Consider the following 66,616-nt stretch of genomic DNA (forward strand, 5'->3'; position numbering starts at 1 on the left):
GTCTTGAATAATGGGAAAATCATTGTTATTGTTGTTAGTTACAATTATAAATACAAATAATATCTTGCATTTAGATAGTACTTTAAGGTTCTGCAAAGCACATCACAGATATTCTCTCTTCCTTTTGAGGTGATTTCTACTTTTGGTTATTTGTTAGGACATTTCTTCTTATGTGAAAAAAAAAGCTCTACAATTTTAGCCTAGCGCTCATTTTGAACTCTAGGGCCAAGCAGAATCAGTTTCTCTCCTACAAGATAGCACAACAAATATTTGATGACAACTCCCTCCCCACCCCCAGCTTTTTTCTAGGTCAGACTACCTCCCTCAGCCAGTCCTTATATGTCATGGCTTCATGTTCTGATTACTGTCTTTTGGACACAATTTAGCCAAAAATGTGGCATCTAGACATAAATCCATTTCAGCATTAATTAAGCACCGACTTTGTTACAGACACCATGCTAGGTGCTGGGTATACAAAGACAAAATGGTCCCTTCCCTCATTGAAGTTACATTCCTCTGAGGAAAATAATATGCACACAGGTTGCTAAAAACAAAATAATAAAAATACATTAATTTTGAGGGAAGCATTAACCCCTGGGGAGGGAGTCAATATCATAAGATTGCAGATTTATAACTGAAGAGAATCTTGTTGTTTAATTGTTTCCAGTTCTTCATGACTGCATTTGAGGTTTTCTTGGCAGAGATACATTTGCCATTTCCTTCTCCAGCTTTTTTTTTTTTTAACAGATGAGGAAACTGAGGCAAACAGGGTTAAGTGATTCACCCAGGGCCACGTAGCTAGTAAATGTCAGAGGCCACATTTCAACTCAGGAAGATGATTCTTGACTCTAGACCAGCTGCTCTACCCACTGTACCACCTAGTTGTCTCTGAAAAGGACCTTAGAAGACATCTAGTCCAAAAGACCTTTTTTGTTTGTTTGTTTTGTTTTGTTTTGTTTTTGGGTGAGGTAATTGGGGTTAAGTGACTTGCCTAGTAAGTGTTAAGGGTCTGAAGCCAGATTTGAACTCAGATACTCCTAAATCTAGGGCTTGGGCTTTATCCACTGCGCCACCTAGCTGCCCCCCAAAAGACCTTTTGTAGGAGGTGACACCAACTGAGGCTTTATGGGAACTAGAGATACCAAGAGGTGCAAGGATCATTACATATCATGAAGACCATTGTCTAGGAATTCTCAGGACCCTTTCCTACTGAATAAAAGCTTGAAACAGGAGAACATTTCTCATGCTGCTGCCATGTTGTTTCTGTAAATAGCCATAGATTGCTGGATTTGGAGCCAGAACACTTGGGCTTTTATCTGAAGTCTGGGACTTCAGCTGGTGGTTCAGTGGTTAGAGCCCTGGGCCTGGAGTGAGGAAGACCTGAGTTTAAATCCAGCCTCAGACACTTACTAGCTGTGTGGCCCTGGACAGAAGTCACTTAACTTCAGTTTCCTCAACTGTAAAATGGGGATAGTAATAGTACCTCTCTTTCAGGGTTGTGAAATAATGTCACCAGGGCACTTAGTACAGTACCTAGCATGTAGTAGGCATTATATAATAATGGCTAACGTTTATACAGCATGTACTACATGACAGACCCTGTTCTAAGTGGTTTATCATTATTATCTCATTTGACCCCTATTTACTACCTCTGGGTTGCAGGCTCTTTATCCTTAAGTGAAGGGGATGAACTAGATCAAGGTTTTTTTCTTTCTTTTTTTTTTTTGTCACGGACCCCTTTGTCAGTTTGTTGAAGCTTTATGGACCCCTTCTCAGAATAAGGCTTTTAAAATAATCTTTAGGGGCAGCTAGGTGGCGCAATGGATAGAGCACTGTCCCTGGAGTCAGGAGTACCTGAGTTCAAATCCGACCTCAGACACTTAACATTTAGTAGCTGTGTGACCCTGGGCAAGTCACCTAACCCCAATTGCCTCACTAAAAAACAAACAAACAAACAAAATAATCTTTAAAGAAATTTAAAGAAAGAAGTAATTTTCAGAAGTTAGTGAAAATAGAAATGTAATTTTTTCCCCCATCCAAGTTCACAGACTTGCTGATACCAGTAAATAAGGCCCTTGCAGGAGGAGGAGGAAGGAAAGATTCCCTTGTGGACCTCAGGTTCAGAACTCTTGGACTAGTTGATCTCTTATTTCCCTTTCTGCTATGAGCTATGATAGCAATCCATGACAACCTATCAGCCAGAGCAGTTATTTCAGGGCACATATCATTTTTTTTTTTTTTAGACTTTAATATTAATTTTTAAAGATTTTGACTTCCAAACTCCCTCCTTCCCTGCAGTCCCTCCCCCCCAATCAGGGCATGTATCATATTAAAAGGTTATGTAAATGCCATTTAAAACTTCATAACTCAACATTTATTGAATACCTGGTACTCCCCATATCCATGTCCTTTGCCAGGTATAGTTCAAGTCGAAACAAATATTGTGTCTTCGTCCACCCAATGCACAGCAGAGTAATGAGATGTATAGTTGTTCAGTCATTCCAGTCATGTCCGACACTTCGTGACTCCATTTGGCATTTCCTTCTCCAGCTCATTTTACAATGAGGAACTGAGGCAAGTGGGGTGGTACAGTGGAGATGTATGGTAATCACTCAGTAAGGATTTTAGAATCATCAGATGTTAGGACTGGGAGAGACTTTAAAACATGGAATGTTAGAATATTAAAACTGGAAGAGAGGGGCAGCTAGGTGGTGCAGTGGATAGAGCACTGGCCCCGGAGTCAGGAGGACTTGAGTTCAAATCCGACCTCAGACACTTAACACTTACTAGCTGTGTGACCCTGGGCAAGTCACTTAACCCCAATTGCCTCACCAAAAAAAACACAAAACAAAACAAACAAACAAACTGGAAGAGATCTTAGAGCACAGAATGTTAGAACTAGAAGAGATTTTAAAACAGAACATCAAAATATTGGAACTGGAGGGGACCTCAGAACATAGAATGTTAGAGCTGGGAGGGGCCTTAGCAATCCCTTCATTGTAAAGGTAAGAAAACTGAAGCCCATAGGGATAAAGTGATTTGGTCTAGGTCACACATTTGGTTAGTGGCAAAACTGGGACTAGAGCCCAAGTCTCCTGGCGCCTATTCCAGTGCCCCTAGACTCTGCTACCTCCCCTCTTCAGTTTTTAGTTATGGGCTTGCAGAAGTTAGTTAATACTGTACTGAGAGATATTTATTGGGACACTTTCTGCTTTGTACATAATAGAAATGTTTGTTGAATTGAATTCTAGAGGGATTTTTATTTAGTTCTTTTTCCATCCTGCGCCACCCTGTGGTAATGCCTTGGTCTCAGGCTTTCAATGTTGATCTCCTGGCTCCCAAACCTATCTCCCAGCATTCCTCTCTTCCGCAGGCTTTTGCTCTCCCTAAAAATGGACACTGAACTTCCACACTAACTTTCCTCCAGTCCACTGCTCAGTGACCTAGTTTAGCATCATTTTCCAGCCCCTCCTGCCTGAGATGGGCCAGACACAGCTTTGTTTTACTTTTACTGGCAAAGTCTGTACAGTGTAGTCCAGGGAAATAATTTTCAAGATGAATCTTAATTTGGGAAATGTCCTTTTGCAACATTCAGAATTCTAGAAGCACAGAATGTCAAATTGAAAGAGATCTCAGAGAATACCAGGGGTCAACCCCCTCATAAAACAGATGAGGGAAACAAGGCCGAAGAGGTAAAATGACTTCCCCAAGACTGCACAGCAAGTCAGTGGCAGAGCTTTGATTTAAACACAGACCTGATGTGTAGTTCTGAACTTTCTCCACTGCCTTTTTTTCTTGTTATTCAAGGGGAAAAAAATTAATCTGGGCATGGAAAATGGGCTTCCTGTTTAAGGTTTTTAGAAATTGCTTCTTCCTGAGGAAAACTTTTTTTTCTGAAGTGATGACCCATGATGCTCTATGATCCCTTGCTATTACAGTCTTTTCCGTGATCCTCCCCCTGCCCTTTGCTCTTGCCCAGTCTTGCCTAATGCCATGGAGTTGTGAGCCTGTCATGTCTATTTAAGACCTCATCTCAGTGGGTTATTTATAGGACTGAGTTGATAAACTAGTTACTAGGACAGTGAAGAGATATGCCAGCTAATAGCAGAATACTTCTCTGTATATGAGTATGGGTAGGCTGTGGGCAGGTCCTTTGAAAGAAATGAGGAATAGAGGGCACAGGACTGTGACATCCCCCATCAAGGCCACTCCTTCTGGTCACACTACCCCTTCTCTCTGCTTAGAAAGAACTTAAGCAATGGCAGAGGAAGTGGATATTGGGGATCCTGTTGCGTGGGTGAGTAATAGGGGAATTCTGCTGGGTGGGGAGGATGATACTCATTCTGCCTCCTGTGGTTAGTGCTGGAGCTTGGACACAAACCCAGGTCTTCTGAACTCCATTCACTATGTCACACAAATGCCCAGCCGCTAATGCTAAGAGAATTTCCATAAATGGAGTAGTGGGAGAGACTGTGAGGTAGAGTGGAAATAGTTCTGTATTTGGAGTGAGAGAAGGGGACAAATCCCACTTCTTCTTCTTCTTGGGCAATGGGGGTTAAGTGACTTGCCCAGGGTCATACAGCTAGTAAATGTCAAGTGTCTGAGGCCGGATTTGAACTCAGGTCCTCCTGAATCCAGGGCCGGTGCTTTATCCACTGTGACACTGAGCTGCACCCCCCCCCCCGCCCGTCAGCTCTTCTTATTACCACTGTAAGTCACAAACTCTCTAGGCTTCAGTTTCTCCATCTGTAAAATGAAGAGGTTGAACTCTGAGGTTCCGAGGTCCTCTGAACTTCTAAGCAATGCCAGATTTGTTGGAAGAAGTATAGAGTCTTGGGAGCAGCTAGGTGGCACAGTGGATAAAGCACCAGCCCTGGATTCAGGAAGAACTGAGTTCAAATCCAGCCTCAGACACTTGACACTTACTTACTGTGTGACTCTGGGCAAGTCACTTAACCCTTATTGTCCTGCCAAAAAAGAAGAAGTGTACAGTCTCCCAAAGGGAGACTTTGGAGAGTGACACTCATTTGGATCATAGGCAGTTTGTTTATAGTCACATTACTCTATGGCAAGGGTTCTTGGAGTTCATGAATGGTGTTCAAGAAGTCTTTGAACTTGGATATGAAAAATATTACATTTTCATTTCCACTAACCTCTAACCTGAAATTTAGCATTTCCTACAAGTTATGAATTTTTGATAAAGGCCACCATTATTGGGAAAGGGGTCCATAAATTTCACCAGACTGACAAAGGGGTCCATAGCACGAAAAAGGTTAAAAAGCCTTGCTCTGTGGTTACATTAGGAAGGAAGTCAGTTTAATAGGAAGTTTAGATGGTTAAAGCTATAGGCCATCCTATTTCCCAATAAACCCTAAAATGCAAGGGATTATAAAAATCACTAGGTGGAAAAGGCAGACCACATAGCAGGGAACGAGCTGCCTCAATATTAGGGAACATACTATATGGACTTAGACCTAATAGAACTGAAGAACTGAAAGGTCCAGACCTTAGAACAAAGAATGTAAGAGTTGAAAAAAAACCCCACCCAAAACCTTAGGAAAGGAATTCTTCATATGGGGCCTATGAGCTTGTTTTTAAACATGTTTTGATTTGTTTGGTCATTTCAGTAAGGGTAACTCTTGGTGAGTCCACGTGTGGGTTTTCTTGGCAAAGACACTGAATGGTTTGCCAGTTTCCTCTCCAGTTCATTTTATAGATGAGGAAACTGAGGCAAACAGGTTAAGTGACTTGCCAGGGTCACACACTAGTAAGTAGCTGAGACCAGATTTGAACTCATGAAGATGAGTCTACCTGACTCTAGGCCTGGCTCTCTATTCTCTGTGCCACCTAGCTGCCCCATATTCTGTTAACCCCATTTGAATATAATTGATCTCTTTTATAATGCTATGGTTTTTATTTCATGCATTTAAAAAATTATGCTGAGAAGAGGACCCACAGGCTTCAGCAGACTGACCATTGGGGCCAGTGGCATAAAAATGGTTGAGTCCTTGCCTAGAACATGGAATACTTCAAGTCCACATTTGTGTAATGGTTTTAGATTTAGAAAGTGCTTTCCTCCTAACATTCTGAGGTGGCTAGTACAATTATTATCCTCCTATTATGAGAGTTAAAAAAAAAAACCACAAACCTGTGTTTTGAAGCGCTTACGTGCTCAGAAAGGTGTTTGCAGCTAGGAAGGTTTGAACTAAAGATTAGTAATATAAAAAAATGTTGGAAGTAGAAGAGAACTAGAGGTCATCTAGTCTATTCCCCCTTACTTTATAGATGAGGAAATTGAATTTCAAGGTCTCACAGGCCACGGGCAGAGAGCCACAAAGAAAACCCAATGTTCCTGACTCCCATGCAAGGGCTATTTCATAAAATCATCGATTTACAGATGAGAAAAACCAGATACCGGGGGCAGCTAGGTGGCACAGTGGATAAAGCACTGGCCCTGATTCAGGAGGACCTGAGTTCAAATGTGACCTCGGACACTTGACCACTTACTAGCTGTGTGACCCTGGGCAAGTCACTTAACCCTCATTGCCCAGCAAAAAAAGAGAGAAAACCAAACCCCTATAGATATGAAGTGACTTTCCTGAGTTGTTGCTGTTGTATCGTCATGTCTGACTCCTAGTAACCCCTTTTGGGGATTTTCCTGGCTGAGATACCGGAGTGGTTTTGCTATTTTCTTCTCCAACTTATTTTTATAGATGAGGAAACTGAGGAAAATAAGATTAAGTGACTTGCCCAGGAACTTGGATCTTGCACATGGGTTATGTCATACAAGTAATTAATGGAGCTAGTTTCAACTCAGGTCCTCTGACCTCAAAGTCAATATTCTTTCTACTATCTCTGCTTCTGCAGCAATAATCAGGCAATGTGGCACAGTGGGAAGAATGCCAAGCCTGCATTTAGGAAGACCAGGGTTTGAATCTCACCTCTGATGCTTCACTCGCCATGTGACATGGGGCAAGTCATCTGGTCTCATTGAGCTTCATTTGCTCAAATGTGAAATGGAGATGATAATACCCATGGTACCAAGCTCATTAAGGTAATTGTGAACCTTAAAGAGAAAGTTCACATGAAGAACTCTGCAAACAGGGGCAGCTAGGTGGCGCAGTAGATAGAGTGGATACATCCACTTTTTTTGGGGGGGGGACGCTGCATTGCAGTACTCCTTGAGTCCAACACCACCCACCTACTCAACTACACCACATACCATGTTTCTCTACAGAACATCCTTCTCCCACTTGTATGAATGAATGAATTGATGAAACATTTATTAAGTGCTTACTATTTGCAAAGTGCTATGCTAAGCTCTGGGGAAAAAACAAGAGAAATCTACTCTCAAGAAGCTCCTATTCTAATGCAGAGGATAGCAAATATAGAAGAAGGTCTCTAAGTTGTAACTCAAATGGTGAGGTTCCGTGGTCCTTAGGGTACCGCAGCAAAGCAGCTGGTAATGCCTCTTTTAATGCCATTTCCACTGATAAAATCATATCAGTTTCTCATGTTAAATGATTTGACAGGGGCCAAAAGATTTTAAATATGGCTGTAGAACCTGCAGGAGCAGTTGCTGGGTTGTACCCTCCATAGGAGCTTTTTGGGGCACTGGGCTGGAAGCATTGCTTTCCCAAAAGCTTGTGGGCTCAGGATCCTGAGCTGTCTCCATCAGGGTTGGAAGGGAGATGGTGGTCAAGGCGGTGTTGGTGGTTCAACCTGCCTGAAACAAGCCACCTCCTGTCTCTTTCCCCTGTATAAAGAGTACTCAGACCCAGAGCTCCTCGTTATATTTTGCCAGTACTCATTCACACCTTTTTCCATGTCACATGGATTTGACATCCAGTGGTTTCTGCGTGAGATTATGGGAAATCTGATCTCCAGAAGGATGCTTATCCTTTCTGTCAGGCCACATTTTAGCCGATGCTTGTGGTCTCTTGCAAAGGTATCCAAGGCCCCACAGAAGCACAACATCACAGAATTTCAGTCAGAAGAGGCCTCAGCTGCTATCTGTTCCACCCCATACATAAAAGGAATCCCCAACTTGGCTCCCTTTCCCAGCATGCTGCTCTTTCCCTTCTCCAACAACAAATCCAGCTGCACCAACCCTGATGGGGTAGGGTCTTACCCTATGAGGAGAATCACTTTCCGGAACCCGGTCTAAGTGGTTCAATCCTTTTTCCCCCCTTCCTTTTCAATAGGCTAACCCCTTTAGTGCCTCTTATGACTAAGTTTTCCTGACATTTGAGCAGAAGCAGCATTTTATAACTTCTCTTCTTCTGGTTGCAAAATATAAGTCCCTTGGTGCTGTAGGAAAGCAGAGGGGGTGAATTCACTTATTCATTCAACAAACATTAGTAAATATAAAGACAAATTCCAATCTCTGGCCTTAAAAAAAGAAAGAGAATCATGTGAGAAAACAATACAAACAATATGCAAAGTGATTTCTAAGGTAAGTGCTAGTAGTAATTTGGAGCATCAAATAGGATTTCTGAGAGAAAGGAAGAGGAGGTGGGCCAGAAGTCAAAGGACTAGAGGGTTTGGGTTCAAATCCTGAATTTGTTATTTAGTATCTATATGACCTTAGGTAAGTATTTGCCCTCTCTGGGCCTCAGTTACCATATGTATAAAAGGAAACCTTACATTAGATGTTCTATAGGGTCTCCTCAGCTCTAGGTTTCTGTGTTCTAAAAATCTGTTTTAAGATGGGTTTCCAATTTTTCCATGTTTCATGTTCTAACATTCTCTGTTCTAAGGTCCCTTCCAACTCAAACATTCTGTGATAATAGAAATCTATGATCTTTCCTTTAAATATTTCATTTTTTCCCACTTGGATTCTTCAATCTTCCAAAGCTCCCCTGTTGTCCCCTCTTCAGGGTATTGCTAACCACAAATACATATACACATTTATACATATATGTATGTGCACATGTATTTATATCTACATATGTATATTAATATCTAATTCTAACTCTGTGTGTACATGGCATGTACATGTGAGCAGATGGGTGAAGACGCCAGCCACATCATTATAAGCAGTGGTTTGGACAACTTTCCTCTCCCTTTAAAAAGAAGTGAAGAATTATTTTTTCCCTTACTTTGCCCACTCTGCCCTCTGTTGGTGACTTTTAGTAAATAGCGACTGCTCAGATAAGGAAAGGAAGTTTAAAAATGGTCAAACTCCTCTTTCCAGAATCAGCTAGGGGAAAGTTGTCACAAAGCAAGTCATCTGATCATTTCAGATAATAATCTTTTCGGGGGGAAGAGTAGGGGTGAAGTGTGTGTGTATGCTGTGGTTGGGGGGAGGGGGTAGACTACGTGAGGTCCTGTTTCTTGTTTTGTTGTTGGTTGTTGTTTTGCTTTTTTCTCCCCCAAATGTAAACATTAAGGTCTGTGCTTTGGTTTGGGAGATGAGCAATGCTTCCTTTTAAAGCCCAATAGTTCCCTGGTTATTGGCTCAGCTAAGTTGATGCCCATTACTGGGTCCTGCTTGGAGAGAAGCAGAATCTCTCCATTCCACAGGCTGACTCCAGAGAGCCTGTTTGGAAATGCTTGTGGCTGGGCCTGAAGCTAGGAAATTACCAGTTTCTCTTGGTCTCAAGCCCATTCCCTCCATTCACCTTTCATCCTTTCCCCTTCCTAGATTGATTCTTTCTTCTCCAGGGCCTGGATCAGTAATGAGGAGAGGAAAGAAGGGAAAAAAATGCCTGATCCTGATGCCAGGGTGTAATTGTCCAGCTCCCAAACAGGAAAGAGACAGGGAAGAACTAGGAACTATAAGGAGACAGATTTCTGCCCAGTTGAGGGAAGGCTTCCACCCAGCATGTTGAGTGAAAGATTTGGAGAACTAGGACTAGAATCAGGAATGCATAGGATGAAAAGGGTAGTGATTTGCACCATTGAATGAGTGCTGACACTCATGAGATTAGAAAATCATTGAGGAATGGAAGTATAGAAAGTTTCCTAACAATTAGCGTTGCCCAACAAAATAGTTTCCATCCCTGGCAGTCTTCCAACTGTAGCTGAATGACCACTTGTTGAAGATAACATGGAAGGGATTCTTGCTTAGGTACAGGTTAGACTTGACTTCTCTTCAAAAATGTTGCCTCTGCCCCTGCCTTGTCCCCCACATAAACTCCTTAAGGGTAGGGATGATCTGTCTCACTTTGATCTTTGTATCTGCATTGCCTAGTATAGTGGTTGGAATGTATTAGGTACTTAATAAGTGCTTATTGATTGATTGATAGATAACCTCCATATTCCATTTCCACTTTTGAGATTCTATGATCTTTGCTTTTAAGAGACAGGAGCATGGAAATAGGTAGTAGAAAGATACCTTGAATTAAAAAGGCTACCCAAACCTGCTCGATCCAATTAAACAACAACAACAACAAAACCCCATAAAAACAGGTTGTGTTTCATTTTTGTTTTCATATGCTCAGCACTGTGCCTTAACTTAGTAGATGCTTAACAAATCCTTGATGAATTGAATAGCAAGGTACCAGAATAAGCACTGGGAAATATTCACACTAACATATATACATTCATTTGACTAAATCAATCAATAGACATTTATTAAGCACCTACTATGTTTGGGCACTCTGTTAAGTGCTAGGGATCCAAAAAGAGCCAAAAGACAGTCTCTGCCTCAAGGAGATTATATCTAATGAGGGAGACAAACTTGCAAACAAATGTATACAAGCCAGCTATATACAGGAAAAAGAGGAAATAATTAACAGAAGGAAGACACTGGAATTAAGAGGAGTTCTGGAAGGCTTCCTTTAGAAGGTAGGATTTTGATACAGTACCTACTCTCAAAGAATGTACAGTCTAAATTGGAGGAGTATGGCTGCAGTGGTGTGACAAATGAAAAGTCTAAGACACATAATGTCTGGGTAAATAATATTGAATTTTGTTAATTATGGCTAGCAGATAATTAATAAAATGATGATCATTTGGCTTTCTCTCCTAAACCAAAGACAATCATGGAGGTGCTCAATGCTTACAATGGCCTTGCGAAGATTGGGTGATTCCTGACAGGCAGAAATAAACTTGATTGGCTAACAATTAATGAGAGTATTAATATTATAATGAGAGGTGGGTCTATTCTAATGAGGGGCTAGGGACAAGACTTGGATCAAAGACAAGAAAGACTCATCTCAAGCCAGACTACTCCCCTGGGACAATCTATACAAAAGGATCTATCTTTCTCCTAGTCAATGAACAATGGATAAGGGTGGGGTAAGAATTCCACCTAGATAAGAAAGGCTGGGTGGAGTGAATTCTTTGGGCAGCTCAGAAATCCCCATGAGAGATGGGCTTTGAATAAGGAAATAGAAGGGGGAAAAAAAACCTGGCTTCCCCCCCTCATATGATTGGTTATTAATATAGGAGAGAAATAATAATTTTTCTCAGTCAACAGAACGTGAGCCTGGAGTCAGGGAGATCTGAGTTCAAAATCCAACCTCAAACACTTGCTAACTGTGTGACCCTGGGCAAGTCACTTAACCTCTGTTAACCTCAGTTCCTCATCTGTAAAAATGGAAATAATAATAGCACTCACCTCCCAGAGTTACTGTGAGGGACAAATGAGCACTTAGCACAGTGCTTGGCATATAGTAAATGTTATTTAATGTTACCTATGGCATGTACACAGATAACAATCACACAGACATACACACAGAGTTAAGGGCATGACAGATAAATGCAAAGTGCTACAAGAGGTTCACAGAAGGATGGATCTTTTCCAACTGGGGATCAAGGAAAGCATTTGTAAAGGGCACAACATTGCAATTCATGGGTCTTGCTTTTGCCTGTAATTATTTTAACCAGTAATTATTCTTAGAAAATAGTCACACATTGAATTACTTTCTTAATTTAGGACCCAGCGCTCCCAGAGCTGTTAATCACTCACCTGCTTCCACAACCCATTCCACTGCTTTCCTGAAAAAGTGAATTCATCCTGAAGGCAACTGAAGGCCTCTTCATAGATTAACTGTACCAAATTTCCTATTTAGAGGCATGCCTTTGGGAAGTTTCTATGTGATTATGAAGAGTGGACAATTCTCCAGGGTAAATAATAAGAAACAGCAAACTCAGCAACTCACGGTTCTGCGGTCCTTTAGCAGCTTTGCAAGAAAACCCCACCCCACCCTTTTTCCACCCCCCCAACCCCCATACTTTGAGATAGGTAATTAGGTAATAGTATTAATTCTTGTTTCCAGTGCCTACGTAGGACACTGTGTGGCAGCAACTTATTTCTCCTTTTTGGGCCTCAGAGATCTCCTCCTTGGTGAAATGAGGGGTTACATAAGTGATTTCTTTTTTCTTTTCTTTTCTTTTCTTTCTTTTTTTTTGGGGGGGGGGGGCAATGAGGAGTTAAGTGACTTGCCCAGGGTCACACAGCTAGTGTCAAGTGTCTGAGGCTGAATTGAACTCAGGTCCTCCTGAGTCCAGGGCTCGTGCTTTATCCACTGTTTCACCTAGCTGTCCAAATAAGATGATTTCTAAGGAACCTCCTAGTCGATTTTGAACCCCCTCTGATATACTGGTAAGTGTCAAAACTGATTTGAATTTAGATCATCATAGATGGACAAATACAAGGGACCTAGGCCATAACAGGCTCACAAATTTTAGCCCTGGAAAAGGACCTTCAAGGTGGACTTCTTTGTTTTACAGATGAGGCACAGGGCAGTTAAGTGACTTGTAGTCACAAAGGTAAAGTAAATACCAGAAATGGAATTGTACTTGGGTCCTCTTGACTCCGAACTGTTATGATCATTCTAGTGAACTCCCCTGCCTTTTCTGACTCTGAGTAATTATTTCTATGAAGTTACAGTCAGATAAAGATTTTATTTAGTGCCCTGCTGTGAAGATATTTATCTCATGGGGTCATAGACATGCAGAGCTGAAAGTGAGCATAGTGAGCAACTAGTCTAATTGCTTAGTTTTTTTATAGATTGAGAAACAGGCCCCAGAGAAAGGCAGTGACTTGTTTTAACAGACAGATTTTTGTCTCTGCCAGTCCTCAATCTACATCATTATGATACTGGGTTTCTCTGGAGGATCTTGGAGATTTCTAAGTAGATGGTTATAGCTGATGTAACTACATCTGATACTTGGAAAAACAACTGAGTGTTAGGCCCTCAGAAGACTCCTTTCTCATTTAGGAATGTAAGAAGATGGGGGCCCAGAAAGGGCAGGAAGTCCCAAACACCTGAGTCAGCAGATAATAGAACTAGCCAAGTCCTGGAGCTTCCAAGGAAAATCATTGAAGAACACACAGTTCTTAAATGTTCTCTGAGGAGACAAGTCTGGCCTGGAAATAGACCTCAGATAAAATCTCTACCTTGCCCCCATTTTCAAAATGTAAGGAATTCTTGTCTGAATTTTTTTTTTTGGGGGGGCTCATCTCCCACCTCTATCCTGGCATTCCTAGAGTGCAGACTCCCCACCAACCCCTGCTTTCCACTTCTCCCAGAAATGCAGTAGAGTCCTCTTAGGTGAGTAAGCTGGATCCCCAAGGAGCTTGTGAGGTGTGTGTGTGTGTGTGTGTTGGGAAAGGGAGGGAGACAGTGTGGGAGGCTGTCTGAGCAAGGAGAAAGTAATAAGGAAAAGCAACTTGCAAATGTTTACTGACCATAGTGATCTAATTAGCTAATGTCACTGCTTCCTTTTCCCTTCTCCACCCCCCCCCCAGCTTCCCTCTTGCTCTAGGGTCAGTTTGTTCCCAAGTAGGTGGAGGGGAAATAAATAAACAAATGAAAATAAGAAATTCTTGGCTGGGCATTTCAGAAAAGGCTTCCTGTTAGCAAAATTCTGCCAAGGGAATGTCAGAAACAATACCAATGATCACAACTCATGTTTCCATAAAAGCTTTATGACTCAACAATAACAACAACAATTGGTGCCTTTTATTTCCATAACTCTTTAAGGTTAACAAAAAAACTTTATTCAAACAGCTCTGAGAAGGAGGCAGTGGGATCATTTTTGCCCCCAGTTTTACAGAGAAGGGAACTGAGGCTGAAAGATCATATAATCATAGGTTTTTCATTCATTCATTCATCATTCATTCAACAAACATTTATGAAGTGCCATCTATATGCTAGGCACTGTGTTTATAGATTATAAAGAAAAAAGGTGAGGCAGCTAGGTGGGTGCAGTGAAATAAAGCACTGGACTACTGGATTCAGGAGGACCCGAGTTCAAATTCAGCCTCAGACACTTGACACTTACTAGCTGTGTGACCTTGGGCAAGTCACTTTAACCCTCATTGAAAGAAGGAAAGGAAAAAAAGTCAAATGCCTTTGACCAGGGAGCTTCTTACATTCAGGGCATCTTAGAGATCATCTAGTCAACCTCTATCATTTTACAGATGAGGAAACTTTGGTTTAGAGAGGTCAGTGATTTGCACAGGGTTACACTGAACCGAATTTGAACCTGGGTTTTCCACTAAACCTTTTCTATATTTTCCCGAGCTCTCAGAATGGTACAATCAGGCCTGGAACCCTCAGGCTTTTGACATCAAAATTCATTGTTCTTTTCTGCAACAAAAATGTAATCATAAATAAATAAATAATAGTATTATTACTGGAAGGCTCTTCCCAGGGAAGGCCAGGTAAGTTGTAGGCCATCTCCCTGGGGAAAGCAAAAGTACTTCCTTGCATATTTTTTTTTTAAAGTAAGTAATTGGGGTTAAGGGACTTGCCCAGGGGTCACACAGCTAGTAAGTGTTAAGTGTCTGGATTTGAACTCAGGTACTCCTGACCTCCAGGGCCGGTGCTCTAACCACTGTGCCACCTAGCTGCCCCGCCTTGCATAATTTTGACCTCTCAGCATCTCTTGAGCAGGATGGAGGGAGGACTTTCTACTCAGTAACTATTGAACCAAGACACAGATAACTGAAATAATCATCATTTAAACTGGCATATAGCTCTTTAAAATTTACAAACATTCAAGCTCTATAACACCCCCTGAGACAGGCAAAGTGGGTAATATCCTCATTTACAGGCTAAATAACTTGCCATGTCACATAACAAGGAAGTGTTAGAGAAATCAGCCATAGAGTTAGGAAGACTTAGGCTCAGGTCCAGGCTGACACTTTTTTGTGTGAAAGGAGGCATTAAATTGCTTAACCCTCCCAGTGCCCCAGGAGCATTTTTAAGCCCAAGAGTTGCAGAACAGGTGCTGATCTGTATGATAAAGTGAGTTTCCCCATTGAGAGTTCCCTATATTAATGAAATAATAGATCCAATAGGGGAAATAAAACCCCCAAGAACAATTCACCATCTCCAGCACAGTCACTTTCAAGCTATTGGCCTAGAGATAAAATATGTAATCCCTTTTGCCCTTTCCCAGTTCTCCAGACAAAGCAGTCCAAAGAGCAGTGTAATTAGGAAATCCTCTGTATCCAGGGAAGAGGGGGGTTGAGTAGAGTCGAATTAGTTCTAAGAATGTGAAGAATACTTTGGAAATAATCATTGTATGGACCTTCCATCCTAATTTCCCTTTTCTCTCCAACCTTGCACTCCAAATTATTTGACATCACCAGCCACCTTACAAACATGCACTTTTTGCTCTTTTTTTTTTTTTAATTTTTTTAGTGAGGCAATTGGGGTCAAGTGACTTGCCCAGGGTCACACAGCTAGTAAGTGTTAAGTATCTGAGGCCGGATTTGAACTCAGGTACTCCTGACTCCAAGGCCAGTACTCTATCCACTGCGCCATCTAGCTGCCCCACTTTTTGCTCCATTTTGAAGAAAGGGCCCTTCTCTCAAATGCTATAACACAAGTTAGTTTGCCTTGATCCTACCCATCCCTTCTCTTTCCCTAATTTTCTTTTCTTTTAAATTTTTTATTTCTATTCTTTTTTGTTTTTATATCATCCTTATTTCTGAATCTATCCATTTACCTCCCAATAAGCCATCCCTTGTTAAAAGGAAAAAAAAAGATTGTAAAAGAAAGGGAGAAAAAAAAAGGCCAGTTCTGTAAAACCAATCAATGCTGGGATTCGTCAATAAATATTTACTGAGGAGTGTTTAGAGAAACATGGTACAGTCTAAAGAGCACTGGAGTCCAACCATTCTAGATATCAGTTAGGAATTACAAAAGAGGGTAAACTCTCGTTCATTAACCTTTGACCCAGAAAGTGGACTTGTGCCCCAAAGATATCAAAGACAGAAACAAAGATCTATAATATTCCCAGAATCCATAGGTGTATAACATCTAGAGATTTGCTAAATTTAATAAGCATTTATTAAGTATGTGCTAAACATTAAAGACAAAAAAAAACCATGAAATATTCTTTTAGAGGGAAACAACATTCATTTAGGCAATTCAAAGTATACACAAAGTGATTTTTGATGGGAGGACACTAGCTGAAATTGGGGTAGGGAATAAGGATACGTTTACTGCAGAAGGTGATACTTGAACTGAGCTTTGAAGGAAGCTAGGAATTCTATGAGGCTGGGTGAAGAAGAACTAGATTCTAGGTCTTATAAAGTCAAGTCCAATAATGGAATATTCTATGTAGACAAACCAGACATTCTGTTCGGAATGTAAGGTATGCAAAGGAGAGTGATGTGCCAAATACCTGGAAAGGTAGAAGAGAGTCACATTATGAAAGGACTTCAAAAACCAAACTGAGGAGTTAGTATTTTGTCCTAGAGGCATTTAGGAGCCACTGCAACTTCTAGAGTAGGAGAGTGACCTGTGCTTTAGGAATATCATTTTGAAGTGAGCAGAACCAGGAGAACATTGTGCACAGTAACAGCAATGTTACTATGGACAACTTAGCTCTTCTCCAGCAATACAATGATCTAAGACAATTCCAAAGGACTTATGATGAAAACTGCTCTCCACCTCAGAGAAAGAACTGATGGCGTCTGAATGCAGATTGAAGCATACTTTTTTTCTTGTGTGTTTGTTTTGTTTGTGTTTTCTTTGTAACACGGCTGATAAGGAAATATGTTTTGCATGACTGCACATGTATAACCTATATCAAATTGCTTGCCTTCTCAAGGACGAGGCTAGGGATGAGGATGAAGTGAGGGAGAGTATTTGGAATTCACAAAATTTTTTTAAATTGTTTTTACATGTTATTGGAAAGAAATAAAAACATATTTTTGAGGGCAGTGGGGGTTAAGTGACTTGCCCAAGGTCACACAGCTGGTAAGTGTCAAGTGTCTGAGGCCAGATTTGAACTCAGGTACTCCTGAATCCAGGGCGGTGCTTTATCCACTGCGCCACTTAGCCGTCCCTGAAATAAATATTTTTTTTCAAAGGGAAACATCACTTTGGCAACTTTGTGGAGGATTGAATTGGAGAAAAGAGATACTGGAGGCAAGAAAATTAATTAGTTGGCTCTTGCAGTAGTCCAAACAAGAGATAAAGGTCTGAACTAGGTGGTGGCCATGTGAGCAAATAGAAGGGGATGAATGTGAGAGATACTGTTGCAGCAGAATTCACAAAAGTGACAACTATTTGAATATCAAGGGTGAGGGAAAGGTCAAGGATGATCCTGAGGTTGTGAACATGGATGACTAGAAAAAACGGTGGTCCCCTCAATAATGTAGTGAAAGTTAGGAAGAGATATTTTGGTTTTTGAAGTTAGGACAGAAAGACAATGAGTTCTGTTTTTGGACATGTTGCATTTGAGATGCCTGTTGCACATTCATGTCCAATAAACATCTGATGATGTAGGAGTGACTTAGGAGCTGGGTGATTTGGAAGACAGACTGGGCCTGTGTAGACAAGTCTGTGCATCATTGGCATGGAACTGATAGTTGAAACCTACGGTAAGTTGAAGAGATCACCTAGAGAAAATGTGGAGATAGAAGAGACGCCAGGACAGAACCCCTAGTACTTTGTACCCACACAAAGGGATGGGAAAAGAATGATGATCTGTAAAGGATTACTGAGAAGGAGGGTGGTAGACAGAAAGGAGGAGAAACGAGAGAAGTGTTGATTAAAAACCCAGGGAGGAGAGGATGTCTAAGAGAAAGGAGTGGACAATAGTGTCAAAGGCTATAGAAAGGCTAGTCAAGAAAGAGACCAGGACTGAGGAAAACATTAAGGAGACCTTGGAGAGAGCAGTTTTAGGTGAGTGATTGGATTGAAAGCCAGATCAAAAAGGTTGAGAATGAGTGTGAAGTGAGAAAATAGATGCATTGAGTGTAAATTGCTTTTTCTATGTGTTTATCTGTGAAATAGCTAAAGAAAAGGCGCTTGAGGCAATGAAAGGATTCATATAAAGGTGTTTGTTGTTTTTTTTTTTAAAGAATTTGGGGCATATTTAAAGCAGCAGGGAAAGATACAGTAGAAGAAGAGATTGAAAATTAGTGCAAAGGACCCTCCCTCCTTTGCAGAGGTGGGAGACTATAGGTATGGAATCTTGCATATATTATCAGACAGTTGTTGCATTGGTTGATTTTATAGAACTGGCCTTTTTCTTAAATAAAGAATAGTTTTCATGGAAGAAAAAGATTAGGTAAAGGGATGGGTTTAGAAATGATAGAGGATGGGGGCACCTGGGTGGTACAGTGGATAAAAGCACCAGTCCTAGATTCAGGAGGACCTGAGTTCAAATCTGGTCTTAGACACTTGACACTTTCTTTCTTCCTTTCTTTCTTTCTTTCTTTCTTTCTTTCTTTCTTTCTTTTCTTACTTTCCTTTCTTTCTTTCTCTTCTTTCTTTCTTTCTTTCTTTCTTTCTTTCTTTGAGGCAATTGGGGTTAAGCGACTTGCCAGGGTCACACAGCTAGTAAGTGTCAAGTGTCTGAGGCTGGATTTGAACTCAGGTCCTCCTGAATCAGGGCCAGTGCCTCTATCCACTGCACCCACTAGCTGCCCTGACACTTGACACTTACTAGCTGTGTGACCCTGGGTAAGTCACTTAACCCTCATTGCCCTTCCCCCCCCCAAAAAGAAATGATAGAGTGCATAAACAGAAGAAATGGAATAGAATTAGGTTTTTTTTTTTTTTAAGAAAATAAGTTGTTGTGAAGAAGGTACTTTGTAGACCTTAAAGAGCTAGTAGAAATATGATCTGTTACCATTTATTACTGGGGTTTTTTGTGTTTTTTTTTTTTTTTTAGTGAGGCAATTGCGAGTTCAGTGACTTGCCAGGGTTACACAGCTAGTAAGTGTTAAGTGTCTGAGGCCGGATTTGAACTCAGGTACTCTGACTCCAGGCCGGTGCTCTATCTACTGTGCCATCTAGCTGCCCCTATTACTGTTATTAAACTTAGAATGTTAGAGCTGAATAGGACTTCAAAGATGATCTTATCTAACCCTTTTATTTTACAGGAAAGTAAAGGGGGAAGGTTGAGTGGAGGAGGGTTGAGTTGTGTCCCACAATGGGGAAAGGAGTAAGCCTGGGTGAAATGTAGTTTAAGAGTCATACTGGAGATGTGGGTGGGAAAGAGGTACAAAGAAGCTGGACTAGGAGACAGGAGACCTAGTTTCATTCTCAGCTCTATCATGGCCTTGTTACTGTCACTTGGGCAAGATTCTATCTATTAAAACTCACATTTCTACATTTGTAAAGGAGGTATAATAATCCTTATCCGGTTTACTTATCTAGTATTCAGAGTCTGAGAGGAACTTAAAGATCATCTCCAGTAGAGGGGTTCTTAACTTTTTCTATGTCATAGATCCCTTTAGGACTCTGGGTGAAGTCAATGGGACCCATTTACATAATAAGAGTTTGTTGGTGTTAGATTCATGATGAAGGGAAATGCTAAAATTTAGTTGGTGTTAATTAAAATAAAGGTGTATTTTTCCCCATCCAATTTCATAGATTTTCTGAGTTGTGTACACAAAGTCCTTGAGGGTCCCCTGGGGTCGAGACCCAGGTTTAAGAACCCTGCTCTACAAGATAGTGTTACAATGCAAAGCCTAAAGATTTCAAACAGAAGAAATCCAGTTCATATCCTAACTTTGTTGCTTATTCACCTTGTGTGTCACTTTTATTTCTCAGTACTACATTCAGTCATTGTCAGTATCACTCTATAATCTGAGTGTTGGATTAATGGCTCTGATTGTCAATCAATCAAACTTTGCTAAGAATGTATTCCATGCAGGCAATGTTTTCACAGTCCAATTCTCAATCCTCTTCTCTTCCCTCTCTGTAATTCTGATGAAAGAAATGAGGTTTAGAGACATTCGATAATTGGGCTGAGGTCAAATAGTTTGTGACAGTAAGTAAGTAGCAGAACTGGGATTGGTACCTTGGCTTTCTCACTGTAAATCACTTGTATATAAGTTTCTTCAGAAGGTTGTGGGGAGGAGCAAAGGCATGTGAGTGCACTTTGTAAAATGTAAAGGGCTAGAAATACTTATGTAGAAGATTATTATTAGAGGTTGGTAATGGAAAGAGCCTTGGGCTTGGTAATCAAAAGATCTTTTTTCTACAATTTACCAGATGACCTCGGGTAAATCACTTCCCCTAATGGACCCTCAGTTTCCTCATCTGCAAAAAAATGTAATGACATTTGTGTGCCCTACCTCAAAGAGTTGAGGAAAGAAAAAAGTCTTTTGTTTTTAGTGAGGCAATTGGGGTTAAGTGACTTGCCCAGGGTCACACAGCTAGTGTTAAGTGTCTGAGGCCAGACTTGAACTCAGGTACTCCTGACTCCAGGGCCAGTGTTCTATCCACTGCACCACCTAGCTGTCCCGGAAAAAGTCTTAAAGTGCTATAGAAATATGGACAATATTACTATTATCAATATATGCAAAACAGAGGGAACAATCTCTGCCTTATTACCTTTATTGGGAAGGTGAGAATACAATATGTCAAGTGCATTGTAACCTAGCAAAGGGCTCTACAGACATGGGCTGTGTTTATGCATAAAGTTGAAGGAAATAAGAGATGTGAGTAACATTCAAGTAGAAAGAACATTGAATTTAGAGTCAGAAGACCTGGAATCAAATATGAACTGTCATATTCTAACAGTGGGGCCTTAGATAAGCCGCTTTCCCTCTTTGGGACTCAGTTTCCTTCTATGTAGAATGAGGGGTTTGGATTCTTATGATCACTAAGGTCCCTTTCAGGTTTAAATTCTGTGATCCTAAGGATGGGGTGGAGGATCCTGGTCTCTTTCACTGAAGGACCCTTGGAGCCCCTTCTTGGGTCAGCCTGAACATCTCCCTCTCCCCATTATCTCCCAGTAATTTCGCAATGCAGTTCTCCCTATGTCCCATATTCCATAAAAGGCCCAGGGACGGGGAGGCCAGATTGAGGAGGGCCCTGGGTCCAGAGCCAGGTGGCAGCTGCTTTGGGTTTGGACTCACGTGGGGAGCTGGGGCGGGTCCCCCCTGTGGCTGGGCGGGCCGGGCCACCTTATATACTGGCCCTGCTGCTGGAGGGAGAAGTACGCAGCCAGCCTTTCTCCCCATCTCCTCGCCTAAGCTCTCCTAGCTCTCCTCTGAGCCTGGGCACCAATATGGCCCGCGGCTTTCTGGTGCTGGCGGCTCTGGGCTGCCTTCTGTTGCGGGCAGGCTGCGGGCATGCCGCCGTCACCCCGGGCTCGCTGGTCTCCCTTCTTACAGCCACCGTGGCGCTGTCCGCGGGGGTGAGTGCCTGGCGCCGGCGTCCCCCGCTCTTCCCAGCCCGCTAGGGGGGATGGATCTGCGCCGCCCGGGGGGAGGGAGGCAGGGACAGAGGGAGAAGGGGGGAGGCCGGGGCTGTGAGCTTCCTGCCCTAAACAACCCCATTTAACTCTCTATTATAAGTTTTTTCAGATACAACGCTAGGAAAAGGGGCATAATTAAGGTCTATAATGGAAAAACTATTCTGTTGCTTTGTAAGTATGATTTCCGGTCGCGGTTTCAAGCTGGACCCCTCTTTCCCTCCCTTTGGCTGTTATACTGGGATCTTTACTAATCGACAGCATCGCCTTTGGAAGTGCTCTTCTGCCTTCTTCAGCATAACCAACTGCTCACCTGCCGCAATCTTCTTTCTTCCTGGGGGCAGAGTGAATGGGTGCATGCGGAAAAGTTTTCTCTCCCTCCCGTATCTCCAGCGATGGGATGGACACCGCCCCAGCAGACCCAGCGATCGATTTCAATTGATCTCGGGGCTGGCCTGCGTTTGCCCTCCGAGTTTGCAAACAGGATCGGGCTGTTTGCTGCTGGGTTATGGGTGGGTCTGTCCGGGAGGGACCCAGTAGGGCTTAAAGTTTGGGATTTGTCCAGGTTGTGTTTGAAGACGGTGGGGGGAGGGGGCAAGGCTGTCGCGCAAACAGGCACAGCCTGGGTGGTCTCTTTAAGTCGTTGTTTGTGGGGTTTGTGAAAGGCTATGCTTTAAAATTTTGCACTGGCCAATCCAGGACACCTGGATTCTGGAGAAAATGATGGAGAAAAGGCATCTGTTCCTGGGACTCAGATTTTAGAGCTGAAAGGGACGTTCAGAATAGAGACTGTAAAAACTGGAAGGGCCCTTAGAATGTAGAATGGTAGACAACAGAACCTTAGAAAGAACTTTAGAATGGGGAATGTTAAAACAAAGAACGGCGGGGCTATAAAGGACCTCATTCCAATCCCCGAATTTTACTAGGAAACAGAGCCAGAGATATGAGATGACTTGTCTAGGTCCCTCAGCTATTTATTAGCTGAGCTATGTCCAGAATGGAGGTCTCTTCACTACTAGTCCAAAGCTCTTTAAAATATTGTGAGGCATTTTGCCAAACTTTAGAATGCTTCTTTGTTTTTTAAAAGCTCCACCAAAAAAGGAAGAAGGAAAATCTTATTTGGTTATAAGTTCTGATCAGAAATAAGAAATGGAATTGGGGTGAGAAGTACAATTCTTCTATCTCCTAAATATTTAGAAAGTAAATCTGAGGCCCCAGAGTAAAAAAGAAGAGAGATCATAAGTCCCCTAGCTGGAGGTGCTGGGTTTTAACTGCCACTTAATTCAATTTTCTGCCTCCGTGCCTCATTGCTGCCTTAAAAGTTCAGAATTCAAGCAAACAGGAGTTTCCTAGTATCAAAAGAGGATAATTGGAAAAAAGTCAGTGGAGGATCAAGAAGCAAGAAAAGAGAGATACCAAAAAGGACTTGGAGACAGGATTATGGGAGCCTGCCATGTTTGGGGGTGGAAGAGAGAATGAGTGAATCAAAAAATTAAAGTTCTAGCTGGATAGGATCTTAGAACATAGATCAGAGAATGTTAGAGCTAAAAAGGTTGCTAGAGACTATGTCGCCCAACCTCCTCATTTTACTGATGAGGAAACTGAGGCTCAGAAGAGAGAGGAAGTCATTTGTATGAAACTCGTTAGTGGCAGAGTCAGGGATAGAGTCCACATCTGATTCTCATTCCAGTATTCTTTTTAGAAATGCACTACAGAAACCCCACATCTTCCCAGGATACTGGTTGTAGACTGCAAAAGAATAGATGTTTTTCTTTGAGTCCTGTCTGTGATCTTAGTTTCCCACTGTGGGAGACCACTCCATCTTCATTTGAAATTGGCTCTGGTCTGGAACTTGAGGACTTTTGCTAAATTTACCCCTTTGTGGTACTTCTTCCTCAGCTCTCTTCCTCCTTTTCTTTCCTTAGCCTGTCAGCATGGTGGTGGAACATGCAGAGTTCCTGAAGGCAGGGAAGGAGCCTGGCCTGCAGATCTGGAGGGTGGAGCAGTTTGATTTGGTACCAGTACCCAAGAACCTGTATGGGGACTTCTTCACCGGTGATGCATATTTAATCCTGAACACTGTCAAACGAAGGGATGGAACCCTGCAGTATGATCTCCACTTCTGGCTGGGTAAGGAGCTGTCCTTCCCTGCACCCCTCCCCCTTCCCCCACCCCCAACCCTGAGCTGAGTACCTCTTGTGCAGGGACTGAATGACCAGAGGTTGTCATGGATATCATAGCAGGAGGATTTCTACACGGGCTAGAAGTTTCAATTAAAGACCTCTAAGGTCTTTGCCAACCCGAACATTCTAACAACGTTCTATGTCCTAAACATCGTAACCGTCTATGCTCTAACATTCATTCTAAAGTCCCTTTCAGTTCTGATGTTAAAAACATATCCAGTTTAAAGAGCTTCTAGGGGATCAGTGAAAATAAGGCTCAGAATAAATCTCCCTCCCAGTCTTTAGTGTGAATGCCATCAGCAGGAAATCCTGGCACCTTTATCAGAGGCAATGTCTCATTAGTATTAATAATTCACCATAGTAATTAGAGTGGTAATCAGTATCTAGAGATGGAAGGGCACAGGCGGTGATGAAGCTCAGAACCTTCGACCTGGGGAACCTCCTGGGCAGGGAGAGAATTGTCTGATAGTAAAATTAGCCCAGGGACCTTTAAAGAGATTATTCTATAACAATTAAACAATCAACGAGCATTTGTTAAATATAAAACTGATGCATAGACTTTGGGTCTGAAGTGTGGGATGCCAGGGAACTGGTCACTCTCATCCCCTGAAGCCAGGTTTTTGGTGCTCTAGTCTTGGAGACCTCCCAGGCCCTAATTAGCCTTGGGTTTGAATCCCAGCATTGACCCTTATTACCTCTGTGACCACTCTCCTCTCTGAGCTTCTATATCACCATCTCTAAAATAGGGATAGTCATCATTTCCTGGCCATTTTCCAGGGTTATAGTGAGGGTTAATTAATCAGTTAATCAATCAACAAGCACTTGTTGGTAATATAAACACAATCCCTACTGGAAAGGAGCTTACTTTCTTTTTTCTTCTTTTCTTTTTAAATCATACAAGAATTTTATTATTTTCCAGTTAGATGAAAAGATACTTTTCAACATTTGTTTTCTTTCTTTCTGTCTTCTTTTTTTCCCAGGCCAATGATAGTTAATTGACTTGCCCAGGGTCACACAGCTAGTAAGTGTCAGAGGCTGAATTTGAACTCAGGTCCTCCTGAATCTAGAGCCAGTGCTTTATCCACTGTACCACCTGACTGCCCCTAAACATTTGTTTTCATAAGATTTTTAGTTCTAAATTTTTCTCCCTCCCTCCTTTCCCTACCCTCTCTCCAAGACATAAAGCAATCTGATATAGGTTATATATACAATCATATTAAACACATTTCTGCATTAGTCATGTTGTATGAGAAGAATCAGAACAAAAGGGTCTGTGCAATCATGACTATGGCTCCATGATATTTAAATTGTTTCTTTCTGGCTGCTTGGAGTAGTTTCTCCTTCAACTGATAATTCTAGAATTTGGCTACAATATTCCTTGCAGTTTTCCTATTAAGGTCTCTTTCAGGAGGTGATAGGTGGTTTCTTTCACTGACTCTTTTATCCTTTGATTCTACAATATCAAGGCAGTTAGGAGCTTACTTTTTTTGTTTGTTTTGTTTTGTTTTTAGTGAGGCAATTGGGGTTAAGTGACTTGCTCAGGGCACACAGCTACTAAATGTTAAGTGTATGAGGTCGGATTTGAACTCAGGTACTCCTGAATCCAGGGCCGGTGCTTTATCTACTGCACCACCTAGCTGCCAGGAGCTCACTTTTTTTTTTTAAGTGAGGCAATTGGGGTTAAGTGACTTGCCCCAGGTCACACAGCTAGTAAGTGTTAAGTGTCTGAGGCGGATTTGAACTCAGGTACTCCTGACTCCAGGGCCAGTGCTCTATCCAGACCTCTAATCCATTGCATTGCCCAGCTATTATCACTTACCCTACCTGAACTTCAGTTTCCTAATCTATAACATGAGAGGGTTGGACTCGATAGCCTTTATGGTCTTCAGCTCTATCTCTATGATCACTAGAAGACTTTTTTTTCATGGTATACACTGCTCCACAATGGAGAGGAGAACTCTGTCTTCCTATATGCTTCAGCTCATTGGCAAGGGACAGTGTTTCTGGGGACCCTCAGAAGCTTTGGTATGGGGAACCTAGTAGTAATAACTGGAAGAGATTATAACTAGTCATTCAGTTGAACCCTCTCCTTTTACAGGCAAGGAAAATTAACGCTCAGAGAGGTGGGGGCTGGGGGTAGATAATTTCTGAGCACTTCACATTCTATGGTTCTTTTCTGATCTCTGCAAACTTAAGTAGTGACTGACATACAGGTAGGCACATACGCAATACTTGTTGACTGATGATTGATTCTAGAAGGGGCAGTGAGTGACCCAAGGTTACAGTTAGTTATAACTTTGCTTCTCCCCCTTTCCAGGGACATGAGTGTAGTCCGGATGAGAGTGGAGCTGCTGCAATCTTTACTGTGCAGATGGATGACTACCTGAATGGAAAAGCAGTTCAGCACCGGGAGGTCCAGGGCCATGAGTCTTCAACCTTCCTCGGATACTTCAAATCTGGCATCAAGTAACAAGGTAAGTATTGCTCAGATTAGAAGCATCTTCTTCCCAAATATCAGAATTACTGGCCAGTATTAGCAGACTCAGGAAAATGTGGAAGTCCAATGAGATAATCTTTCAAGGTCCTTGAAGCTTCAGTAGTCTATATTCCATGCTCTAATCTTGCCTAACATTTTAGGATTCTGGGTCCCTATGGCTTGATCCCCTACCGGATATTGCCAGGTAGAGGAGGAGGTGGAAATGGGCTTTCTTTCCATGGTCATAGACAGTAGTTGTCGTTTCTGAGTGGGAGATTTGAGAGAAACTTAGCCTAGCACAAACTGCTATTGGCCAAGGGGAAGGCTGGCCCAGGGCCGGTGAGCTGTTAAATTGAGCAAACCACTTTTAGTGTCTCTGAGGGGAACCTGACCCTGATTCTGATTCATTTACAATTATTTCTCAAGATCTCACTCACAAAGAGTTTCTTGTTACCCAAGATCCCCTGGAGAACCTCTGATTTTGGATGACTCTTCTCCTTAGCAACAGGCAACTATGTTGTGTTCTTATTTCTCTTATTTAAAAGAAAGAAAGAAACTTGAACTTGAACTTGACCCAGGGTCTGGGTCTCCCAGGCTCCAGACTTATCCTTCCTTTGGTTTAGTTCATTCCCACAGCTGGGATTGAATAACCCTTCTGAATGGGACTAGAGACCTGGATTTTTCATTATGTGGAGGGGGTGGGGGTGGGGGTGGTGGAGACTGAGGATATAGTGGGAATAGCACTGGCCTAGCATTCTGGAGGCCAGGGTTTCCAGCACTTAGATAATTATGGGTAAATGACTTCACCTCACTCAGCATCATCTGACAAATGGGGATGATTGTCCCTGCCTTGCCTACCTTAAAGGGCTTTTGTGAGGATCAGATGAGATGATGGATAGGAAAGGCCTCTAAAACTTCTAAAGAAACAAGGGATTATTATGTGGGGTGATCACAAAGGACTGGGTGGTGTTTTCCCATGATGCTCCTGGGAGGGCTGAGCATTGGGAAATTGGCTTAAAGTCTTCTTGTACTTTGCATATAGGAATTCATAGGTGTGAGACTTGAACTTGAGTCTTCTCTCTGCTGCTTCCTAACTTTATGATCTTGTGCAAATCACTTCTCTTCTCTGGATCTGATTCCTGATCTGTGAAATGAAAGCTTTGGTCTAGGTCAGTAGTGTTAAACTCAAACAGAAACAGATCACTGTGGCCACATATTGCCTTCAAAAACCACAAATTAACATTTTCTATGTTGAATTATAATTTTATTTTATGTTATTAGACATCTCTCAATTTCATTTTTGAGGTGAGGCAATAGGGCTTAAGTGACTTGCCCAGGGTTACATAGCTGTGGTCAAGTGTCTGAGGTCAGATTTGAATTCAGGTCCTCCTGACCCGAGGGCTCTGTCCACTGTGCCACCTAGCTGAACTTTCCAATTACATTATTTATTTATTGATTTAATTTTTGGCAGGGCAATGGGGGTTAAGTGACTTGCCCAGGGTCACATAGCTAGTAGTGTCAAGTGTCTGAGCCAGATTTTGAACTCAGGTCCTCCTGAATCCAGGGCTGGTGTTTTATTCACTGTGCCACCTAGCTGCCCCCTGCAGAATGCATTTCAACAAACATTTAATAAACAACTACTATATGCTAGCCACTAGAAATATGAAGGCATGTGAAATCATATAGAATCTCAAAGGTTGAAAGTACCTTATAGAGAACAATTAACCCACTCTCTACCTGGACAGTAATTTCCTCTACAACATACATGTCAAGCTGTCAGTCATCCAGTCTCTGCTTTTTTTTTTTTTTTTTGGGTGAGGCAATTGGGGTTATGTGACTTGCCTAGGGTCACACAGCTAGTAAGTGTTAAGTGTCTGAGGCTGGATTTGAACTCAGGTCCTCCTGACTCCAGGGCTGGTGCTCTATCTGCTGCACCACTAGCTGCCCCAGTCTCTGCTTTTAAAGACTTTAAGTGATGTGTGATCCTGGGGCAAGTCACTCAACCCCCATTGCCCCACAAAAACAAAAACAAAACAAAAAAAAGACTTCAAGTGAAGGAAAATCTCTAGTCCCAAACTATATTGATAATACTGGAAGCTAAAAGGGAAAGCGAAAACATGGGATAACTAACAGAAAGGGCACTGGACTAGAAATCAAGAGACCTGAGGTAGTCAGGAAAGAAGCGAGCTGTGTGACCTTTGGGGAATGCACAGCAATTCTGGGCTTTATTGTCCACAGCTGACAAATGAGGAGAATAATAGCTAACCAAATTCCCTGTCATCATGACAGATTGAGGCAGTGTGCACAGCAGAAAGATGCTGGGTTTCCAATCCTGGATCTCCTATTTATTCCCTGTGTTACCTTGGACAAGTCTTTTAACTTGTATAGGCCTTGATTTCTCATCTGCAAAATTAAGGGTATAGACTAGATGACCTTTGAGGTCCTTCATGAACCTAGATGGTGAAAAAATGAGAAATATTATCATTATATTAATTACTTGAAAAGTTTGAACTAGATATCCCTAATGCCTGTTCTGGGTCTAAGAACCAGAGGAAAAAGCTGGGGAATGATTATCAAAAATTGGACTTGAGCTTTGATAGTTAATAGGCCCAGAGGATTTGAAAATAAATGATCTAGTATTTTTAGATGTGCTCTTTTAATCAGAAATATAAATAAATTACATTTTAAATTGATGGTTTTAGCTGCCAAAAACTTCACATACGCTTCTTTCTTTTTTTTTTTTTGGCCAATGATAGTTAAGTGACTTGCCAGAGTCCTCACAGCTAGTAAAGGGTCAGGTGTCTGAGGCTGGATTTGAACTCAGGTCCTTCTGATCCAGGGTCAGTGCTTTATCTACTGTGCCATCTAGCTGCCTCCAACTTCACATACATTTCACACAAACTTGTGAGGTAGGATAGTGTGAGTATTATGATGACTATTTTATAGATGGGAAAACCAGGCTCAGAGAGGTGGCAAGCCCCAGTTACATAGCTAGCAAGTAGTATAGCTAGGACTTCTGATCTTCTGATTCCAATTCTTATATTCTTTTACTGAACCTGGCAGGATTGTGGTGGTCAAAAATGAAGCTGTGTTTTTCTGCTATTTGCAAGCCTTCTTAAGTCATTACTTCTCCCAGCAATAGTAGGAAAAGGCATCAGGCTAGATTCCTTCATAGAATTATAGATCCCAAAGGAGCAGAGTATTATGCAAGACTTGATGCAAGACTTGCCTCTCTGAAAGGCTCCACAGAGCTGCAAACAAACAGAAGGGAGGCAATTGTGTCTTGCCCTGAGCTACAGGGAGGGGTGGGGAAAGATGCTATTAAGCCACTAGAAACAGAATCATAGAAAGCCAAGAAAAACCTCTATTGTATCCAAGTTGTCTATAGGATAAAATATAAACTACTCAGCATGCTTGACCTTAAAGCCCTTCCCAGGCTCACAAGCCGGCTCCAACTTACCTTTCCAGCCTAATTTCACATTTGGTTCCAGCCAAGCTGGTCTTACAGGCTGGTCCTTCAAATCAACATGTTGTCTCCTGCCTCAGTGCATTGGATTGGGGGAAGCCATGCCCTGATGCTCTCCTTTATCTACCTCTTCCATTTTGGAATTAATCTCTTCTTCAAGAGCTCTGCTCATCACCGCTTCCATACAGTCTGACTTAAATCTCTCCCTCCCAAAATGATGCCCCCCCCCATGATATCTTAGAACATTTTTCTGGATCTCTCCTTTACACCCACTGGCAGCCTACTTTTTCATTATACTTATCTGTATATATGTCATATCCTTACACAATGGAATGTAAACTCCTTGAGACTATAAATGATTTCCCCCCACCCTTTTCTCCCTAGCACTTAGGACAGTATCTTGAACATAGTTAGTTTTTAATTTAATAATTTAATTTGTTCAACAAATGACTACAGACCTGAGAGGGACCTTACAACACAGAGTGTTGGAAGTAGAAGGGAACTTAGAATGTAAGGTGATAGAACAAAGAAAATCAAATGTTAGAGTGGAAAAGAACCTTGCTTGGTATATAGAATATCAGAGTTTGAGAGATCCTAAGAATTCCTCTGGTCCAATGCCCTCATTTTGCAGAAGAGGAAACTGAAGCCCAGGGCATCAATCAACAGCATTTGTTAATCATTTACTATGTGCTAGGCACGGTGCTAAGGACTAGGGATAGAAAAAGAAGAGCAAAACCAGCGTTTTTCCTCAAGGATCTTCTGTTCTAATGGAGGAGACAATGTAAGCCTAAATAGATACAATCAGGATACTTACGGAGTAGATACGAGGGTAACCTTAGAAGAGAAGGGACCAGCACTTGGCAGGGGTGGGGAGGGCTGGTGAACGCGTCTTAGTGGAAGTGGTACTTGAGCTGAGTTTTAAAGGAAGCCATGGATTCTGTGAGCTGCAAGTCAGGAGAGAAAGCACTCCAGGTATGGGGGACGGTCAGTACAGAGTCCAGGAGTTAGGAAAATGGAGTGTAGTGCTGTGAGCAACAGCAAGTCGACTGGTATGGCTGGATTGTAGAGTATGTAGAGGGGGATGATGTGTAAAATAATAGGAAGCTAGGAAGGAGTCAGGTTTCGAAGAGCTTTAAATGACAAACAGAAGAGTTTTATTTCATCTATATTTGACATTGGAGGTAATATCCATTGGAGTTTATTGAAGAGAGAAAGAAAATTAATTCTGAAGCTGTGTGAAGGATAGACTGAACAGGGAGAGACTTGAAACAGGGAGTGGGACTGGAAAATTGTTGCAGTAGTCCAGGCAAGACATCATCAGTGGAGATGAAATATGTGCAAGAAATATTGTAGAAACAGTTGGATAATAGTTCTGGGAATTATCTGTGTAGAGATGATTATATCTATCAGAGCTGATGAGATCACAAGTGAGAGAATACAGAGAAAAGGACACCTACAGTCAGTGGATGTGGCATAGATGAAGACTGTGAAGGAACAGTCAGGTGAAGGGAGAATCAAGAGGGCCCTGAGTCTTTGAAATCCAGGGAGTATCCAAGAGGAAAGAACAATAGTCTCAAATGCTGAAGAGAAGTTTTTGTTTTGTTTTTTAAGGATAAAGATTGAAAAAAAAAGCCATTAGATTGGGCAATTGAGATCATTGGTAACTTTGGAGAGATCAGTTTCAATGAACAATAGATTTAGTCCTTCCCTTCCTTTCCCTCCTTGCCCCTTCCAGTGGCTCCTGATTACAAATCAGGACCAAATCCGAAACTCCTCTGATGATATTGAAAGTCTTTCACCCAGCCTTTCTGTTCTTTTGGGTTGATAACATATTACTCTCCCTCGCACTCACAGTGTTCTACTTACTTTCCTATGTATATGACATTCAGTGTCCTGCTTTTATGTCTTTACACAAACTGTCCCCCATAATTTCTCTTTTCACCTGCACTTGCTCTCTTCAAGTCCCGTCTCCTTCAGATTTCCTTCCAGATTTCCCAGTTGGGTATTGTTCCAGTTGTCCTATCATTTTATATGTATTTTGTATATATCAGTTTTATACTTATTATCTGAACATGTAGTATCCCTTCAGTAGAATGTAAACTCCTGGAGGACAGCACTTATCTCATTTTTATCTTTTGTATCCCTAGCACCTAGCACATGATAGGTACTTAATGAAAGCTCATTGTTTGACTAATGGTAAATAACAGAGCCCTGATTTCAACCCAGGTGCTCTGACTTCAAATAGAACAGTGTTTTATTCACCAAACAATATGGATGTGTAGTATTTATTATTAGCTACATAAGCCACAACAGTATTAATAATGACAACAACTTCAGTTTATAGAGCATTTTGGTTACAACCCCATGAGGGAGACAGTATGAGGATTAGTATCTTCATTTTACAGAGGAGGAAACTAAGGGCTCAGAGTGGTTAAGTGAATGGCCAAAGGTCAATTGTAGTTAATAGCAGAGTTGTAATCCAAACTCAGGTCCTTGGAATTTAAATTTAGTGTCCTTTCTATTATACCATGCTCCCTCCCTCCCTCCCTTCCTTCCCTCCATTTTCCTCACACACAAAAAAAATCCCGTGAGTTAGACAGTATTATATCCTCATTTTATAGATGAGGAACTTGTTACAATGACTCATCCAAGTCACATAACTAATAGGTGTAGTGAGGCAGATGATTTGCATTTCTAACATTTCATAAATAATTTTAAGAGAAAATTTGAGTAGTAGAACCAGTGCAGGCAGCAGATCCTTCTGTTCAGTTCTCCTTGGCTTTTATACTTCTTGCTAACCCAAGAAGTAATGCTCCTTATGCTTCCTTCTACCTTACAGAAAGGTGCGTGGCCTCTGGCTTCAGGCACGTGGTGCCCAACGAGGTGGTTGTGCAGAGATTGTTCCAGGTCAAAGGACGCCGAACAGTCCGTGCCACAGAGGTGCCTGTCGTTTCATGGGATAGCTTCAACAATGGTGACTGCTTCATCCTTGACTTGGGGAATGTAAGTGTCCTCTCCAGCCTCATTGCCTCCCTCTATCACCATCAGCTTGTTGAGTCCTTTCCTTAGGCAATCTGTGTTTTATGGTACAAGTGCCATGTGCTCTCAACTAGCTTTTCCCTAAAGGTCCTGTCACCTTAGAACTTAGTTTTATTGCAGAGGAGTAGGACACAACCTCATCCCCACCCACCTTTGTATGCACATGTGTAAAAAGAGCCAGAACATTCATGGCGGCATAAGCATGAGTATACCTGCAAACAGCTAGGCCCACATACACACAGGTACATGGACACGCATACAGGAAAACATATGCACCTCTATACCCTATCGTCTTATCCATCACCATCACCACCACTATTTTGACTGGATCTGTGATTTCATTGCATTAGGAATTCCAATAAGAAATCCCCTTCTACTAATGCAAATCAACACAGAAAACACATGTTTAGACATGTATATATTACAAGGGCATTCATGCCTGTCTTCACATGCCAGATTATACCCATTATGTGTATATAAATACACACAGATGTTTAACATACCTTTTATACCTGCACACAAATTTGGACCCAGATGTGTGCCTATTATAATATCTTTTTTTTTTAGAATTAATTTTTATTTTATTTTTCTCCTCAATTACATATAAACAAATATTTTTAACATTCTTTTTTTTTTTTAAATTTTGAGTTCCAAATTCTCTTTCTTCCTCTCCTGGCCCTCCTTCAAGCAATTTGTTATAGATTCTACATGTGCAGTCATGCAAAACATTTCTATATTAGCCATGTTGAAAAGAAAACATAGACCAAAAAAATCAAGATTAATAAAGAAAGTTTTTTAAAAAGTATGCTCTGATCTGCACTCAGGCTCCATCAATTCTTTCTCTGGAGGTGGATGGCATTTTTCATCATAGGTCCTTTGGAATTGTCTTAGATTGGTGTATTGCTGAGAATAGCTAAGTCATTCACAGATGATCTTTGTACAATATTGCTATTACTGTGTACAATGTTCTCCTGGTTCTGCTCATTTTACTTTGCATCAGTTCATGTAAATCTTCCTAGGTTTTTCTGAAAGTGCCTATTATATCTTCATGCAAACATGTCTGCCCATTCTACTTGCACAATACAGGGATGTGCCTAGATATATGAATGTATGAGCCTCTCTGTGTATATTCACACATAACTTGAGTTTTGCTTGTGTTTCTTGCTCTTGAGACAGTGGAGTAAAGGTTGGCACAACCAACTTCTGCCCCTGTACCTGGGTTTGGGTTATTTTACTGTGAAGCATTATGTCTGGTCTGTGCCTTGCAGGACATCTACCAATGGTGTGGCGCTAGCAGCAACCGTTTTGAGCGGCTCAAGGCTACCCAAGTGTCCAAGGGCATCCGAGACAATGAGCGGAGTGGCCGGGCCAAGGTGTACGTTTCCGAGGAGGGAGCCGAGCCTGAGAGGATGCTCCAGGTGAGCCTCCCTTCTTGTTATTTGAAGCATTGTGAGGCAGGTGTTGTGACCCTACCCTTGTGTGTGTGTGTGAGTGTGTGTGTGAGGGATTGGTTTAATGTTGCCTTTTAGCTTATGTTTCTGTGAAAGGTATCACAGTAGAGGAACCAAAATTTCTAGGGACTGTCTCCATTAGGCAGTTTAGCTTCTTCCTACAGTTCTCGCAAAGCTGTACAGTTTTTTAAGATAACTGACTAGAAACCCCCCTATGTTTTAGTGCATGCTGGGACTATGAACCTCACCTTTTGGGTATACTGCTCTGTGGGACATGAGTGAAACGTTCTTGCTGGTAGGGTGGGGCAAGCTCCCTATAATGATACTTTTCCCAAGAAGACCCAGTCCCAAGGTCAGGTCTTCTTGGGAAAAGTATCTCACAAGGGAAAGACGAGTGTGTCAGAGTCCTGTAAAGCATATGCTCAGTGGCCCTTTGATGTGCCTGGCCTTGCTGTCTAATGTCCAAACAGAAAAGAATTCAGAGATGTGGTCATTAGTGAGCAGCCTGTGGTCTAGCTTCCCCTAGCAAGGGAAAGCACCAGGATAACCATGGAGAAAGGAGGCTTTTGGGGGGAAATCTTCCAGAATTTCAGAGTTGGAAAGGGCCTCAGAGGATTATCCCTGATAAGGGATTCCCCCAGCTTCCTTTTGAATTCCTCTGGTAATATTGAAGTCCCAGCTGCCTGCTTTAGGGTGTCTCTGATTGTTAGGAACTTTTTCCTTACTTCTTTGTAACCTTGTACTCACATCTTGTAGTTCTGTCCAACTCAGGCTGTTTCATTTTAGGGTCATACACATCTGGAGGAGCAAATGACTGGGGCCTCCCACATTGTTGGCCTGTACCCACAGACTTATGTTTCTGTCTCTACTAGGTTCTGGGGCCCAAGCCCACTCTGCCTCCAGGCCAGGATGATACCATCGAAGAGGATGCAACCAATCGAAAACTTGCTAAGCTCTACAAGGTAGGCAGCATGGTGTAGTTGAAAGAACCCTGAATTTGGAGCCAGAGTCATTGGGCTTGAAGTCTGGCTTGGCTTCTTTCTAGCTGTGCAAACATGGGTGGATCACTTAACTTCTTAATCCTAAGACTCACATTCCTCATCCGTGGAATGGGGTTAATAATATCTGCTCTGAGGGGGCAGCTAGGTGGCCTAGTGGATAGAGCACCGGCCCTGAAGTCAGGAGTACCTGGGTTCAAGTCTGGCCTCAGACACTTGACACTTACTAGCTGTGTGACCCTGAGCAAGTCACTTAACTCCCATTGCCTGCAAAAAAATAATAATAATAATAATATCTGCTCTGCCCACTCCCTGGGATTGTTGTGAGGGCCAAATGAAGCCATGGATGGAAAGTACTTACTAAGACTTAAAAACCGTATAAACACCATCTTGTTATTATTATTACAAGGTATGGAGAAATAGCTGGGACATGGGATCTGGCTGGTGTGTGCTTAGCACAAGAAGTGGTCCAAGCAGGTGTAGCCTGGTGGGGATAGAGAGGAGTTGAGGGACAGTCACTGCTAGTACAACTTGCAGTTTTCTCATACTGGATCCCATCCAAGGTCCTGGCCCCCGTAGCTTTTGCCAGATGTTCCACTCCAAATATAGAGTGCAGCAATCAGGAATACCCCTGGGCCTCAATGGTACAGTGCAGAGAAATAAACATTAAACTCTAAGAATCAAGGAATCTGGGTTCTTGTCATAGTTTTGCATGACCTTGGACCAATGACTCCCCCTCTCTCCAAACCTCAGTTCCCTGATTCTGCCCTGACTACCTTCACTGGTGTGTTGTGAAGACAAATGGAGATAATAAATGAGAAAGTGTCTTTGGAAGTTTCAACATACAGTTGAAACACTTGGAAAACAAATGGTACTGTCTGGGTGCTTTGTTCTCATTTGGAGGCAACTAGTGAGAGAGGCTGGTAACTTGGAATCTGGGCCCTGCTTCTGAATCTGGCTTTGTAGAGTCTGGGAGGGAGGTGCTGACTCTGGCCTGCTCTCTTCTCTAACAGGTTTCCAATGGTGCCGGAACCATGGTTGTGTCCTTGGTAGCTGATGAGAACCCCTTCACTCAGGCAGCTCTGAGCTCTGATGACTGCTTTATCCTGGACCATGGCTCAGATAAAAAGATCTTCGTCTGGAAAGGTGCCCTAGAAAGGAGGGTTAGGGTGGGGAACATTTCAGATTGCACTTGTACCAGGGTTCCCACTTCATTGGTTCTAGACAACGTTTACCCTTGTCCAAGAATTCTCTTTCTGTTGGCTGAAGGACAAGGCAGAGGGGTTGAAGCATGAATGGAAACCCTTTCCTTATAATGCACCAACCACTATAAACCACTGTCTCTGGAGACACCTGGAGAGGCAGCCTGGTACAGTGAAAAGAATATTGATTTTGCATTCAGAAGACCTAGGTTCAAATCCTGTCTTTGATGTGGCATGTAGCTTAACCTGCTTGGGTCTCAATTTCCTCATCTGTAAAATTAAGGCATTGGATTAGCAGGACTTTGGAGTTCTTTCCAGTTAATAGATCTATAATCCTGTGATTCCAGTGTGTGGAGAAGTGTCTGTGGGACATATTTCTGCCCTTCAGTTATAAGTGCAGTAGGGTGGGAATAACTGTTCTCTGTCAGTTGGGTCTGGCCCTCAGGAGGCCAGACCCTGGAGCTGAGTGACAGACTAAGACCCCCCCCCCCTTGAACAGCGATTGTCAGGGGGGTACAGAGTGACCTCCTATTGAGACAGAGAAGAATTAGGGAAGTTAACTATGAATAAACAGATGAGGACAGGAGGGTGCACCTGTTATTTGGAACTCAGAGTGCCCGATTCTTGGGACTCTTGTCCTTTCTGGGAGACATTGGAGCAATCTGGGTCTCAGCTGTCTGGCTACAGAGCCAGATAGTGAATCTCTCGGGAGAGCTGGCATCCCTTCTCTTGGGGTCCTGGAGGCTACTGGTTGTCAAAAAGGTCCAGGCTTCCCTCAGAACCCCGGAGCTATGTCTGTGAGCCAAGCCTCCCCACTGAGGTTCGAGGGTGGTCAAGCAGGAAGTTTCTTCTCTTGGAATTTCCCAACTTGAATGGTTCCTTCAACTCACCCACAGGCAAACAGGCTAACACGGAGGAGAGGAAGGCTGCTCTCAGAAGTGCCTCTGACTTCATCTCTAAGATGAACTATCCCAAGGAGACTCAGGTGAGATGCTGAGGCCTTTGCAGCTGGGGGAAGTCATTGAAGTATGGGGTGCTCAGCTCTGTGCCCCAGGACCTGGACTAATAAAATGGAGAAAGGACTAGAAGAACCCTGGGAGGGGAGGCTGCCCTGGTATAGCTTTAGAAAATGGAAAAGGACATGGATTAGTGAAGGCAATAATGTGAGTTACAGAATAGCTGCTAGGTGCCTAGTGTCTAAGGGGAGGGGTACGGGGAAGTGTAAGGCACATCTTTGTCCTCAATGAATTGCTAATACAATAGGGGAAGAAATGCCACTTACTTAGATTGTAGCATCAACAAAGCAGACCCCTATTCCAAACCCCCTATCCTGAATTGTGAATTAGGCTGGTTCTTAGATGACTCCAGGCCTGCTCCTGAAGCTTTTCCAGCTCGGTAGGGCCCCCAGAGCTTGCATTCTGTAGGTCAGAACTCAATGAGACACCAGAAGAAGACTCTAATTGTGTGCGTGATGTAGACACATGGATTTATGTATGCAGATATGCACACACAGAGAGAATTAAAGTCCTCCTATACATATATGTACACACACATATATTTATATATTCTACTAGATGTATATCTATATGCATTCTACTAGATGTGAGCTTAGTGAGAGCAGAGAAGTTGCCTTCTTTAAACTTTGAATCTCCCCCAGTGCCTAGCATCGCACACAATACAGTCGACACAACACATTTTCTTTGAACTGAATTCAGAATTTTATTGTTCTAGTTTTGACCCTCTGTGAACTCCTCTAAATTTCTGGAGTCCCTGTCCCTTGTCCAACCACAGAATTGGGTTCTAGGTTTCTAGGCACTAAATCAATCAGTGATTCAATCAATTATTACCAACAGTTTATTAAGCACATAATAATAGGCTAGGCACTGTACTTGTTGCTGGGGCAACAAAGCAAGCAGTCTGTGCCCTTTGTGAGCATAGCAGGAAATAGCATATACACATATAAGTACCTTTATATCTGACCCAGGGCATCTTTAGGTTGAATTCATTGATTCTTTTTAAACATAATCTTGTTCTTCATTGATATCTTTTGTTTTTACATCACCTTCATTTCTGCATATTTCCTGACTCACCCACTGAGCTTACCTAGCCAGTGAGCTATCACTTTTAACAAAGATTAAAAATAAGAAAGAAGGTGAAAAAAAACCAGTTGAGCAGAGCCAATCAACACATCAGTTATACCTGATAGTATACACACGATTTCATACCCAGAGTACACTCCTTCTGCAAATAGGAGTTCATTGATTCTTAAAGGTTGACTCAGTTCTCTTGGGACCCAAAGGGGTCTTAGGGACACAGTAACCACTTTATCATCCTATGTTGTGCCTTCTTTCCCCCAGATCCAAATCCTCCCAGAAGGTGGTGAGACCCCACTGTTCAAACAGTTTTTCAAGAACTGGAGAGAGCGGGATCAGACCCAGGGCCTGGGAGTGGCCTACCTTTCCAGTCACATCGCCAATGTTGAGCGGGTGCCTTTCGATGCTGCCCACCCTGCACAACTCAACTGCTATGCTGGCTCAGCAGGCATGGATGATGATGGAAACTGGCCAGAAGCAGGTATCCTGTTGATGGAAGCATTGGGTGGGGTGGAGAAGATGGAGGATGGAGTGCTCCCCGACTCCAAATCCTATAGCTTTTCCATTGAAACACACGAGTCTTACAAATTCCAGACATATTAGGGAACTAGATCTAGATCTATAATATTTATATATATATAAAATTTTTTTTTTTTGCATGGGGCAATGGGGGGTTAACTGACTTGCCCAGGGTCACACAGCTAGTATATGTCAAGTGTCTCAAGCTGGATTTGAACTCAGGTCCTCCTGCAATCCAGGGCAGGTGCTTTATCTACTGTGCTATCTAGCTGCCCTATAATTATATTATAAGGACTTTAAAACAACGACAACAACAACAACCGCTTACATTTGTATAGCGCTTTAAAGTTTTCAAAGTGCTTTATAAATATTATCTCATTTTAATCCTCCAACAATCCTAAGAGGTAGGGTACTATGTTATCTTAATTTACAGATGAGGAAATCAAGGCAGACAGCAGTTATGTCACTTGCCACGGTATGCAATAGCTAGGAAGGGTCTCAGGCTAGAGTCAGACTCAGGTCTTCTGACTCCAGGTCTAGCATACCATCCACTGCATCACCTGGTTGACTGACGTACCTTTTGGTACAAAGTTTCAATCAGTATCTTTGTAACCAGGGCTAAAAAGTCTTTTCACATTAGTCTTTAACACTAATGACTTCAAAGCTTGTAAAGGGTTTTCCTTTCTAAGATCACTATCTAACAGATGAGAAAACTGAACCTCAGAGAGATGCAACACTGCCCCAGGACACAGCTAGGAAATATCAGAGGCAGGTTTCAAATTTGGGACTTCTGACTTCTAATGTAGCAGTCTTGATACTGCATCCCACTGTCCTTTATGGTAAGAACTCTGAGACTTTGAGTCAGATTCAATTGTTGAATGTTTCTGATTGGCTTCATTCCTTCCCTAGAGCAGTTTTTTGTTGTTGGTTTTTTGGCGGGGCAATGGGGGTTAAGTGACTTGCCCAGGGTCACACAGCTAGTAAGTGTCAAGTGTCCGAGGCCGGATTTGAACTCAGGTACTCCTGAATCCAGGGCCAGTACTTTATCCACTGCGCCACCTAGCTGCCCCCCTAGAGCAGTTTTTTGATCCTTTGTAGTTGAGAACTTGCAGCCTGGTATAGGGGACAAGGTCAGGAGGCCTGATTTCTCCTCCCACCTGAGCCACTAATTTGCTGGGTAACCTTGGCCAGTAATAGTGATAATAATTGACATTTATGTTGACCTCAATCGTTTACAAACCCTTCTACATGTGCTATCTCACTGGAACTTCATAACCTCCTGATGAAGTTGTTAATACCTCTTGTCATATTTTAGATAGGGAGACTAAGGCTCAGGAAGGGAAAACCACTTACTTGCTCAAGGCTACATAGAGTTAAGGGGCAGTCAGGATTTCACCCCAAATCCAGTGCTCTTTACCCTACATCACACTATTTCAAAACATTTTCCCTTCTCTGGGACTCAGTTTCCTCATCTGTAAAGTGAGTGGTCTGGACTAAATTTTCTCTGAGGTTGGTTCCAGCTCTAATAATAATCTTGATTTAATTTCAAAGGCCATCATGTCACAGTGTCTTTGTCCCCATGGGACCACCAGAGGGTGCTGTAGGACAGCTGACAAATTTAGAGGCCCTGTGCCTGCTCCCTTTGGAGCAGCTGGTGAGAGTCATTGACGTGTAATATTCCCCAGTATGTTACTGGGGGAAGTCAGAAGAGATCATCCTAAATTCAACCCTTACCTCTAGGCAAACCCTGCGTTTAGGGTACACCAAGTAATTGGTGGAAGAGGATGTTGTAAATGGTCCTTCAGAAAATGATAGTTTAGTCCAAGGGTGTCAAACTCAAACAGAAATGGGGCCACCATAAGGATCCCTGAAGGCCACATACTGACTTTAAAAATGTAATATTATCTGTGTTTTTATTTTGTTAAACATTTCCTGGTAACTTTTTTTTTTTTTTTGCTACAAATAGTTTATGTTTATCAGAATGGGATCTGTAGACCCATTAGTGATGATTGGTCCATTTTTTTTTTTTAAAGTGAGGCAATTGGGGTTAAGTGACTTGCCCAGGGTCACACAGCTAGTAAGTGTCAAGTGTCTGAGGCCAGATTTGAACTCAGGTTCCTCCTGACTCCAGGGCCGGTGCTCTATCCACTGCGCCACCTAGCCGCCCCCTATGATTGGTCCATTTTAAGAGAAAAAAAAGGACTACTAAGAAATGACAGTTTACAAAAACAATGAACTCCCATTTTAAAGAGGAGAAAAAGCAGGAAAATAAAACTACCATTTTAGCTGAAATTCAAAATTTATTAAAGTAAAAAACTGACAAATAAATGATTTGTGTTACAATGATAACCAATGATTCCTTTACATCCTCAAGTGTCATTCATTTTCATATTGTTTTAAAAGCGATAAATGAACCTAATAAGACATTTGGTCTTTCACACTCACTGGAAGAAGCAGGCATTTCCAGTGTTTTATATTATCTGTTTCACAAATATATTATTTGCAAAACAACAACAAAAAGCATTAAAGATACTTTACCTGCCTTAAGCTCACGGGAACATACTTTTGTCACAAAGTGAAGCTACATTTAAAAGTCATGAGCCATAATAGCAACTTGCTATCATCAAGGCTAGGGATGGACAAAGGTAGGTGGAGCATATGCTAATGCCAGCTTCTATCTTCTACAGAGAAATAAGTAAATTAAAACAACAGAAAAATCCTTCTTCCATGCTCACTATTCATGAGCCTGTCCTGAACCACCTCTTTACTGATGGGGGTGACGCATTAATAACTAAAAGAAAAGGACCTTCCACAATGTGGCTTAGTGTCTTCAGAATACACATCTGTTATCTAACTCTACCTTTAACAGGGCCCAAGTATTTAGGATGTTTGTTAGATTTTTCAGAACCAAAAACTCCACATTATAATCATATCTGATTTTATGATCACAAAATTTAAGGACAGCTGACTGAAGGACTTACCTTAATTTTGTTTTCTTTTCTTTTTTTTTAAAAATAGTTATCTGTTCTTTTTCTGTTTGTGGGACAATGAGGGTTAAGTGACTTGCCCAGGGTCACACAGCCAGTAAGTGTCAAGTGTCTGAGGCTGGATTTGAACCCAGGTCCTCCTGAATCCAGGGCTGGTGCTTTATCCACTGCACCACCTAGCTGCCCCCTGAAGGACTTACTTTCATGTTAACCCTCAACAGCTTACATCAAATTCAGATAAATAGAAATGGTTAAAATATGGTTTTGGTTATTGGATTTATATAGTTTTTCAGTCAATCAGAGTGGGATTGGGAAAATATCCCAGTAACATTTTAATCTGGTTTGGGCTATATTCATGAGTGTTACGGGCCCCGCTCTGGTCCATGGGCCATGTGTCGGATACTTCTAGTCTAGTTCTGCCTACGTGGAGTTATTTATAGGAAGTGAGGCCCATGAAGAGGAAGTGACTTGCCCAGTGGGGTCACAGATCACAGAATTTCAGAACTGAATAGGACCCTACCAGTTATTGAGTCAAACTCTCTCATTTTACAGATGAGGAAACTAAGGCCCAAAGAAGAGCTATGCCTGGCTCAAGGCCACTTCACTAGAATGTTGTATTGTAGTTGCATTTGAACCTGGATTTTCTGTTTTAAGTCTAGCACTCTTTCCGCCATATCCCTAGAAAGCCTCAACTAGATTCTTCCTCCTAGCCCATCTCCCAGGCTGCCCGCATTGTGCATGTCTCTGATTGTCTCATTGCCTTGGCAGATCTGGAGAATTGAAGGTGCTGATAAAGTTCCAGTGAACCCCTCCACTTACGGCCAATTCTACGGTGGTGACAGCTACATCATTCTGTATAACTATCAGCACGCAGGCCGACAGGGACAAATCATCTATAACTGGTAATCATCTAGGTGTGGGAAGATGGGCCACTTCGACTGTCATTTGGGAGGACTCTCGGCTGGTACTTAGTCAACACTACTGATACAACCAAGAGACAGTGTGATGTGGTGGAAAGGACATCCGGCTGACCTTGAGAGACAGGAAGTCTGGGTTTTAGTCCTACCTCTGCCCCAGACTTTGGTTAATTACTTCCCCATTCTGGGCTCTGGTGTTCCTACCTGAAACGAGAGGGGTTGGCTTAGATGATGCTTTCTAGAATTAGATCATGATGGTCCATGATAACTGGATGTCATTATGTCCTTGCATTAAGGTCTCCTGGGGCAGCAGAACCTGGTGGTCCTAGTGCCATATATTTACTCAGAATGCTGGTTGGGGACGCAAAGACAAAAACAAAACAAACAAAAAACCCCAACATAATAATAGCTAATATCTATATGATCTTGAAGGTTTGAAAAGTGCTTTATACATATCATCTTATTTTATTCTCACAACAACCCTGGGAGGTTACATGCTATTATTATCCACATTTTACAGATGAAGACACTGAAACAGAGATTCATTGACTTAGGCAGGGTCACACATCTAGTAAGTGTTTAAAGCTGGATTTGAACTCTGATCTTTCTTCAGGTCCAGCTCTCTGTTCACTGTACCACGAGTTCCTGTAAGATGATAGAGTTGACCTATATGCTCTCTGGGGACCCTCCTAGCCTGAAATGTTATGGTTCTGTGCTGTTCAGACTTCCAGATCTTGATGCTTAGATGTTGAATGGGATGGTGCAAAGTAGCCTGCACTTTGTGCAAGGCTGCTCATTCCAAACCACTGCTGGAGAGTGAAGACTCAGAGAATCCAAGATTTAGAGCTGGAAGGGGCCTTAGAAGCCCCCATTTTATAGATGAGGAAACTGAGGCCCAGAGCAGTTAGATGATTTGTCCATGGTCACAGAGCCAGTAAACATCCAAGGCAGGATTCCAGCTATCGGTCTTCTTATGCCTGAGTTTCAGGGTTCTGTCCACTACACTACCTGGTCTTTAAGGAGTCTTCTTCCCTTTCCCTCTTTGGTCACCTTCTGGGTCCAGGCTAGTCCTCCCCAGGAGAGCATGAGCTCTAGAAGGATTTACATGGTGGAGGCTCTGAGAGCCCCATGTCCAATCAGAAGCTCTGGGATCCAGCCCAAACCATCCCTAAACTCACTGTGTATCTTGGGAGGCATGGTTCTCCTCCTACAGGGTTTTGATTTAGGCACTCTCCCCGCTGTAAAGTCGGGATTATGAGCCTGACTCCAAGAGGGACACGTATAGATGAGTAGAGAGAATGAATAAGACAGGGCTCTACAAAACATTGTGGAGATAGAAAGTGGGCAATCATTAATTATAACAACTCACATTTATACTGTGCTTTCCTCATGACAAGCCTGAGAGGTAGGGTTTATTAATTATGATTCCCATTTTGACAGATGAGAAAAGTGAGGCCAAGACTGTCACAGAGACATCTAGTGATAGGACTAGACCTGTGAACCCAGGGCTCCCGATGATAAGGCAATGTTCTTTCTATTATGTTTGGCCACCTTTGTAATGGAGACACTAATGCTGATGATTCTTCTTATTTTAGGGCAAGGGGCTGATTCCAGCACGGAAGAAACGTGCCACAGCTGCCATCCGTACAGTACTGCTGGATGAGGAATTAGGTGGCACTCCAGTGCAGGTAGCGCACCTCCCCTCCACCCCCACCCTTTGAATGTTATCAGTGAGTAGTGAGTAGCCTTTCACTCCCAACTCTTGGCCGTACTCTGTCTCCAGAGCTAGACCCTCCTGTGTACCAGCCAAAGGGAACGGCTGCCCTCCTCGGGGGTGGGTGGAGTGGTCCATTGTGTGATGTTGCCTCCATTGGCAGAGCCTGGAGGGAATCCAAGGAAGCAGCTGTCTGGCTGTGTTATAGCCTTCCCCTTCCCCCAGCAATCCCAGGACATCTTCAGTGCCTTGGAAAGGGAAAGATCTGAGTAAGGGGCAGTGTGATCAGGGGGTATCCCCTAGCCCACTGGATCCCTCAAAGGACCAAGCCCCTCATAAGCACTCATCTTTAAGCTGATGCTCATATATATATAGATAGATATATAGATAGATGTATAGATGTGTGTATTATATGTCATATGTATAGATATGTACACATACATGTATATTTACATATCCAAAAACATTAGCATGTATTAAACATGCACACATACATACACATACAGGTAACACTGCTGCCTGCTCCCATTGTATTCCTGTTCACATCGCTTCTCCATATGCATACATATGCGTAACAGTTGGTGATACCACTCACTGTTTAAACTATGTGTACCTAACATACATATATACATAGGCATGTACATGTATGTGCATTACAGTATTTGTGAGGATGGTGTGTATGTATGTATAGTAAGGATTTGTGCACAGACACCATGGCATATACACACACAAGAACCTACTGAATAATATTTTATGCACATGCAGTGTGTGTATACTGTATGCAATGTACATGTATGTGCATATACATTTCTAGCATAATATGCATTGATCATTATATACAACATGCAGCACAATTATAGGTGCACACACATTATATGCATGCATTAGCAGACACAAACATACCCATATCATAGAAGTCATGTCACATATATGTAGATATACACACCCCACACACAAACTTGCACCTGAGTTTGGTGGGGGAAGAGTCTGGAGGATCCTGTGGGGGAGAAGAATAGGATGATCCTCCCCTCCCCTTCATCCTCACCCCAGGCCTCTCTTCTGGCTGCTGCTGTGACACCCCATCTTCACTGCCTTTTTCTAGAGCCGAGTTGTGCAGGGCAAGGAGCCTGCCCACCTGATAAGCCTATTTGGTGGTAAACCTATGATCATCTACAAAGGCGGGCACCTCCAGAGAAGGGGGACAGACGGTCCCTGCCAGCACCCGCCTCTTCCAGGTCCGGTCCAGCAGCTCTGGAGCCACCAGGGCCGTGGAGGTAATGCCTACATTTTCTTCTAGCCAGGGGTTGGAAGCAGGCACAGGGGATCAGATTGAGAGGGAGTGAGTCAAGGGCTTGAAGCCCTCATCTCCCCAAACCTTCGCCTCCAGAACACCACAGAGGTGGTGGCCCTGACAATGAGCCTACGCTGACCTGCTGTGGGCAAGAACACAGGAATGGAAAGCAGACCTGGTCTTCCCTGAAGTCTTAAGGCCTAGCTGAGTCCAAGGGGGCACTGAACATCTTAGTCATCCCTTTCGTGTTAGCAGGAAGAATCTTGCTGTGAGAGCCAGGCCACCACAAGGTTGCAGTATGTAGTGGAAAAGACAGGGGATTTTGAGGTCCAAAGACCTGGGCTGCCATGAGACCCTGGCCGTGTGACCTTGCACAAGATACTTCTCTTTGCTGGGCCTCAAGCTCCTCATCTACAAAATAGGACCGTACCTCCATCCTCCACTTAACAGGATTATTGTAAGGAAAGCTCTTGTTAAAAAACTACCTTGTCATGGTCACAGTCCCTGAACATGAACTTGACCTGAGCTTGAGCTGGAGGCTCTGCCCAAAAACCCTCCGGGTCATATGGTCTGGACCTTCATGCTGCTCCTGGGTGCCTCTTAAAGTCCCTCCCAACAATGAAATTGGGGGGGGGGCGGGGCAATGAGGGTTAAGTGACTTGCCCAAGGTCACACAGCTAGTAAGTGTCAAGTGTTTGAGGCTGGATTTGAACTCAGGTCCTCCTGAATCCAGGGCTGGTGCTCGATCCACTGGGCCATCTAGTTGCCCCCAACAATGAAATTTTATGATTCTATTCTTCCCCCTTCTAGAAGAGAGGGCAAACCCCAAAGGGACTAACAAAAACAGGGAGGTGAACTGGCAAACCGGTCTCAGAATAGGAGAAGAATCCCTTGAATCTTTATACAGAGTTGGAGACTTGTGGCCTGAGAGTGCATCACAGGGCTCTAGAGCTAGAAGGGACCTTACAGATCCTCTAGTCCGGCTTTCTCATTTCCTAAATGAGGAAACTCAGACCCAGTGGTCACAAAGGTGGCAAATGGCTGCACCAGGACAGAACTCCAGTCCTCTCATTCCCAGTGCACAATACTCTCCTGTCTCCCTAATGTTGTTAACTCAGCCCCATTTTTAGAAATATTCTAATGATTGTCTGGTTCATCCCCCCAGGCCTCAAAGAACTTGCTGTGTCTAGTGTTTATAACTGTTGCCCCTCACTGTGAGTGAGGCTTGTGGGGGAAGCTCCTGGGGAATTCAGGATGGTTGTTAATTTGGTTATTAGTACATGGAATGATTTCTCTTGGGGGGGGGGTGCCCACTTTTCCCCCAGGTGAACCCGACTGCGAGTGAGCTGAACTCCAATGATGCCTTTGTTTTGAAAACTCCTTCCTCTGCCTATCTGTGGGTGGGTGAAGGAGCCAGCAACGCAGAGAAGTCTGGGGCCCAGGAACTGCTGAAGGTGCTGAAGGCTCGGCCTGTGCAAGTGGCTGAGGGCAGTGAGCCAGGTGGGCACCATGAGGGATGGCCCTGGCATGGATGTGGGGTTGGGATGTCCATCCGAGCAATTGCCTGGTGGGTGACTACCTCTCACCTTTGATGAGCTGCCCTTCTCAGACACAATGCAGACCTAAGAAATATGAGATTTTATGTGCTGTCTTCAGTGAGTGCCACAAGACTTAAGTGTTGTGGGAACCCAGAGCTAGGAGGGAAATAAGCTTGAGCTGCACTGATCAGGGAAGGTCTCTTGGAGGAGGTGAGAATCCAGCTGGGCCTTAAAGCCAGGGTAAGATTTTGAGAGGCTGGAGAAGAGAAGGACAGGGTATCCTAGGGCTATCCTTAGGGAGAGGATTGTCTTGTGCAAAGTGGCTAGTGGTAGAAGGCTTTCCCTTTTTTTTTTTTTTTGGTGAGGCAGTTGGGGTTAAGTGACTTGCCCAGGGTCACACAGCTAGTAAGTGTTAAGTGTCTGAGACCGGATTTGAACTCAGGTACTCCTGAATCCAGGGCCGGTACTCCATCCACTGTGCCACCTAGCTGCCCCCTTTCCTTTTTTTTTTTTTAAATTATTTTTTCAATTAACAAGCATGTATTTTTCCTCTCCTCTCTCCCCTTCTCCCCCAATGAAAAAAAAAAATAAAGGAAAAGAAAACCCTGGTAATACATAGACAACTGAAACACAAATCCCCACATTGGCCACATTCAAACATATGGATCTCATTCAGCACTTGAGTCTAACCATTACCTATCTGTAAGGAAATGGTAGCATTTTCATCATTAGTCCTCTGGAACTAGTTATTCTTTGTGTTAGTCAGAGTTCTTAATTCTTCTAAAGTCGATGGTCTTTGCAATGTTGTTACTGAGTAAATTCTCCTGATTCTACTCATTACATACAACTTTTCCCAAGTTTGTTTAAAATTGTCCCTTTTGTCATTTCCTATGGTTTACATTACAATCATTATATTCGTATTACAGTCCATTACATTCATATACCCAGGACTGTGCTGATAAAGGGTTAACTATAGCCTCTGGGAAAAAAAAAGGGGCCCACAACACACTTTTAAGTTTAATATGAATCATTTTTATCCATCACTTTCTTATGTCTAGATAGTTAACAATAACAACAAATAAATCGCATTTGCAAATTTCTGAAGTGTAAATGTTCACAATGAAATTTTTTTTTTTTTGGTGAGGCAATTGGGGTTAAGTGACTTGCCCAAGGTCACACAGCTAGTAAGTGTTAAGTGTCTGAGGCCAGATTTGAACTCAGGTACTCCTGACTCCAGGGCCGGTGCTCTATCCACTGTGCCACCTAGCTGCCCCCACAATGAAAATTTAACAATTTGGTCTTTTTATCATTTGGAGCCAGTTTATGAACACACTACTCCTTATACCATGATCTATTCAAGCATTCCCCAATTTCTGGACAATCCCTTAGTTTCCAGTTCTTTACCACCACAAAAGGAGTTGCTATAAACATTCTTGTACATATGGGTCCTTTTTTTCTGACCTCTTTGAGGTATAGGCCTAGTAGTAGTATTGTTGGTTTGGGAGTATTCACCATATAGTAACTTCTAGGGACATAGTTAAGAAGGCTTTTTTTGGCCTAGGTGTAAAAGACTAGATTTAATGGGACATATTTGGGGAAGAAGGAGGCCATGGGAACAGTTAGTTTGACCAGTGGAGTAAGGATTCTTCCCTTGGATTAAGGATACCCAAGACTGGTGAAATATATTAACAGAGGAAGCCCAGAAGACAGCATCCATTATCTGTTTTTCCCTCGCAGATAGCTTCTGGGAAGCCCTGGGTGGGAAGGCCCCATACCGTACATCTCCACGGCTGAAGGACAAGAAGATGGATGTTCACCCTCCTCGTCTCTTTGCCTGCACCAACAAGATTGGCCGCTTTGTGGTGAGTTCAATGAAAGAGGCCTCAAGCCATCTATCGCCCTCTCTCTGCTTTCCCCTTTCAGAGGAAGGAGCAAAGGTGTAGGCCCAGTTTGGACCAGACATATGAAGTTAATTTGATGGTTTATAGAAATGCTGTTTTCCCCTCGAGGAGGCAGAAGGCACAGTGGTCCCCCCTCTGCATGTTCATTATGATCATATGGCAAAATCAGGTCCCGTCCTTTCTTCTTAGTTATGTGATTCCTGAGAAGACCATTAAAACTTCTGTTTACAGTAGGAGCAAAAACATACTTATTTTGGTTGAATTGGGTGTAAAACCATTACAACAGTATGATTCTTGTTGGTCAGGTAGAGAGGTTCATGCATGATAGGCTTATGGGGATGGAGAACAAAAACCCTGGGGACACAAGGAGATCCCGAATGACAGGAGGGACTGTCTTCTGCACAGTCACTAAAACACAACAGATTAAAAGGCAGCCTTGTATAGCGGATGGAAGGTTGGCCTCAGAGTCAGGAGGAACTAGGTTTGAATCCTGCCTCTAACATGAGTCACTTAACCTCTTAGTGTCCTGGGCAGGTCTCTAAGGCTGTAAGGGGCAGGACAGGTGCAGCTGTGCATTGGTTGATAGGCAGAGTCTCTTCCAATGAAATTACAGATCCATGCCAAAAACAAATAAACCCAAACCATAGACACAATGTATTGATTCCCAGTGATAAGGATATTGGTGACTCTTCCCACTTGCTGAAAAAACTTGCTTATGTAGGTGTGTGGCACCATCCACATTAGTGTTGGCTTCTCTCCTAGTACTATATAGCACCCTGTTTTCCTATTTAGAGGCAGCTAGGTGTCAAAATGCTTGATTTGAGTTCAAATCCCACTTCAAATGCTTCCTTAGCTATCTGACCCTGAGCAAGTCACTTAATCTCTTACAGTCTCTCAGTTTCCTCATCTGTAAATCAGGGATAATCCTAGCATCTATCTCCCAGGGTTGTTGTAAAGATCAAATGAGATAACATATGTAAAGTGCTCCATAAGTGTCAGTTATTATTAGTAGTAAGGTATAACCCCTTAAGGAATTGATGCCACTCTGAAAAATTGAAATGAAAGGTTTCATTGCTGCCATTGGCAGTACGTCCCAGCATTATGAATTCTTGACAGCTGGGAAGACCTTTCTGCAGTTTGAGGCCTTTACATCTTGCTCTTAGTGGGGAAGAAGACCTGTTCTCACTATGCTATTGTGGGAAAGGCTACCCCAGGGAAGTTACTGAATGCACTCCTTATCCTCATTTGATGTGAACACTCATCAGTCTGGGGAGAGGGAAAAGGGAGATGAGGAGAAAGGGAGATAGGATGTCACTCCTCAGACTGGACCAAGCTGAGAGCCTCCTCCCACCACTTATTTAGCAAAGGAAGGAGTGTGGGCCAGCAGTTGTGTGTTGTGGGAAAATCAGCAAACTAGGAGTGAGAAATTTTTGAGTTGAGCCCCGGTTCCACCATTTTACTGACTGTATTATGTTATTCAAATGATTTAGTATCACTGAGACTTAGCTTCCTTATTGAGAAGGTGGAGATTCTGCCCCTATAGTACCTAAAACATATAGGCATCTAGATGATTCTGAATGGCTAGAGCCTGGAGAAAGGAAGGGATTTCTTTTTTTTTCCCCCTCTTTTCTTTCATTAATCCTTCCTGCTTCTTTCCAGATTGAAGAGGTTCCTGGGGAATTTATGCAAGAAGATCTGGCTACAGATGATGTCATGCTCTTGGATACCTGGGATCAGGTCTGAAAGATGGAGGGGAGAAGGAGGAAGGGAGGGAAGATAAATAAAAGAATAGTTTGCTTAGTTACCTGGGCCCTGTCCTTCCCAAAGGGATGACACCTTTACTGTGCTTAATTGCATGGGAGAGGTGATGGTAAATGAAATGCACTCCCCGCCCACCCAAGGTTAATGTAAGGACATGGTGAGACTTCACTTTCCTTAACCAGGCCTCTAGTGAGGCCCTTACTCTGTCCTTTGAACAAGTGTGTTATATATATATATATATATATATTCTAAGTACTATTAGCACCCTTTAAGCTTTTGCACCCTGGGACAAGATCTTGACCACCTTGCCCTAGTGGCAGCTCTGCATGTTGCATTCCCACCTTCTGTCTTGTGGAAGAATGTTCAGCTATTTCTCCCACAGACCATAGAGCCTAAGGGACCCCACTTGAATTAGTAACATAGAGCTTTGAGGATTGAGGACTCAGCCTAGACCCAAGTACAAAGGAAAATGGTATTTAAAAGGATAGTGTCTACCCTACCTCTTTAGCTCTAAGCTTAGCGGCTGCCCTTCCCTGTGTGTAACTCATCTTCCTTCATGTTGAATGTACAGGTATATGTCTGGGTTGGAAAGGACTCTCAAGAGGAGGAAAAGACAGAAGCCTTAGCATCTGGTAATTTCCTGTTACTTTCTATCTATTTGGATGTAGTTCAGCAGGAAGTGACATGGGGTGGAGGAGGTCTGAGGCTGCTTCTTCTGGATGGGGAAGCCTCATTTTCTGGGGACCAAATTTTCTTTATTTTTTTATTTTTAAAATTTTGGGGGGTGGGGTGGGGCAATTGGGGTTAAGTGACCTGCCCAGGGTCACACAGCTAATAAGTGTCAAGTGTCAGAGGCCAGATTTGAACTCAGGCCCTCCTGAATCCAGGGCCAGTGTTTTATCTACTGCACCACCTAGCTGCCCCCCAAATTTTCTTTAAAGGGAGCTATGGCCCTTTAGAGCCTCCTCTTATAGCATCACTGTCTTCTACCTAAAATACTCAAAAAAGAACGTAGTGGGAAAATCACTGGACTGAGTGAGAATGAGGAGGCCTGTGTTCTAGTCCTGGCTACTACCTTCTATTAGTACAACCCCCGATCTCCTTTTTGGGCTTTAGTTTCCTCTGCTGGAAAAAAGAGGCTATTAGAATACTGGAGTTTCTAAGGTCCCCTTCCAGCTTGAACAGTCTATGTTCTGTATTTATATATGTGAGGTGCTATTATTGTTAGGTTCTAAGACCCCTTCCAACTGTAATATTTTATGTGCTAATGCATCTTCCTGTCTAAACATCCTTTTATCCCATGAAGCAAAATTGCAGTGATAAGTAATGGCAGAATATCCAGGTTAGAATCCTTAGGGATCATTCCATCCAACCCATGCCTAAACATGGAACTCCTGTACTATATCTCTGACAAGTGGTCAAACCTCCCCACCATTGTTTCAGTTCTTTTTTTTTTTTTTTCCAAGGCAATGGGGATTAAGTGACTTGCCCAGGGTCACACAGCTAGTGTCAAGTGTCTGAGGCCAGATTAGAACTCAGGTCCTCCTGAATCCAGGGCTAGTGCTCTATCCACTGCTCACCTAGCTTCCCCCCCCCCCCACCATTGTTAAGGAGGGCTCCACTGCCTCTCAAGCCTGCCCACTTTTGGACACAGTAATTGTTTAGGAAGATTTTCCTTAAATCCAGGTGAAAGCTGCCTCTTTGTAGCTTCTGCTTACTACTTCTAGTTTCTGCCCTTGGAGACCAAGCAGAATGAGTCCCATCTCCCTTTCCCATGATGATCCTTCAGATACTTGAACATAGCAATCATCCCCTCTTCCCTCCCTCCCCCCAAGTCTTTGCTTCTCCAGGCTAAACATCTCTGGTTTCTCAAATGATTTTTATATGGCATGATCTCCAGTCTTCTCATACCCCGTTTGAGAGCACTCTAGTTTTTTTAATGCCTTTCTTAAAACATGGCATCCAGAGCTAAATCTTGTACCCTAGATGTGTTATGATGAAAGCAGATGGCAAGGGGGACCATCACCTTTTAGACTCCATGCCTTTATGAATGCAGTCCAATCTAGTATTTGCCCTTTGGCTGTCTTATTCACTCATGCACAGCCCTTTGGGATATTTCTCTAGAGATCTCCCTCCAGGTTCACCTTGATAGTTGGCTACTTTTTAGGCCCAACCATTTCTTTAGTTCAGAATCCATTTAACTAGTATTGTCATCTCGCCCACATCTTTCCATTTTGTTTATGAGACAATCATGCAAGACTTTACCAAATATTTTTATCAAACTTAGGTACATTGTGCCTATGGCAATTTCCTGATTTCCTGGTCTAGTAACAGTACTAAAAAAGAAAATCAGATCCGTCTGCCATGACTTGTTCTTAAAGCCATGCTGGATCTCAAGGATCATTACTACCCCCCTTTCTAAATGCTCAAACCCATCTTTTATCAAATATTCTACAATTTTTACCAGAATATCATGTAGTTTGTTTATGTTGCTGTTCAGTTAGGGTGGTTAGGTGGTACAGTGGGATAGAATGCTGGTCCTGGAGTCAGGAAGACCTGCGTTCAAATCTAGCTTCAGACACTTACTAGCTGAGTGACCCTTGGTAAGTCACTTAACCCTGTTTGCCTTGGTTTCTTCATCTGTAAAATGAGTTGGAGAAGGAATTGGTAAGCCATTCCAGTATCTCTTCCAAGAAAACCTCAAATGGGGTCACAAAAAGTTAGACATGACTGAACAACGACAATTCTTCGATTACTTATCCTTGCTTTTATCTTCTTTTCATGGCTTTTTTTTTTTTAAGTCATGGAAAAATTCCCATATTAGCTAGTTGTGAGAGAAAACAGTAAAAAACCCCAAAACTTCAGATTAAGGAATTGTCAAAGAGGAAATGAAAAAAAAAAATTTTTTTAATGTGTTTCCATCTGTTTTCAGATACTATCAGTTCTTTCTCTGCAGATGGGCAGAGAAATCTTCATAAGACTTTCAGGGTTATATTGGATCATTGCCTTGCTGAAAATAACCACATGCTTCCCAGCAGATCATCCCCCACTATTGCTGTTATTTTGTATACAGTACATTTCACTCTGCTTCAGTTCATGTAGGTCTTTCCAGGTTTTTCTGATAGTATCCTGTTAATCATAACCTTTATATAGTACCTTAAGCTTGACAGAGAATTTTCTTTATAAAAGCCCAGCAAAGTAGGTACCATACGTTTTGCCATTATAATCAATCATCATAACTATTTCCCTCCATCCCACTTCCTTCCCATGACATTTACTCTATCTTCTTTTTACCTATTCCTCCTCAGAGGTGTTTTAATTCTGACTATCCTCTCCCTCGCTCTGCACTCCCTTTTTTCACCCTTCCTTCCTTATCCTCTTCCCCTCCTATTTTCCTGCAGGGCTAAATAGATTGCTCCTCCCAATTGGGTATGAAAGCTATTCCCTCCATGAGCCCACTCCAATGAGATCAGGGTCCTTGAGCTAATTCTGTGTTCTAAATTTTTCTTCCTCCCTCCCTCCTCAACCCTCCCTATGAGATCAAGCAATTCAATATGGCATACTGGTGCAGTAAAGCAGAACATCTTCATCTTTCTTGAAAGTGTTTTGCTTTTTACTGCCTTCTCCCCTAATCTGCCCTTTCCTCCTTCCCTTCTCCTCTCCCCCTTTTCTCCCTCCCCACCCCCAGGGCAAAAATATATTACTATACCTACTTGAGTATGTATGTTAGTCCTTCTTTGAGCCAATTCTGATGATATTAAGGTTCACTCACTCCCCAACTCCTCCCCCCTCTTCTACTCTCCTCCATAAGCTTTCTTCTTGTTTCCTTCATGTGTACTATCTCTCCCCAGACTATCTCTCCCCTTCTCCCTCCCTCAGTTTATTCCTCCTACACCTCAACCCTATTTTAATGATGTCATCATGGATTAGTTAGGTGGCACAGTGGACAAAGCACCAGCCCTGGACCCAGGAGGCCCCAAGCCCAAATCCAGCCCCAGACATAAGACACCCCACCCCGTCTGCCCTACAAAGAACAAAACATAAATGCTTTACAGATATCATCCCTTCATATTCAGTTCAGCCCTGTCTTCTGTGAATTTCTTACTGAGATAGTTCTTATGATTTCAAAGTATTATCTTCCCATGTAGGAATGTAAACAGTTTGATCTTTTAATATCCCTCATGAAGTTTTCTTCCTGTTTACCTTTTTATGCTTCTCCAGGATCTTGTATTTGAAAGTCAAATTTTCTATTCAGTTCAGGTCTTTTCATCACAAATGCTTGAAAGACCTCTTTCTCATTGAAATCCCATTTTTGCTTCTGAAAAATTATACTCAGTTTTGCTGGGTATGTGATATTTGGCTGTAGTCCCAGTTCCTTTGCCCTCTGGAATATCATATTCCATGCCCTTCAGTCCTTTAATGTAGAAGCTGCTAGATCTTGCTTTATCCTTATTGGAGCTCCACAGTATTTGAATTACTTTTTTCTAGCTGCTTGCAGTATTTTCTCCTTGACCTGGGAGTTCTGGAATTTGGCTGTAATATTCCTGGAGGTTTTCCTTTTGGGATCTATTTCAGGAGGTGATCGGTGGATTCTTTCAATTTCTATTTTAGCTTCTGCTTCTAGAATATCAGGGCAATTTTCCCTCACAATCTCTTGGAGGATGGTGTCTAAGCTTTTGTTTTGGTCATGGTTTTCTGGTAGTCCAGTGATTTTCAGATTATCTCTCCTCGATTTATTTGCTAGGTCAGCTGTTTTTCCAAGGAGATATTTCACATTGCTCTCTATTTTTTCATTCAGTTGGATTTGCTTTACTGTGTCTTGGTTTCTCATAAGGTCACTAGGTTCCATTTGTTCAATCCTAATTCTTAGGCAATTATTTTCATCAGACAGTTTTTTAATCTCCTTTTCCATTTGGCTTTTCAAACTGTTGACTTTTTTCTCATGACTTTCCTGCATCGCTCTCATTTCCCTTTCCATTCTTTCCTCCTTTTCTCTACATCTTTCTATTTCTCTTACTTTCTCTTCAAAGTCCCTTTTGAGAGCTTCCATGGCCTGAGACCAGTTCATATTTTTCTTGGAAGCTTTAGATGTTGGAGCTTTGACCCTATTATTATCTTCTTCTTCTGAGGTTGTATTGTGGTCTACCTTACCCCCAAAGAAGTTTTCGATGGTCTTCTGCTTTCTCTGCCTACTCATCCTGGCTTACTATTTCTTGGCTTTTAACTCCTTCTTCAAGTGTGGCGCTGCTTCCAGGACACACTGTTCAAGCTACAGTGTGGCCTGGGGGATGGTTGGGCTTCTTCTCAGCCTGCCTGGTCTCACTTTCATTTGATTTTAAACTCTCCCCTGGGGTGTGTGTGTGGGGGGGGAGCGGGGCTGCTTCTCGGCTCCACTCCTGTTTTCAGCTTCATAGGGTCCCAGGTGTTTTGGGTTGAGGTGGGGAAGGCTTTAATCTCACCTGGCCTGTTCTCAGGTCCGGAAATAACCTCAGGCCTACTTTACTAAGCAACCAACCAGCAAAGCTTTCTGTAGTGTGGTTCTCAGCTTCCGATGAGACTGCTCCCCTGCTCCCCTCCCCCACCTGGGTCTCCCACCACTCAGGATTTCTTCCTGGTTCCCCGCTGAGGTGGGACAGTCGAATCCTTCCCCCCAGTCCACTGGTACCTCTGCACTTACGCTCCCGGGCCAGCTGTTCAGTCCAACTGCCCGCTGGGTTCCAGAAGATGCCAGTGCTGCAGCCGATTCAGAGGCACTGGGGCAAATTCCTCTGGCGGGTGTCTGGTGTGTTGGCCCGATTGCAGGGTTAGGCTTTATTCGTGGCCCAGCACGGCCCCCTGAAATCTATCTATAGCTGGAGAAAATTCTTAGCCCGTATTTTTGTGTGTTTTTCTGCCCCAAGGGTTCTTTTATTGCTATTTTTGGGGTGATTGTATCAGGAGCCCTATGGGTTTAATGTCTTTCCCCCACCATCTTGGCTCCACTCCATCCTGCATGGCTTTTTTAAAAAAAAGTTTAATTTGGCTGATGAATTCCCCTTGAATCCACATGTGTCTTTTTAGACATCTCCCTCTTTTCTTTCATTACATTTTTTTTTTTTTTTTGGTGAGGCGATTGGGGCTAAGTGACTTGCCTAGGGTCACACAGCTAGTAAGTTTTAAGTGTCTGAGGCAAGATTTGAACTCAGGTCCTCCTGACTCCAGGGCTGGTGCTCTATCCACTGCGCCACATAGCTGCCCCCTGCTTTTCTTTCTTATTGTTTGAGTGTGTCATCAAAATTTTTTAAAGTGCATCCCATCAGGGGTCAACTAGGTGGTGCAGTGGATAGAGCACCGGCCCTGGATTCAGGAGGACCTGAGTTCAAATGGGGCCTCAGACACTTGATACTTACTAGCTGTGTGACCCTGGGCAAGTCACTTAACCCTCATTGCCCTGAAGGAAAAAAAAAAGAGCATCCCATCAAATTGCTTGCCTTTTCAAAGAAGGGGAGGAATAGGAGAGAGGGAAAAAACTTGGAACTCAAAAGTTTAAAAAATGAATGTTACAATTTTTTTACAGATAATTAGGAAAAGTTGCAAAATTAAAAATATATGTAAATGTATGCACATATACATATGAACATGGACATATGTATATGCATATAAATCTATCCATCCATACACCCATACACGACTATCTCATCTAGGAAGGCTCACTTTCCCTTTTGAATCTCAGGCCATGGGATCTTGCCATTTCTCTGACCTCTATGAAATCTGCTCTTTTAAATCTGGTGTGCTCATCAGACTCTGGCTGGGCTTTCTTTCTCTATCATGAACTCTCTTAATAATGATCAGTCACTTCCTCCTAAAATTTCTATCATTTCTACTTTAGCGACCAGCCCACAGGCAGTTGAACACAAGCTATGTGTCATCATTTGCCAACTTCTGTCCCCAAAGGCCATCAACAAAGGAGAATGAAAAAACTCATAACCTCTGGGTTTTTGTTTCCCTCCCCGTGTGTCTTTCTGCAGCTAAGCGGTATATTGAAACTGACCCTGCAAACCGGGATCGCCGAACACCCATCACGATTGTGAAGCAAGGCTTTGAACCGCCCTCATTCATGGGCTGGTTCCTTGGTTGGGATAACAGCTACTGGGATGTGGACCCACTGGAGAGGGCCATGGCTGAGCTGGATGTCTGAAGAGCATAATCCCCACCTGTTCTGGTGCCTTTGATAGCTGCCTGTCTAGTCTTCAAAGAGACTGACTCATAGCAGTCTCTTCCTCTTTTTTTTTTTCTTGGAGTTTTGTTTTTTTTTTAATTTTTGTTTGTTTTTTTACAGTAGCCTAATAGTTGTGCAACAATTGAACATATCCTAATCTCTATGCTCTGGAGATTTCACATAATAAAGCTTACATGGTACATGTAACAATTTAAATGTTTCTTTTAATATGAGTGAATAAGTGCTTACTCAATTTTTTTTGTATGTCATGGTTTGAGTAGACAAACCTAGGTCAGTGGATTTCTTAGAACTATTGACCATTGAATTGGATGGGACCTTAAAAAATAAAATGTTAATCAACCAATTAGTAGCCATTATTAAGGACTTCATATGTGCTAGACATAGGGATAAGCACTGGGAATACATACACAAGGAAAAAGACAATCTTTGCTTCAAAGAGTTTCCATTCTAATGGGGGGAGAAGGAAAACTGTGGCAGGGAAGGACCAATGAGGAGACAAAGTTAAGAAGCAACTCAAGCAGTCACAGGCTGAGCTGAGCTTAGAGTAAGCAAGACTAACATGGGTGCATCCTCTGATGAAGATTCCAAGGATAAGCTCCCCCCGATCAAAGGAGGCAACTGTAGAGATGGAAGCGATGCAATGTAAGATGGCCTTTGGGGAATCACGGATTAAACAGAGTTTTGAGAGGCACTGGGGACACAAGTACAAAATCAGGACAGTCTCTGCCCTCAAGTAGCTTACATTATTTCCTTTTTAAATTTTTTTGCGGGGCAATGGGGGTTAAGTGACTTGCCCAGGGTCACACAGCTAGTAAGTGTCAAGTGTCTGAGGACAGATTTGAACTCAGGTCCTCCTGAATCCAGGACTGGTGCTTTATCCACTGTGCCACCTAGCTGCCCCCAAGTAGCTTACATTCTACCTGAAGTTTAGAACATAGGCTATTCAAGTTGGAAAGAACCTCATAGGTCATCTGGTCTAGCCCAACCAATCATTTTACAGGGAAGAAAATGAAAGCCCAGAGAAGTCTATAATGTTTCAGAAAATGGAAGCAATATGTCAATTAACCTTAAATTATCTAATGCAAATGGTTTTACTATTTTTAAAAATGATCTTCATCTGTTAGCTTGTTTTCCCAATTAATGTGATTCATATTGGAAAGCTACAAAAAGATCCCTCCCTACCCACAGATGATCACCTCATCTCCTTTTTGAAACTTTATCATATTTTAAACTCTCCTTTCCCTAATTTTTCAGGAGACCCTTGGAAACCTTGCTCACCCTTTCCTGACCTTATTTTCTAAGAGTTGGGTTCAAGTCCTACTTTTGACAAGAGCAGTGTGAATTTAGGCAAGTTATTTTTTTTCCATGGGTCTCAGTTGTAAAATGGGGCCACAGGGATTTAAAAAAAAGTATTTTTTAACGCCAGAAAGTGCTATAGAAGCATGAACTAGCACTGTTGTGTCATGGCTGGTCTAAATGTCGAGTACTGGTAGAATTTTCATTTAAGTGGAAAATTTGCCCCTGGCTCCCTGAGAAAACCCCAGGAGACGACAACTAGGATCATGAAACCCAAAGTTCCACTGACCTACATACTGAAATAAAGGACCACATGAAAATAAAGTGTAGCTTAGTGTAGGATTCTTCTTCTTCTTCTTTTTGGAAAGAAATAAAGGTAAGCTTAATGTTTTAAAATTGAAGAACATGAAATACAAAGCCATTAAATATCCTATTCTCAAATTTACTGTTTCAAATTTATTGCCAGTAACGGGAGATAGAGGAGAAAGAAGGAAGATGGGTAAAAGCAAAGATTGTGGGTGGCAATTAAGAAAGTGGGATAGCTGGGCAGCTAGGTGGTGCAGCAGATAGAGCACCAGCCCTGGAGTCAGGAGTACCTGAGTTCAAATCCGGCCTCGGACACTTAACACTTACTAGCTGTGTGACCCTGGGCAAGTTACTTAACCCCAACTGCCTCACTAAAAAAAATTAAAAAAAAAAAAAGAAAGTGGGATAGGGGCAGCTAGGTGGCGAACTGCATAAAACAGCCCTGGATTCAGGAGGACCTGAGTTCAAATCCAGCCTCAGAAACTTGACATTTACTAGCTGTGTGACCCTGGGCAAGTCACTTAACCCCACTTGCTTCATACACAAAAGAGTGGGATAGAAGAGAGCTGGGAAAGAAAACAAAGGACAATCACAGAGCCGTAATGTATTATTATTCATCTCTGAGACACCCCCCCCACACACACACCTCCCCCCTAGCTAATAAATGGCAGGGCACAATCTAATCCGGATCGTTTACTCCAGACCTGTCGCACTTTCCAATTAGTTCAATTGTATGTGAACAGAAACCCCTTTTCCTCTGATAAGTGATCATCTAGCTTTTGATATAAGACTTCCAGAGACGGGACAATTCCTGACACAACCTGCTTTCCAACTGTGAAATGAGAAAATTCTTCCTAGTCACAAACCTCCTTAGAATCATAGTTTTAAAGCTTAAAGGACGTTTAGAGACGATCTACTCCAATCCCCTCATTTTATGAGTGAAGAAGGAACTTGCCCAAAGTCACATAGCAAGCGGCAGAGCTGAGAAGTCCTTACTGCACACCCAGTACTCTCGGCCTTGCATTGCACTGTCCCTCTTTAATCCATCCTCCAGTAATAAGGAGATTCACTTGCTTGCATCTGGGCCATCTAGGGATTTGAGGAGTGGGGTGATTAATGAATGTGGCCACTGGCCCAGAAATGTGCCGGAAACCCCGATGCAGGTGAAAATACCCACTTCCTTCCTCCCCAAATTCTTGATTTGTGCTCATGCCATATCCACTCGTTCATGCTGAAGGGAGGGACTCAGCAGGCTCAGTTTCAGAGGGGTTGCCCTGGGAGAGGAAACAGGATTGAGCAATCAGGTTTCCTGTTACTCTCTGGATGGTCTCCAATGGCTCAGCAGGAGGGAAAACATGTGATGGAAACTGTTATGCCCTTAACACATTTGTTTGATTTACTAAGGTGACATATTAGTTAGGAGACTTATGGCTTCATTGGTGCTTTAGGGAGCCATCTGACACGATGCTGGCTGCAGTAGGCGTATGGGCTGAAAGGAGGCTGCAAGGCTTTTTACAGATTCTACAATCTGAGAGTTGAAAGGGACCTAAAAAAGGGAGCAAGTCCAACCTATCTGAAGGAGGATTAGCCTGCCATACACTGAAGTACTGGACTGAGAGTTAGACTTGGGTTCAGGGACTGGTTTGATACCAGCTGTCTAACCCTGGGCAAGTCAGTTGATTTCCCCAGCCTCAGTTTTTTTGTTTTTTTTTTTGGTGAGGCAATTGGGGCCAAGTGACCTGCCCAGGGTCACACAGCTAGTAAGTGTGTAAAGTGTCTGAGGCTGGATCCGAACTCAGGTCCTCCTGAATCCAGGGCCGGTGCTCTATCCACTGTGCCACCTAGCTGCCCCCTCAGGTTTTTTTTAATCTATAAAATGGGGATAATATTTGTGCTACTTGCTTCAACTGCCTGCCTTTGTGAGCAAAGTGCTTTGTAAGCCTTATAGATTTAGAAATGTATGACCTATCAGCAAAATAGGAGGTGGTAATAATAATAATAATAATAATAATAATAATAATAATAATAATAATAATAATAATAATAATGTAACAAGCACATGCTAAGTGCTTTACAAAATATTATCATCTTTGATCCTTACAAGAAACCTGAGAGGTAGGTGCTATTATTATGCCATTTTTACAGTTGATAGAACTGAGGCAGACAGGTTAAGTGGGCTCTCTTAGTAAGTGCCTGAGGACTAGTTGTTAGGTGTTGGGGATTAGAAGACTGAAGCCCATAAACTTTAAGGTCCTAGCTCAAATAGTCTATAGTATGTTTTGTGTTTTAAAATTCCTTCTAGCTCTGACTTTCTTACTGTATGGATTGTAAAACAGGTAATCTGATATATCAGTCTATCATAATCTTCCCAGTAGAATGCAAATTCTTTGAAGGCAGGGAGTGGCCTGCTTGGCATATAGCAGGTGCTTGGTAAAATGTTCGATTGGTTGATACTAACCTCAAATGGGGTCATGAAGAGCCACACATGACTGAATGACTGAACAACAACAAACATGTACCCCAAAAGGAAATGAACATAGGTTGGGGTTTTTTTTTGTTTGGTTGGGGTTTTTTTGGTGAGGCAGTTGGGGTTAAGTGACTTGCCCAGGGTCACACAGCTAGTAAGTGTCAAGTGTCTGAGGTCAGGTTTGAACTCAGGTCCTCCTGACTCTAGGGCCGGTACTCTATCCGCTGCGCCACCTAGCTGCCCCATAGGTTGTTTTAAAAAATGAATTTTATTGCTATATTTGCTTTTATGTCATCTAGATTGTCCCCTGTATTCTTCTCTCTCCCCTTCCTGGACACATCCCTTATAATAAATCATGTAAAGAAAACTAGAAAGAAGAAAAAAAATCCGCAAAACCAATCCATACATCAAAAAAGAATATGGTGTTATATGTAATGTTCCTGTGTGTATTGAGGCAGCCAGGTGGTAGGTACAGTGGACAGAGCACTGGCCCTGGATCAGGAAGACCTGAGTTCAAAACCAGCTTCTTGTACTTATCTGTGTGACCCTGAGCAAATCACTTTTCCATTGCCTGCCTCAGTTTATCTGTAAAATAGGAATAATAAAGTATAACTTTCTAGGGTTGTTGTGAAGATAAAATGAGATATTTGTTAAGTGCTTTGCAAACCTTTAAGTGATACACATATGCTAGCCGTTATTATCATGTTGTATGCCTGTGCACTGAATCCCTCCCCTCTCCCCCAAAAAGCACTTCTGCAAAGAGTTGGGGGAGGTGTCTCCTTATATTTCTTTTTTGAGGCCAAGTTTGCTCTTTGTTATTTTGCAACATTCATTTTTTTATTATTTTGTGGTGACTATTCTTTCCATTTATGTCGTTGCAGTCATTGTGTCTATCATTTTCTTGGCTCTGTTTACTTCACTTTGCATCAGTTCATGTAGATCTTTCTGTGCTTCTCTTGACTTATATTGTCACTTCTTATAGAACAGTAATATTCCATTAGTCACATGCCAAAATTTATTCAGCCATTCTCCAATTGATGGGCATGTACTTTGTTTCCAGTTCTTTGTTGGCACAAGATGTGCTGCTATAAATATTGGTGTATGTTGTCTTTCTTTTTTGTCAATGACCTCTTTGATCATTGCCTAGCAGTGAAATTTCTGGGTCAAAGGTATGTACTTATCTGCAGAATTTCAAGTTGCTTTCCCATATTCTATCAGTTCTCAAGTTTTGTCAATTACACCTCTTGAACATGTGTCCCGCCCCCCATCCCATCCCCTCCTCTGACACTGCTGTCACCCTGATCCAGGACCTTCTCACTTCGTGCATGCCTAGACTAATACACTAGGCTTCTGCCTAGTCGACATACCACAAACCTCTCCCCACTCCAGCCTCTCCTCCACTCAGCTATAAAATTGTTCTTCCTAAAGTGCAAGTCTGACTGTGTCACCCCACTATTCTATAAACTCCTGTGGCTCCCTATTACCTCCAGTAGCAAATATAAAATTCTGTTTGGCTTTTAAAGTCCCTCATAATCTGACTGAAGCCTATCTTTCCAGTCTTTATACACTTTCTTCTCCTACATGTACTCTATAATGAAATGAAACTGGCTGCCTTGTTTTTTGATTAAGACACTAGCACTCTGGGCATTTTATTTATTTATTGAATTTTTTTTTTTTTTTTGGTGAGGCAATTGGGGTTAAGTGACTTGCCCAGGGTCACACAGCTAGTGTCAAGGGTCTGAGGCTGAATTTGAACTCAGGTCCTCCTAAATTCAGGGCCGGTGCTCTATCCACTGTGCCACCTAGCTGCCTCACTCTGGGCATTTTAAATGGCTGAACCTCAAGCCTAAAATTGCCCCCTTATCTCTTCCTTCAAATCTCAACTATAACCCCACCTTCTATAAGAATTCTTTTCCAATGCCTCTTTAATGCTATTGCCTTCCCTCTGAGATTATGTCTAATTTATCCTTTCTGTATCTTGTTCATACATAGTTATTTGCAGGTTGTTTTCCCCATTAGACTTCAAGCTCCCTTAGGAGCAAAGACTGTTTTTGCCTTTCTTTTTATTTTCAGATCTTAGCAGAGTTTCTGGTACATAGTTGGCACTTAATAAATGCTTGACTGGTTGATATGATTTTTAAAAGGCTTGTACTAATTCATAGCTCTACCAACAATTCATTAGTGTGTCTGTCTTTCTATAAGCTTTCAGGAGAAGCTTCTTTCCATTCCTTAAAGGAGGATGGCTCTTTCTGACGGCTTGAAATGGATTCAGTTGTTTGATCACTCCATCGATTTTGACTACTGCCATCTTTTGTCATTGCATATTCAACAGGTGCGAGGGGAAACCTTGGGGGTGTTTTGCTTTGCAGTTCTTTTATTATTAGTGATTTGGAAAGACACATATTAATGTAACTTAATTAACACTAACAGTTAATAGGAGAGAGCTAGAGGATTTTGCTGTACTCCCAGGCATTGCACATTTTAACAGTGGACTCTGGAAACAAGATCTCAGTTCAAAGGAGTGACTAAAGATAGGAATTATAGGCCAAGGCAGGAAAGAAGGGCAGTGCCAGGGGCAGGCCAATGGGGAAGATATTTTCAGCACAGGGGCCTTCCAGGAGCATAGTGAGTCGTGCTAAATGAACTACAGCATAGGGTTGTCTGCTTCCAGCAGGGAGAAAAAGAGAGGGGGAACAGTGCAAGACTGGACTCTCTTGGGAGAGCTGCTAAGCTTTTCTCCTTTAATGAGAGGCTTCTTTCCATTCCTTAGAGGTGGGTGGCTCTTTCTGACAGAGCTTGAAACTGATCACGCTGTTTGACCTTGGGAGGGTTATTTTCCCACTTTAGCTAATTGTGGCCTTCATAATAATAAGAGCTAGCATTTTATATAGCACTTTAAAGTTTGCAAAGTGCTTTAAAAATAATCTTATTTTATCTTTATAACAACCCTGGGAATGTTATTGTCTCTTTTATTTATGAAGAACTGAGGCAAACAGAGGTTATATGACTTCCTCAGGATTACATGAATTGATACATATATGCTAGCCATTATTACCATGCTGTATGAATGTGTACTGCATCCTTCAACATGCCCCCCCACTCCCCCCCCCCCGCCCCGCCCCCAAAAAACAACAAACCTCTGCAAAGGAGGTGGGGAAGGTGTCATATTTCTTTTTTTTTTTTTGAGGTCAAGCTTTTTCTTTGTAATTTCGCAACATTCATTTTCAATTATTTTGTGGTGACTGTCCAAGGCCATATTTGAACTCAGGTCTTCCAGACTCAAGGCCTAGAGTGCTCTATCCACCGTGCCACTTAGTTGCCTTAATCCTAATAATTATGTCCCAAGGTCCCTTCGAGCTCTAAATTCTTTGCTCTAACATTTTCTATTTGGAGATCCAGCTCAGACATTCTATAAAGACCAGGGAGAACAACACGAATGAAGGCAGAGACCAATGAGATGTATTTGGGGACCTCAAAGCGATTGAGCAGTCGAAAAGAATTGATTACATAAGGCTATGTGCTAATAGTACTATAATAAGCCTTGAAGATATCAATGGAAAAGTGAGTGACATTTCTTGTCCCTTTCCCAACAATTTACCCACACTTTCTCATCACATGATGAGACGGGGATGATGGAGAACCTCGAGTCCATGTCATGAGGATTAAGTGAAGGAATTGGGCATGTGGACAAAGAGGCTGATCTGGCTTGATGTGGGGGGAAACTTCCTACGAATTAAAGCTTCGCCCAAGAGGATTGAGTGGCTTTGAGAGGCAGTGGATACCCTTTCCTTGGAGGTCTTCGAGTGGAGATTGGACAACCATTGTTTGGGGTATATTATAGTAGAGAGTCTACTCATTTAGAGGTTGGACTAGATAGACATTGAGGGCCCCCTCAGCCCTTAGATTTAGTGAAATTCTCCATAGAGGACCCTCCTAATGATTCTGTCCTCTGGCTTTTCTGACAACTTTGTTATTAAATGGGCAGAATTTGGGCTACATTTGTTTTCCTGTTGTCTCTCTACATGGCCAATCCATCTCCTTTTCTTATCATATTCAAGTCATTGAGGGTGGCCTTTGTGACACTCTTCCTTTACAAGACGTTGAGAAAGTGCTTACACCCACCATGTTTTTCCAATTCCTTTTGTGCCACTTGCAAGTTTTA

At 42.5% G+C, this 66,616-nt stretch overlaps 1 protein-coding gene across 1 annotated transcript; it reads left to right on the top strand.

The window, feature by feature from the left end:
- The first annotated feature begins 21,352 nt into the window (after positions 1–21,352).
- Positions 21,353–58,571, top strand: GSN (gelsolin). The gene is given in 20 exon segments (XM_043983661.1): positions 21,353–21,573; positions 23,556–23,763; positions 26,135–26,287; positions 32,595–32,758; positions 34,063–34,212; positions 35,118–35,207; positions 36,257–36,389; positions 37,342–37,430; positions 38,803–38,949; positions 38,951–39,019; positions 42,813–42,946; positions 43,516–43,532; positions 44,576–44,649; positions 45,778–45,855; positions 45,857–45,949; positions 47,292–47,466; positions 49,242–49,366; positions 51,065–51,142; positions 51,738–51,798; positions 58,174–58,571. Coding segments are annotated over 20 exon segments (2,337 nt in total). The 5' UTR covers positions 21,353–21,444; the 3' UTR covers positions 58,344–58,571.
- Positions 58,572–66,616: the final 8,045 nt, after the last annotated feature.

This window comes from Dromiciops gliroides, chromosome 2 (assembly GCF_019393635.1).
Source record: "Dromiciops gliroides isolate mDroGli1 chromosome 2, mDroGli1.pri, whole genome shotgun sequence".
In the NCBI taxonomy this organism is placed as follows: Eukaryota; Metazoa; Chordata; class Mammalia; order Microbiotheria; family Microbiotheriidae; genus Dromiciops; species Dromiciops gliroides.